The following is a 66,498-nucleotide window of genomic DNA, read 5'->3' as shown; positions in this document are numbered from 1 at the left end:
AGGTTTTAAACCGGGCCTTTGTGCTTTCTCATTAGGGCCCGGTCCTTGGAAGAAGGGTCATGTTCTGACCGCAGGGTTATGAGCAGCAAGAGTGAGCAGTCTCCAGAGCTTGTTGTTGCAGATGATAAATGATGAGCACGAGAACATGCTGTCAGTTATGCTGAGCACTTGCTCTGCGTCAGCTTCACACCGTCTGTGTCTCTAACTGCTTTGTCTCCTTTAGATTCTTCTAGCATCCTTAAGGAGCATCCTACTCTTCGCCCCACTTCACAGACGAGGAGCCAGAGGCTCGGAGTCTTCTCTTCTAATGAAGCTCTCTATTTTCCAGGGTCTCAGATCCCTGACTCCAACCTCTCAGCTTTTTTTCATGCCGTACTTCCCTTGAGCAATCTCATCTAGTCTTATGAATTTAACAGTCAATATGCAGTTTGTACCTATATGTTGATATTGCTAATTTAAATCTCTACTCTAAACTCTCCCTACTCCCTCTGCTTGGGAACATACCCAGGGCTTTGCCCGCATCAAGAAAACATTCTACCATCAAGCCACACCCTCCCCCCCAGGCTGCTTCTCTTAGTCTTACATTCACACATCCAACTGCCTTTTCCACTGGGCTTGCTAAGTGCCAGCTCAAAGTCAACATGCCCAAAGCCTTCTTCTGCTTCTCTCTGTAAAGGCTTTTCTCCTCCTGTCTTCCTTTCACAGCTCCTGGTTCACATTGAAAATGTATGGGGCTTGGTTTCTGGTCTCCATAACCTGCGCTCACAGTGATTCTGTGAGTTAGAGCTCCACCCGTTTCCCTGTTTAAGCTGCTGCCTCCTTGGCCCATGTGCTAATGGTACCAATGTTGTCTAGACCATTGCCCCTGACTGGTTGTCCTGCCTGATACTGGCCAGCCCCAACCCCCATCCAATTTTGCGCAGCAGTCTGAGTGACATTTACAAACATGAATCAATTCATGCCCTTTCCCTGCTTAAAATTCCTTAAAGATTTTCTTTTGATTCAAGTCCAAGCTCCATGTATGGTTGAACTTGACCGATGTTGCAATGTCACCTCATACTTTAACTATTTCCCATTCCTTTGTCAACTATTTGAATGTAAATAACAGCATGGACATGTGTCACTAATAAATTATCTAACCACTTGCATCTATGACATCTACATTAAATTTCCTCGCTATAATAGGCCCAGGGGAGGGAAGGGAGTGGGAAGGATATGAAGACCATGTGAGGTAGACATTTATAGCCTACTTGTTCAGAACTATGTACCTGAGAATATGGGTAACCACCTGCCTTGCAGTGCAGAGTTAGAGAGCACCGAGCCTCTGTTAGGCAGGCTGTTTTGACCCAAGCCCCCATGTGAATTCCCTAGGTCCTGGGTTCTTTGTAGGGGTATAGCTGTGATAGAAGGTTTATGTCTGAGAAAATGGGTAGACATTTGGTAAGTCAGGCTCTTTTGTCCATCGGGGCAACCACACAGATGGTTATGAATTGGAGGCAATGGGCATCTTAGCTACATTCAGTTGTACTTTGGTTGTCACATATCACCCAAGAGCATAGAATCGAACCCTAGTATCTGCAAACACAGACAAGGTGGCGGGTGCAGTTAGGTATGGCGATTAATGAGCCGCCATCTGCCAGCACATCATGCTTTGAGTGGGACTTAACGTGGTTACGGGTGTCTTTGAACATTTCCCCCCTACCATATGTGCTTAAAGGATCCAAAAAGGAAACAGCTTAATCCAGGAATGTGTAAAAGAATGGTGACATTCTGTGGTGTGTCAGTGAGATGAGAAACTTTTCAGGCACCATCTATTTCAGGGTTTTCATGGTATTTTATGGTTTCAGGCATCTAGTCTGTGACAAAACGGCACTGTCAGGATGATTTTCCACATGTGTGGGATCCTGTGGAACACCATGGTGTGGGTGCTGCTTTCAAAAATACACCCGTGGGGTTGCCCTGGACTCAGCTGACAGAAGACATGACTTCTTTTCTTCCAAGGGCCTGAGAGAGTGTTGATGCCACGTTTTTCAGAGTGGAAACTTCTGTGTCTAGACTAGGCTTTCCTCTGGGATGTTTTTTGTGCCCCTGTGACATCATTTGTCCAAGCTCTTCATTGCTTCTTACATTTCTGTTTTCTTCCTCTAGCAACCTAAAGCTTCGTAGGACGTGCATTGAGCCTGTTTCCTCCACGGTGGCAGAATCCAGTGAGCCCTAGCACCAAGACTTACATTGGAAGTGCTTAATATATCTTGAGTTAAAATAACATTGCTTCCAGAGAAAAACTTAGAGAAGATACCTCAAGTATTTTTAGAAACGACATATTGTAGATCAACAACATAATTGACTACATCCTTACATTAAGTACTGGAAAAAAATGTGTGATATTACCAGGAAAAAGAAAGCCTCACTTTTCATGAGTTAGTTCCTAGGTTTGGTTAAATAACATGGGCTTAGTCCACGTGTTCAAAATAAGGAAGGGTGGTACATGGAATCCTGGCACTATTACAGAAAGGCAAAGGTCTCTTAGAATATTTATGACCAGCAAGGTTAACGTAGCATTGATGTGTCAATAAATCATTGTCATAGCACCATAGTTTTGGGATACATGGAGGTGTGTGAATGTGTGTGGTGTGTAGACCTTTCTATAAGGAAATGTTTATGCATTGACTCTAATGATAAATATGATCAAAGTTCGGCACTCAGATATTATAGCGAATGTGTTTGAGGAAGGCAAAAGTGTTTAAATGGCCAACATATCAGTTGGGGCATTTAAATGCTATGGGAATACTTAATAGTAACAAGGAAGGACCCTAGGGAGATACAGTGAGTTATTTTCTCTATGCTAAAGAGTGGGGCATGTAAGGTGGCAGGAGGCAAGGGACATTCAGAAGGATGCAGTGGCAACAGTATTTGTGGTGACTATAGGAAGAGCTGGTCCTGAAATCCTGGGGACCAAGGAGAGCACTGCCTGCCACCCCAGCACTGGCTACTGGAAAAGGCCCAGAAGGACAGATATAAATGACACTTCAAAGGCAAAAGCCACATGATTTGCGAAATTCTGAAACACAGACTATGAGTGGCTTATATGGATTGTCAACAGGAGAGAAAAAGAGATCGGAGGCAGGGCAGACACAACGTAGGGAAAGACGAGCTTGAGGTTTGGACATGTTCAAATACAGTGAAGTTCCCAGATGGAAATTCTCCAGATTTCTCCCTGTCCCTTCACAACAGGGCTGTTTAGTGAGGGATGCACTGGAGTGTTGGGTCTAGAGATAGCAAAGACAAATTTTAGATGAGTGAAGCAAGCAACATTTGAATATATTGAGGTTCTAGCCCTGCGAATTCTGAGCCATGTAAGAAGCCATTAGATTAGTCCGACTAGATGACTTAAAGACATGGGAAAGTATTTGTATTACAGTGTCCATAAACACTGAAATTTCCAAATGTACTAGATGGACATAAAATCAAAGAGTTATAACCCGAATGAGATGCTAGTATCACTGATATTTTTCCTTGGCAAAACTGAATCTATCCTTGGAGAAGTAAGTCAGATGCCTGTCCTCAGCCCGCCTGAATCCCCGTCCCCAGGCAGTCTGTCATTTACTGTTCATCTTCCCACAACACTCGGTTTATATTTCTGCCACAGCCCTTGCCTCTAGTTCTGTGCATGTTTTCCCCGCTTGCCACCAGACTGGGGACAGCATGAAGATGGGAAGTTTTCTCATCTCGGCATTCCTCACTCCTGAGCAGCTGGGGTTGGTGGGTGACAATTCATCACTGGAAATCTCCAACAGAGGAAGGCTGAAAACGTGGACAGACGAAGCGATGTGCAGTCGCTGTAGCAAAGCCAGTATACACATCACATGTCACTTTTCTCCGACGCCGATAATGCAGAACCAGCAGAGGCAGCACTCTCATTACACACTGCTGGCCCATATTTGTAATGTGTGACATTTTTTATGAAATACTGTCAAAGGCAATCCATCATTGAATAACCTTTAGATTATATGCTGAGGTTGATTTTAAACAGAGACGTAAATGAACTCCAAGGATGATGCTGGTTTTGAAGAAGGGTGTGATCAAAGAGTTCCACAAAGGCAGAACAAATGCCATGTTCTATAGGACACCATGTTCTATAGGCAGGACACTATGTTCTTTTAAGTCACATAGCAGTGACTGAGAAGGTTTTCTGCTGCCCTTTTTTCACTTGGGGACAGGGTTATTGTGATGATAATCATGTGACTATGAAATGTGGCTGAGTATTTGTGTCTTGTAGTACATCTGGTGAGTACATGATAAAGGGACGAAGACAACTAAACATGAAGCAATCTTGAGGTTTGTAATAACTATCTTAAGAAATGCCATATGGTATATGTATATGAATATATGTGTATATGTATATCTATATATGTATATGACACAGGGCACTCTAAGTTAATTTCAGATGTCAGTTCGACTCACAGTTCAAGGGGCTCTGTATATCTGGAAAGATCTATAATCTTACACATATTATGGAATATAAATAAACGAAGCCTTCTAGGTCCCATCATTTCTGTGTAAATCCTGAAAACACTTTCTCTGCCGGGTTTAATGCTTCCTGTGAAGGGAAAGCTGACTGTGAGAAGAACACTAAAATTGTAATTCTTTGTCTTCCTTAATTAGACCCAGAGCTCACCACAGTTCTTGCTGAAGCTGTGAGGAAACATCCAAGCAATAATTCATACTGTCAGGTTAGCAGACACGGACATGGGGGTCTGATGGGACCAAGAGTTGCTTAAGGGATCTTTCTGTGAAGTGAACAGCTAAGAAGAGGTGCATGCTCTTCCACAGAAAAAAAATCCCTGAAGACGTGGAACCCAAGCAGCAATGAACATGGATCGCAGCAGCATCTCGTGTCATCGTTACAGATGCCATTCCATAGGCGGCACATAGACCACCTTTATACCAATGGACGTGGGGCACTAATTAATAAGTCCCATTAAAGCACGGAGTAATGACATTTAGCATCTAATGAATGCCTCATAATCTCTTCAGTCATTAATATTTCATAGTGTCAGAGCATAAGGATAGCCGTCCTGAACTGATACAGCATGGTTTTCTGCCTCTGACATGGCCCCAAGGGTGTAGGTGGCACCAGGGTATGGCACCTTGCCATGCAGAATATACATGTGCATCATTCACTCTGTACTTTTGTCCTAAGGATTCCTCTTTTAGAAAGATCCTGCCTGCCATTTTTAGAGTGAACATCTGTGACTCCAGAAAAGCCCTGGGAAAGCAGAAAGCCTCAGATGTTGATCGGTGTAGAGCACTGGTTTGTTGTTGACCCTCGATGACCACCAGGGAAAAAAAAACTAGTACAGGAGAAAATCATTACTTTGATTTATCACTGGTGGGCTTGCTTTATTCAAAGGCAATAATCACTTGGCAGATCAGGTGCCACTGCAAGGCCATATTGATCCAGGAGACCGTCAGTCACTCAGGCGTAGAGATAGCCCAAGAAAAAGAAGTCCATCTCAGAACAGGCAGGAATGAAGTGGGCGGCTATTATCTCTGACTGTGGTTCTGTGGCTCCAGGGACACTGGGCTTCTTGCAGAAGCAGGGCTGGAGCAGAGAGAAGGGTTCCAGGCTGCCAGGAGCCCATCAGAGGGAAGCAGGGCTATTGAGCTAGCTGCCAAGGTCTCTGAGATTGGATTCTTTCGAAGTGTAGAAAAGAGGCTGGCTGCTCTAGATCAAGAGTTTAAAGAGTCAAAACCACCCGCGTTCAAGGATGGGATTTGCTCCTGGGAGCAAAACAGAGACAGTGATCAAAATCAACTTGGACAAGAGACAAGATCCAGCCTGATGTTGGTGGATGTCTTGTAAGGTCGTGGGAGGGACAGAGGACCGGAGGTGGTGTGTGCTGGGGTAGGTGCAGAGAGGGTTGGAATCCAAGGCAAGTATATAAAGGCAGAAGGAGCCAGGGACACAAAGGCCCGCCCGAGTGGGGAAAAGAGCGTCTGGAAGAGTTGAAGAAAAGTAAAGGGAAAGTAGGGACGGGGTTAAGAGGAGAAAGGAGGATAGAGAGCAAAGGGAGGATGGAGAGCAGAGGTGAAGGCAGGGAGAGGGGGTTGGAGAGAGGGGGCTGACCACGGGAGCTGGAAGCAGGGAGAGGGACGAGGGGCGTGATCGGCCAGGGTAGGGGGTGGGTGGGTTGTGGAGTGCGGGGAGCCGGCTTAGGGGGAGGGCCGAGGGAAAGTGAGAGCGCGGCGGGAGGGCGCGGGGCCGGGCGGGAGGAGGCTCCCGCGGGGGAGAGAGGCGGGCGGGCGGGCGGCCGTGGGAGGGAGAGTGCGGGGCAGGTGGCGGGGAGGGAGGGCGCTCGGCGGAGCGCCGAGGCCAAGTGCATTGTGTCTGGCGGCGGCGGCGAGCCCACCGGCGGCGGCTGCTGGCCGGGAAGCCATGGAGCCACGGGCGCTCGTCACGGCGCTAAGCCTCGGCCTCAGCCTTTGCTCCCTGGGGCTGCTCGTCACGGCCATCTTCACCGATCACTGGTACGAGACCGACCCCCGGCGCCACAAGGAGAGCTGCGAGCGCAGCCGCGCGGGCGCCGACCCCCCGGATCAGAAGAACCGCCTGATGCCGCTGTCACACCTGCCGCTGCGGGACTCGCCTCCCCTGGGGCGCCGGCTGCTCCCGGGCGGCCCCGGGCGCTCAGACCCTGAGTCCTGGCGCTCGCTTCTGGGGCTTGGCGGATTGGACGCCGAGTGTGGCCGGCCACTGTTCGCCACCTACTCGGGCCTCTGGAGGAAGTGCTACTTTCTGGGCATCGACCGGGACATCGACACCCTCATCCTGAAAGGTGAGCGGCGGGCGCGCCCCGCGTCCCTACGTCCGCGCGCGGAGCTCAGCCCGGGCATCCCAGGGGCGCGCGGGTCCCCGCCATAGCCTCTCCAGTCGCTGCGCTCCGTTGCCCCGCGCATTTTTCACCCTTCCAGGCTGCTTCCCTGCTTTCCTTCCCCAGCTACTCTTCTCTCTCCCTTTCCTTGCTCCTTCACCCTACCCTTCTTTTGCCATTTTCCTGGACTCCGTTTTACCCCTCACGCTGTCTCTTTCTCTTCCCTAAGACTCTCTCCTCTGGTCCTTCTCTGTCTGTGCCTGGCTGACTCGGGGTGTAGATATGGATTTTCTTGACAGTGTTCCCAGGGAGGGTGACAGCCACAAAGACTGATCTTTCTCAACTGGGTTCCTTCCCTCAACTTGCATTTTCCTTTGAGACGTGCCCTTTGGAAGAGACAAGTTGTAAACCTCAGAACGGGAAAGAGGGCTTTCTCATAGATTGAGCTGGCTGGTATATCATTAAATCGAGGTGGGCATTCCAGCCTGGAGGATTCATGGGGAGCGAAGGTCTGTCCTCCAAACACTCCAAGTTCAGGTCTGTTTGAACTGGACTTCGTATTCCCTAATTCACTAGTAAAGGCAGCTAAAGGGAGCTAAGACACCTGCTTTATTCATTATTCATTATTCAACCTTCCAGATGACCCACCCTCCTCGGGGTCTAGGAAACAGCTGAGGAGAGCCAAGGGCCAAGTCCTTGAAAGTAGACTTGCGTTCAGAGATTCTACCTGCCACGCTCTTATGGTTGTGACACTTTGTAGGTTGTCTTTATTGTTTTGTTATTGGGCTTTGCGTTGGTACAGCATCACTTTGCTCTTCTGGAATCAATGCAACACCCATCTTATGTATGGAATCAGGTAATTTGAATATTTTCTTTGTAATCCTCTTTTATAGCGATTCCTTTAACTTCTAAAGCTCAAACCTTAGTAGAATTTTTGTCTCCTGAAAGAAAAACAAATAAATAAACTTCTTTTCCTTGGACTCACTGTTCCCAAAAGGAAGTCCGAGGTCAGTCCATTTGAAAATATTTAGAAGCAAATGAACAGATGTAAATTGAATTACAGCCTGCCATGGAACTACCGAGAAAGGAGGGGGTTAATACTGTGCTGGCCTTCCCCATCCTGTTCAGTTGGCATAGTCTTCATTTCTCAAACATGTCAATTTCCTCCTTCCCATGGCTAGCCCAGCTGGGGACTGCCATCCAAATCTGTCTGTATATGGAAGGACTCCAGCAATTTGGGGGAGGGGGGGATCGGATACAGTAACCTCCCTTTGGGAAGTAAACCTTTTTCTTTTCTGTTCCAACTTGCATCCAAACCTGATTTCTCCTCATGAAGACACTGCATAATTAATCCTGATAGTAGCGTAATACACGAACAAACTGTAAAAGCTGACTGTGGAGGCTCAGTTATGGAATGCTCATTTAGGCAGGGCAATTTTGAAAGTAAGCAGTGTAGTCTGTCTTTGGAAATAGCAGAATTGCATTTTTCACACACACACACACCACACACACACACACACACACACACACACACACACACACACACTTACATTCCCTTGTGCTTAGAGTATTTCACTGCATGCAATTTGGATAGAGTGTTGTGTCTGAAACAGCAGAGCAGAGTCTAGCCCACAGCAGGAGAACTCCCACAGGGATACTCCAGGATACTTATGGAAATGTGCTGGCTAGCTGAGGTGTCCAGAATCAAATGATCTTAGGAGATGAAGAATGTTATTAGAGGTCAATGAATCCAACCTTTCAATCCAGTGTTCTAACCCTGCTACAGTTTCTGACAGATGGCCACCCAATACAGAACTCATATGCTATTTAGATGAATTACATTGTTCTGCTCATGAATGCATCTTTTAGATGAAAAAAAAATTACCTCACATATATACTATTGATAGTTGCTAGCTCATCCTTTGTGGAGAACACTGGGGGTTTCTGGCCTGACAGAAGATAGGGGTTCCTGTGCTGTATCTGTTACTAAGCCTCAGCATCTTTTCTCCCACAATCGTTCAAACTTACTTGGTTTTGTTGTCTCTTGTCTATGAGGGCTGACTGTTCTTTGAAGAACTTGCTAGATCTGAGATGTATCAATGTTTTAAGAACAACAACATGATTTTAGATTCCTGGGAAGCTAGCAAGCTGATACTGTTAGAAAATGAGGAGCTTAGACCAAAGGATGACGCCTGTCATTACGGGATCCTGATTTGTTGTTGGTTGTTGGGGAGAAGGCGAGAAGTGCCTCTGGTACTTCCAACAGCAGTTCTCCACTGACCCACATTAGGCTGGATGAGTAACTCTTTGGGTCTGTTTCACCTCTGGGAAATGCATGGACATGGAAATTTCATTAAAATTCTGATTCTGTGAATAATATGGAAAAGCAAAACCGTACATATCTACCTGTCTCCAGCAGATGACTCGGGCATCTATATTAGGAAACATGGTTAGCGTTGTTTTGGCACCTGACATCAAATGGCTCTGGTCTGAATTTCCTAGCATAAAACACTAGAAACTGTCATTATGTGCACCTAAAACATCTGTTTAACTGGAGGCTCAAGGTCTACTTTCTACTTTCCTCTCTGAATTACCTTTTGAGTCTTATAATCCTTTAGAAATTTTAATTATTGACAAGTTGACTCAGATGGGAGATTAGACAGGGGTCAGAATGTGGGTTATATAAACTTTGTGGTAGGTTTAGTGAACTTTTTCTTTTTCATGTTTAGTGAACTTTTGAGCCAAAAATAAGCCAAGCTTTTCAATCTGTGGACACAGAGGACAAAGGTGGGATGCGGATAAAGGCTGCAGAGAGGGCAGCACAGGAAATGTTCTTCCACCTAAGTGTTAGGGTAGCCTATTCCTGGAGACTCAGGATTGCTCAGGATTAAGAGATAAACCACACAAGACGGAGTGGTTTGGAAATGATGGATGTAGATTCTATGATATTAATCTATCCAAGAGAAATCACATAAACAGAAAAACATCCATCTCAGTGATACAGAGATTTGGGATAAACATCAAATTGTGGGGTTATTTTGTTTGTTTTTGGTTTTAATTTTGTTTGTTTGTTTGTTTTGTTTTTTGCCCCCTTTTATGATTCAAGTTCACATTTCTCTAGTTTATTCTTTAGACAGTTTAGGTTGGAGCTCCAAGCAAAAACTTCAACAAGAATGGTAGATTTCTTTTCCTCTATTCTTCTTTCCCTGGCCCCTCCCTCCCTCCCTCCCTCCCTCCCTCCCTCCCTCCCTCCCTCCCTCCCTCCCTCCTTTCCTTCCTTTCTTTTAGATATGAGGTTGTATATATCCCAGGCTGGCTACCAACTCATTAAGTGGCAGACAATGACCTTGAACTTCTGGTTGGATCTTTCAGGCTTCACCTCCCAGAGGCTGGGATTATACGTGTGCAGCTGGTTTATGTAGGTGCTGGGGATCAAATCCAGGGCATGCTGGACAAGTGTTCTACTAGCTAAACTCCATGCCCAGCCTGAGGGAAAGTTATTGGTAAGCGTTTTAAGGACCAAGACTATAACCCTGTGCTGCTTTTGCTGGCCCACAGTGAGCTACACCCCAACACTTCGAACAGTGTTTCTTTAGCATCAAGCTCTCCCTGTCTGAACAGTCTCTGTCTCACCATCTTGCTCACATGGCACGGTACTCATTCTTTTCTTGCTGTGACAAAAAATACCCGAGAAAACCAACTTACTTTTGGAGCGTGTCTTAGGTTCATACTTTCTGTCCATAGTTGGTTGTTCTGTTGCATGTAGTAACTCAGGAAAGCAGGCCCCGCATGGTGGAAAGCTGTTCACCTCGAGGGGGCCAGGAAGCTGAGAGTAAGAGGAGGACTCCGGGAAGCACAGGAGAGTACACCCTGGTTGATCCAATCCCTCCAACCTCCTGGAAGTAATACCCTCAAGTGACTCTATCAGTGATCCCGTCAGTTCCCCAGATGTGCAGCTCTGAACACTGCATTAAGCACATGGATTTATTTTAGCGGTGGGATGGGGGGGGGCAGGATTCATGTTTAAATATTATTCCAATATAATAGGAAATCATCAAATATTTTAAAAAGAGTCTACACTATACCTCTTTAATTTACTTTCCAATCCAATTAAAAACAAAAGCTTATATGTGGAAGGTAGAATGAGAAGATTTTTGGAATGTATTGAGGGTTCTTTTATGTCTCATTCTAAGTTATTTTTGCTGTGCGTTCTTGTGGCTCTGGCTTTTTCAAAAGATCATTTTATGTGTATGGGTGTTTTGCCTGTATATATGTCTGTATACAGTGTGCATAGCTGTGAGGGGGGAGGGGGCAGAAGAGGGATTGGATCCCCTGGAACTGGAGTTACTGATGGTATGAGCCATTATATAGGTGCTTAGAATTCAAACCCTGGCTCTCTGGAAAAGCAGCCAGTGCACTTAACTACTGAGTGGTCTCTCTAGCTGGTCACTGCTTTTTTTTGGCTCCAAGAAAGCTTTCTCAGTCAAAGGACTAGCTTTGAGATTATGCAAATCAATCACTTCTGCCTCATCAAATGAGAGGTGTGGGATAGTTGAGCAAGCCAAGTAGGCACTTGAACTGAATAGACTTAATGCTCCGGCCATCAGGCTCCTCTGTGCTGCTGGGAATGCAGGAGGTTTGAAAGAAGCCTTTCTGTCATAAAATCAAAGAAAGGTTAGGCCAGTGGACTTGGCACGGTCTATGTAAGGTCTCAAAAAATAGAAAGTGACCTAAAGATAGATTCAACATTCATTTGGTCATCATCCATTTATTTACTCAAGAAATAGACGGTGAAGTGTCAGGCATGGTCTCGACGTAGAAGACACAGTGAGAATTGCACAGCCTGGACAAATCCCTTCCTTCTTAAGCGTACATTTCATAGAGCAGGGTTTGTATTTTCTAGTGGGTTACACAGAAGCTACTCTTAGTAGGTGGGGGAAGATTACCTGACTAGCGTGGAGAGCACTTGGGGAGAGCTGATAGCGCTAGTGAGGAAATGACAGCGAATACAGTGTGGTATGATGGAGTGTCAAGCCCTGTGGGCACTTGGTGACATCCTGTCCAAGTGCCTGGCAAGCTAGAAGGGCCATGGGAGGCGGGTCCTTCAGAAATGGTTTCCTTGCTTTCTTCCAGCACCTGGGAGCATTTACTTTAATACATAAATAAATACTGGTGAGACCTGTGGCTGCATTATGTAGAACTTCGGAGACATCGGGTGTGAATTGGAGATAGTCCTGGGACTCTATTGGAAGTCCTAGCTATTTTATTAGTGCTAATGTAAAATTGTTTTCATTATAAGTTCTTATTAAGAGCAATTAACATTACTTTTCAGCTATATGCACTTTGAGCACGCAAATCAAATTTAAGTCTTGTATTCTGCCTACAATAAACAAAATGAAATTTAAAGTAGTATTTTGCTTTTATGAAATTAAAAATGACAGGATTTCAGAGCTGTGAAGATTATGACTGTGTGTATATAACATTAACTTGTGAAAATGAATGGAGATTGAATTGAGACCTGAAGTAGAAATATATCCTAATGGTCTTTGAAGCAGTCTAATGAGATAAACAGAGATATCAAAGACAGTGAGTGGTACATAAATACTCTGTCATTTTGCTCTCTGTATGAAAAGGAGAGAGAGAGAGAGAGAAAGATCTGGAAGGAATTTACTAGGCCTGTTCTGCTTTGTGCTGATGATTTATCTGCTCCTCCTGTTGCTTATTCACCACAAAATTAATAGTCTGTACAGGACCCACCAAGTTCTACCTGACACGGAAGTAGATTGATGATTTTCTTCAGCTCATTTGTAGACCAAAGTATCATTTGTGTGGGAATAATTATCTACCAAGGGCAGATCTATCTAGGGAAGCTGAAAGGCCAGCATCCTTCCTCCTTGGCCCAGGAGGGTGCAGATTGTTGCAGACCTTGCCTTCGACACTGCTGCCACAGGGGCATGCCTCCGTTTTAGGGAGTCGTGATAAAGAGTGGTCAGGAGCACCTGCTGCTCTTTCCAAGGACTCAAGTTCACTTTCCAGCACCCATGTCAGGTAGCTTGCAGCCTTGTATAGCTACAGCTCCAAAGGAAGTGGGAAGTGGTGTGTGTGTGTGTGTGTGTGTGTGTGTGTGTGTGTGTGTGTGTGTGCAACTCCAGTTTCAGGGGATCCATCACCCTCTGGCCTCTGAAGGCACCTGTACTCATGTATGTGGTGCACATAAACTCTCTCTCTCTCTCTCTCTCTCTCTCTCTCTCTCTCTCTCTCTCTCTCTCTCTCTCCTTATGTCTCCAGACAAGTGGTGTCTGGGATGTTTTTGAGAATGCACTACTCTGATACTCATATTGACATTTAATTTTTCTTCTTCATTGGAAATTGTGTGCAAGGGCTGTGTTAGTACGTGCATGATAAAGCAAAGACAAAAGCAATTTTTTGAGGGGTGGTGGTATTAAAATGGGATAAGTAGACATTTTGCTCGAGCACCCTATGCCTCCCCACAAACACACTTTCAACCCTGCTTCTCCTTATGTTTATTAGCTAGGCTACTCCTCTCTCCTGGGCAGAGGAAGGAGAGGTTTGCTTACTGTGGCTGAAATGTACGCGTGCTCTCCCCAGTGTTCTGCTATCGCACACACATTTATCTTGTGCAGAGGAGAGGAGATGCATTTTATTTCCACATCAATTCTGACATTAGGCACAGTATTAAATGAGCCCTTTTGATTAAACAACTGCTACTTCATCCTGCCCAACTCTTAATGACTAGATTTGTAGTTTCATCTTGTCCCATGGCGTGTGGAGGCTGAGCATGCCCCAGTGTGATCTTCTGTTTGAACACATTCTGTCACCAGCACGCAGGAAGGTTATCTGGAACAGGAATTAAGTTCTTGTTACTCTGTCATCGAAAGAAGTGACGTGTTCCATTCTTGCCTGTTTGTACCCCAGCAATATCTTTGAAAAGTCATTTAGAAACATAAGCGTCAACGGTGCTTCAAGTGGCTTGTGATCAAACTTTCCAGAACCACTGACATTTTCATTTACTATGTCCCGCGGATAACATTTAGCAATGGCCTTGAGGGGGGAAATGAAAACTTTTTTATTTATTTTTATTTTTTTTTTGCCATGTCATAGAAAGTTCACATGCAATTACACCCGAGTTGCTATGGTGGTTTTTTTTTCCTCCCCCTTAGCTACTGATTTTTCTTCTTCAGAGTTAGAAAAAAGCCCTCCAAGTCCATCAGGCAGACTGCTCCTAATTGCCAGTGTTCTTGATTGCTGTGCGACATCAGCTTTTGTGAGAGGAGCATCTGGGATGACAAAGACTCCCTGTGTCACTGCTAATCATGAGGTCCCAAGGAGTGGCAACATTGATGGGATGGAGGCAGGTCTCAGGGTTTTCCAAACAGGACCAAGAACAGACTCCATTCCATCATTGTGAACACCCCCAGTGCCCCAGACTCCAGCTTATCAGCCTGTAATGACCGACTGTCAGATTCTCATCGCAGATTGCGCATACTGGGACCTCTGCCAAGCTGTCACCTCGGATCATCTGTGCCCTCGATCCCCCAGCCCACCTTTCTTTTGTCTGTCTTGTCTTCCAGAGAAAGTCCACTGTCTTTCTGTGAGTCTAACATGTGTGAATACCTGTGGTCTGTTTTCTTCTATGGCTTGTTGGTTTCCAAGAATGACAGCATCCAGACTTTGTTGGACTGTCTTCTCCATATCTTACCCACTTCCAACAACAGCAACTGGTGGGATGAGAGGGGAAATTGAAAACAAACCAACTGAAAGATTGGCAGATAATACAAATAGCAAATATGTCTCCTTCAAAGCAAATATTAGCTCATTATTTTGATGACAAAGATAAGATAATTTTTAACCATGTTAAAGCCTTAGGCTTCAAGATATTTGCTTTTATTCCTGTGTGTGTATGTGTGCGCGCGTGTGCGCGCGAGCACGCATATAAGTGTTTATGTACATCATGTGCGCCAGTACAGGTGCCATTAGAGGCCAGAGGGTGTTGGAGCCCCTGAAACTGGAATTACAGGAGGTTGTGGCAACTGAGCCTAGGTCTTCTACAAGAGAGCATTTACATGCTTTTAACCACCGAGCCATCCCTACAGCCCGGGTTATTATCTTAAAAAAAACAAACAAACACCAAGTATTGATGTTATCTATAGCTGTGCATAGCTTTTGGTAAAGAGTTTTCAAAAATCAAAATAAAGGCACAGTGACTAGAGAGCAGACTTTATCTTCCAAAGCTGCTAAAATTGATAACGTTTGTTTGCTGGCTTGCTCACGGGGTTTCCCTGTGGTTAAAAGTGATTGCGGTAATTAATCTGCTTTATTGCAAATTTTAACTAAGAGGATGTAAGTGAGCTTCTTGGAGTGTGAGCCTTGGCAGTAGTGTGGCAGAAGTGTTTGCTCGCAGTTCAGTGCAAGGATGTTCAGGCTGCATTTGTCTTTCCTGCAACTCAGGCCTGATCAGCTGACTGTAGCCCAAGCAATCATGTCTCCAGAGGACGCCATCAGGGAGTGCGCAGCAGCAGCGGAAAGAAGAATAGGCCCCATGATATACTTTCTCCTTTCTTGAATTACAGAGGATGAAGTGAATTACTTACTGGGTGTTCCCCCCCCCCCCCCCAGCTTGAATTTATTTTTTTTTAAAATATTTTGTTCCTGGGTTAAAAAAAGAAATTAATCAACTCTCTTTGCCCCCCTTCAGAATCTGCAGGAGTTCTGTTTCTTTTGGTCCCTCCAAGGTTCCTGACATATTTCAGCTAGAAACAGATTCCTGAAATTCTTGAAGTGGCAAATTATGTCTGTTCAGATGATTCTAGAAGGCTTGGTTGTCTTTCTTACGCTACACTCACCTGAAAATCAGCAACGATGCTTGCGTCTGCCGGGTGTATTTAGGATGTTGCTTTAGCAATCATAGAATGAGTTGAGTGGGAAATCAGGATGGGGTGGGGCATGATTCATTGCACTACATTTTAAGAAACTTTAGATTTGGTGTGGGAAATGTAAGTATTTGCCTCATTCAACAGTCAATAGATATTGCCCTTAGAAAAACCGATTTTTAAAAAAGTGGTTTCTTAGTCAAAAATGAATGCCAAATGTGGTATGGTAGTTTCTGTGTTAATAGAGCCGCCATCTTTATCATAGCCACAGAAACGGACAAGGGTTTCTGAGTAAGGATTAATTCCTTGTAGAAAGCTACTTACTGTGGTCCTTTGATCACAGTGCTTTTCAGTCTGAGCACCGTGGAAATGCTAATCATGAGGTTATTGAGGGAAAAAGAGCCACAAAGTTTATCGCTTATCATATGATGGAGAAGTTATGGAGCAGGTTATCTGAGCAACAATTTGACCCTTGATAAATTTCCAGAGGCAGAGGCAGGGGCAGGGGCAGGGGCAGGGGCAGGGGCAGGGGCAGGGGCAGGGGCAGGGGCAGGGGCAGGGGCAGGGGCAGGGGCAGGGGCAGGGGCAGGGGCAGGGGCAGGGGCAGGGGCAGGGGCAGGGGCAGGGGCAGAGGCAGAGAGGCAGAGAGGCAGAGGCAGAGAGGCAGAGGCAGAGAGGCAGAGGCAGAGAGGCAGAGGCAGAGAGGCAGAGGCAGAGAGGCAGAGGCAGAGAGGCAGAGAGGCAGAGAGGCAGAGGCAGAGGCAGAGGCAGAGGCAGAGGCAGAGGCAGAGGCAGAGGCAGAGGCAGAGGCAGAGGCAGAGGCAGAGGCAGAGGCAGAGGCAGAGGCAGAGGCAGAGGCAGAGGCAGAGGCAGAGGCAGAGGCAGAGGCAAGGGGAGAAGTCATGATGGTCTACTGGAGCAGCCTGAGCCACTTAGAGCTCAGGATTTGTGCCGGGCCGCTGCTGACTAGGAATAGCCCATTGTGGCTCGTTTAGTACGGAGCATCTGGCATAATGGGGAAGTTCTGCCTGGTGGTTAGACAATGAAAGTATTGATAGAAGAGAGCTTAGACTCCCAAGTGCTGGAAATGAAGATGGGCGGAGGAAAGAACCGATGGGAGACACTGACATGAAGAGCTCTGGAAGGGACTGTTATTTTTCTTCAGATGTCTGCTCAAGGAACATGGAAGCTGTGTTGTGTTGCTTTCTCAAGGGCTATGCATCTCTTTGACTTGGATCTCTCTTCCTCTGTCTATTTCTGCCTCAGTCTCTCTTTCTCTCTGTATCTCTCTCCTGCCTACCCTGTCCACCTTCTCCAACCTTTCTGCCTCCCCTTTCTTCCTCCCTCTTTCTCCCCTCCTCTCTCTCCCCTCTCTTCTGAAAGAAACTCAAATTACTAGGAGGTAGGTAGGAAAATTCAGTCAGAATCAAAGGTTCCTGGCCACCTGATTTTGTGCTGCAAAATCCCATCTGTCATTTGCAGCTCCTCTGACTCTCCCCTTCCCCCGCCCCTTCCTCTCTCAAAGCTTGTTAGCTGTCTGTGCACTGAGTGAATGTTGTCATCAGCATAAACTCGAATTGGTTTTAAGTTATAAGTAGAAGGCATCATTTGGAAGGAGAAGGCCCTTTGATTTTATGCAGAAGATGTGGTAGAGGAGCTTAATCCACTCTATCTTCTGGGCTGGAGGTTGTAGGGGGGCAGTTGACGGGTACAGTGGCATTGGGCGGTTCAGTCCTTTAAAGTCATCCTTAGGTGCCACCACTGATTTAGAAAAGTGGCAGCTGTATAAATAACTCATTACCTGTTGGTCCCCTGAACAGGTCCCTGAGCACCTGATTTGGAGAACTTCAAAAGGAAATGACAGGAGAGGCCATAGAAGGGGATAACTGTGCGTGTCCTCCAAATGAGTCAGTTACTGAAATGGCTGTCTGACGGGTACTGGGCGGAGTACTCCCCCTGCCCTCTTACGCGTGCACACAGATGCATATGCAGTGGCGTTTTGATTATGCTGTGGTGAAAATGGACTGCTCTATACCAAAGGCACCAGGGTTTCATTTTGGAAGTTTGTGGCAGGTGTACATTAACAAGGATGTGCTTCTTCCTTAAACTATCACAAGATTCTTCTCTTAGCACCTGTCTTGTCTCATTTGCAAGTTAAAATGGCAGGCCTACCCCCATCTCTCAGAATTCTTCCATATATTTAGTTTTTTTCCCCCCGAAGTTGTTTTTATTTCCCAAAGGGTCAGGCACAGCAGCATTTCTGATAGGGTATGACACATTATAATTTGGGTTGTGGGTGTAATTTTTTAAAAGGAAGTTAATAAAGTACTTGATAAACATTTATGCGCTCCTCTGGGTAGGTTTATTGGTTACGAATCTTTTAGTGTCAAATAGCAGAATATCCAGATAAAAATGGCTTAACCCAAGAGGAAAACGCATTACTGTGCACAGTAAGCAGTCTGGAGGAAGGCTGTATCCTGGCTAGGTCATCACAGAGCTTAGGTGCTGGAAGGCCCTCCAGTGCCAGCAATGGCAGCTGTACCTTAAGCCTACTTTCTTCCTGGATGTGGCTGTTCTCAGTCACTGCCTCACACTGTGGCTGTTTAAAAGCTGGGCACTACAAGACCCCGAACCCTCTTCTTGGCTCACTTTTTACAAAACGTTCAGCAGGCTTTCCACAAGTCTCACTGGTCAGAATTATGCCCTGTGATCCTGTTGGATATTTAATTTTCACGGTGTAATCAAGCTCTCCATCCTGGGTTGAGGGGCGGCTAATTGGGGTTCTCTGAGTCTAGCTTAGGTTAGCTGAGGACAGTTACTCATAAATGTGGAGTCTGCCACAGCGGGGGCATTGAAATGGTAGCCCCAGCTCACCCGTGGCCATTGCACGGTAGGGTTAGACTGAGACTAGAACTTGGATCTTTGTTGCTAGCTCTTCTGATTTGTCACTTCTTTCACATCCTGCCCCTGGGAAGGCTCTGCATTTTCCTATCTGGAAACCCCATAGTTTTTCCTTAATCCAGAATGACCCACAGGTTGTACTGTTGTTTCTAACAGGCTTGCTCATAGTTGCACTGTAAAAATGCAATACAAATGTCCAAAATTATGCATTTTTGGAGACATAAATTACTCTAAGATGAGTCAGAGCAGTTGTTAAAATCTGATACACACTAGATTGGTATGCCTAACACTCCCCAGATATGTAGCTGTTGTCTCTTTACCGTTCCCAGGAAATGGACATTCAGCCGCCGCCAGGAGAATCTAGTGAAGAACATTGCTTAGGACAAGCACACTTCCCCACAGGCCAGGTCCTCTGATAGACCTGCTCACACCGCACCATGGCTTCATTTAATTTCTCTGTTCTGAGGGAAACAGCACTGTAATGACAATGTATTTCATTCCCGTCTGTGGACTGGTTCTGACTGACCATCATGTCAGTGTTCAAACCGGACTGTAGTAGTCTTGAGGAGGAAACCAGCAAAGCCTACTGTGCTATTGCATGTATCCTTGCGTGTCCATAGAGGCACATATTCAAAATCTGAAGAGCTAACCTATTCCAACTCAAAGAAATGCTAGCTGCCTTTGAAACAACACATCTAGAAGGGCAGTCGAGGAAGCCACTGCTTAGCAGTGCTGTGTTTGGAGGAGGGGGATGGAGGAAAGGCATATGACGATGGGCCCTTGTCATTTCAGCAGGAATGGGCAGGACACATCACTGCAGTGTACCTTTGTGTCTCCTGATGGAATGGCCATGCTCCTCTGCGCCGCTCCTTAGGCCCCGAGAGGTCTGTTTATTTAAGTCTGATATCTGCTCAGAGCAGGAATTACGAAGCAAAAGTGAACTCTTGCAGACAGCTGAGCTAGCAGGATTTTTTAGCACAGAAAGCCGGAGAAGATGCTGGAGAGCCACAAGGTGTGTGGGTGGGCACATATTTGGACCACCGGAATGCATGCCAACTTGTAAGTCTGAGAGAGGTGGGGGTATGGATAGTGGATATGCATACAGGGGGAAAGAGATTAAAGGCTGCAGGAAGATCAGGAGAGCAGCCAGGAGGAACAAGTGTTTACTGAATCCCTGGGAAGCCATCTCTATAGGATCTTTCTTCCTGAACAATCCATCAAAGAACTGTCACTATTTTCAAATGCCATCTCATTGTGTCTGTCTTTTCACTAAAAGATTCAGAGGAGTTCTCCCTGAGTTTAAACATATTATTTCCAAAGAAACCCACCAGCCCATCATAGATACACACTCAAACAATAACTTGTATCTATCCAGAGCAGCATTCTTCATTACAGCCAAGGGTGGACAACCCAAACGCTCATTACCAGCTAAGTAAATGCCATAAGCCCATATATCAGACCATTATTCTGAGGTTAAAAAGGGCTGGGGGGGGGGTAGGAACTGAAATACTGGCACATGCTTCAACCTGATGGACTTGGTAAACTTTATGCTCAGTGAATGAAGCCAAGCATACAGGGCCATGCACTGCAGGGTTCCTTGAGAAATAACCAAGAGTAGGAAGACCCACAGAGACAGAAAACAGGGCGGGGAAGTGATTGCTTACTGGGTGTGGGATTTTTCTTTTGGGTTTATGAAAATGTTCTTGATATAGTGGGAGACTACATAATGTACTGTCAGTAAAATGCACGATTTTTTTACAATGGTGAGCAGCAACATCAAGAGCCCCCAGCACTGGTGACTTCCTATTACCCAGAGCTTCAGGTCTGAACCTCTTAGCAGGGCATACACAAGCTCTGAACCATGAGGCTCCAGCCACCTTTCTGATTTCATTCCCTGCTCTTCTCCATGAAAACCAGGGTCAGGCTAGGCTACACTGTGCTGTTCTCACACACACACCCTTTTGCTCCTTGTGGTCTTTTTGGTTTTCTCTGCCTGAAATCCCACTCTGTCTCTTGCATCTGGACCATGGCTGCCTTTTTCTTGAAATTCAAGTGCCATTATATTTTCTCTGTTTTTTTTTTCCAACTCTATCCTTAGCTCTTTTCATTCCCATCAGAATGAGTTTGAGCTTTTAGTAATAATTTTTGTTCATTGACAGTTTCATACATGCATATGACACGTTAGTTACTGCCCTCTAAACTTCTCTGATGTCTCCCCCATCCCTCCCAGCCCCCTCCTTCCTTACACATTTGTTTTCCTTGTTCACTACTTTCTGTTTTGCCTAGTGTCCCATCCATCTGTGTGACCAGGGGTTTGTAACTATTTATTACAGTCTGGTGGGCTCACACGGAATACTATGTTCCCCCTTCTCCCAGAATCTGTTAGCTGCCAGGAGATCAGCAATAAGTGGCAGGGATCCACAAGCCCTTTCCCAGTCGGTAGCTGACTATTAGGATTTGTGTGAGCCCAGTGACACTGGAGCAGCTGCTCTGAGTTTATGAGTACCATAGCTGTGTTGGGAATTCTCCAAGACTTCTCCCAGTTGGTCCTCACGAGCCTTATGAGGGTGGGTAAATGTCCTCTGGCATCATTGACTCTCAGAATCTTCTGTAGCCAGGGGTCTGTACATTCACTCTGTTCAATGCAGTGAGAGGCCTCTCTGAGTAAGGCTTAGAGTAGCCGTCATCTGTAGAGAGTAGTTTGATGCTGTATAAATTCAGCAGTATTAGGTTCCCCCTTCTCAGGGGCCTTCTCAGTCATGGGTTTTCATACAGGTTTACAATATTAGGTAAAGATATCCTTCTGTGAAGCAGGCACCAAAGTCGAATCAAGGAATTCTTGGTTAGCTCCATAACAGTGGTGTCACTATTGTACTGATGGGCACATTTGACTAGCAGGTTGAAACTGTAGTTTATAGAATTCACAGCCGGATAAGATGGTTGGTACCTTAAACTCCCAGTAGCCTGCATAACACCATTGGACACGAGCCACGAGGGAGGAAGCTTCCAACTCAGTTTCAGCTTTGTTTTTTTCTTTTCTTTTTTTTTTTTTTTTTGTTTTTTTCGAGACAGGGTTTCTCTGTATAGCCCTGGCTGTCCTGGAACTCACTCTGTAGACCAGGCTGGCCTTGAACTCAGAAATCTGCCTGCCTCTGCCTCCCGAGTGCTGGGATTAAGGCATGCGCCACCACGCCCGGCTAGCTTTGTTTTTTTCTATACCTTGAATCTAACCTGTGGTGTATCTTCAACAATAGTTCTAGTGGGTAACCAAGAAGAATAGTATGAGCCTGGATTGTTTTGGGGGCTTCTGAGTTCTTCTTGACCAACAATTCCTACAGAGCTATTCTGTATCCAGCACTGGGGCTTTTGTTTAGCAACCCATTACTTCTAGGACTCGTAGTGTCTAGACTTATGGATATCAACAGGTTACCATATAGTAGGTTTCTGAGTGATTTATTATATACTCAGTTTGTTTTGGTCACTACCACCACACCAGCCTCGTTTCTTGACATTCCTCTCCCTGTTTGAGCTTTTACACCAGAATGATTTTTTTTTTTTTACATTATTCTACACTTACGCACAATTTTGTTATCCAAGGTCAATTGTGGTCCAAAATAATTAAATGGAAAGTCCTGGAAACAAATAGTTCGTAAATTTAGATTATACAGTATTCTGAGTGATATGATAAAATCTTGTACTCTTCTGCTCTATAATGCCCAGGAATTGAGAATCTTCTATTGATTGGTGTAACTATCTGGTTTATGCTGCTGGCCCGCTAGTGACCTGGTAACTAACCACTGTGTTATCAAACCTGTCATAATCTCTCAGTGTTTGTGTTCAGGTGATCTTTATTTCATGTAATAATGCCCCAAAGTGCAAAAGTGATGACACTGGTACTTTTATTATAGCATATAATGGTTATATACTTTATCATAGTTAGTTATATATAGAAAAAGCTTTGTGTATATAGGAATTCTGGTTCTAACTACAATTTCTGGTATCTACTGGAGGCTTGGGGGCATACTGTTCTTGGATAAAAAGGAATAATTATTAACCAGGACCCTCCTCTGTTAGCTGTGCCTCATTATACCGATGTCTACCATGTACCATCTCTTTCCTTGTCCATCTCTGTATCTTGAAATGAAGAACAGATGTCAGCCAGCCTATTATTTGGACCATGCAGGTCTTCCCATTGATTGACTGCTCAAAACAACCATGTTGGGTGGATTCAAATCACAGCCAAACCTGATCTATTCTCTCATCAGCTCCCTAAGGTTTTATTTCAAGCACAGAAAGGGGATAATTGTTCTATTTTCAGAGGCTGAGGATTAATTAGACTAAGACACTAATAAATAAGCAATACTTGGCATTTTAAAAGTATTCCTCATAGTAGAAAACAGAGAAACCACAAAAGCTAGCATTCATGGTACTCTTTTCTTTTCCATGCCATTCAAAATATAGGTATAACATTAACAGAGAGCTTATGGGTTTTCACCCCAAATGCCCTCAATCCTTAAGTGAAGGACTATGAGACTATTTGGTTTGGAAGTTCCTACCTCCAGGAATTGGTCCTTTGTCCTTTTACGAGGATAAATCACAGGAATACAATATAGTGCTATTGTTTTGCCAAGATCATTCCATGCATATCCTCATACATTGGGTTTATTAAATGTTTCTTTTTCAATAAAATTATTGCAAGTCCAATTATATGCTTCCCATGGCCAGAAAGCAGGATGGCAGGAGAGAGTCTCTGGGGGCCTCCTGGTTGGTGTCCTTCACTGCTCTTTCACCCAACTGTCTGCGGCTGTTGGGCTTGTTCCTAGGAAAGCTTCTAGGGAGAATCATGTGAGATGGAAGGCTTCGATCCTGCCTCTTCAAGAGACGAGGGGGGCTTTGCTGAGATTCTCAGGTGACCTTTCAGCAAGTTTACTTTACAGCGTATTGAAGTGACAGGCGTCGGGAGAATTGGGGTCTTATTGCACAGTGTTCTTAACTGGCTGTGTGACCTTGGGCAAGTCATTGCACCTCCAGATTTCAGCGCATTTGTAGACAGAGAGAGGTTACTTGTGAGCAGAGCTTTTTCGGGTCTCATTCAGGGTTTACCACTTCGATGCTAGGATGCCTATGTGATGGCAGCTTAATTACCTTAGCAAAGTGCTGGGCCATGAAAAGGTCGGCTCTCTCCAGGAGTAGGCATCAGGACCAGCCAGTTGAAAGGCCTTTCCCTCTTTTCAGATTGTTCACCCACACCATTTTGTATTGCTTTTTGGAGTGTGACATGCTTTCTTTTTTGCTAATTTTCTTTTTTTTTTTTTTCACTTCACAATGGAACTGAAAGGGAAATAAGAATTTCCCCGAACTATTCCAGCATTTGTATTTTGTGAACACAGTGCTTGCCACTGGGTTGGAAGAATTCAGTTGTCACGTTTCCTCTCTATAGATGAGTTCCCAGGGGATGGGATAGGTAGGATGGACCTCGCCCTTTAGGAGATAGAATTTGAGTGCATATTTGATGGAGAATATACTTTAGGAATTTTCATAGTGTGTCCAATTTAAATTTTGCCTTACGAGTTCATTTTAAAGATCTCTAAAAAACTTTTGAAAAAAAATTTGATGAGGAAATCTACGGTCACTTATTACTATAGAGAAGGTTTTAGGTTGCTTCCTTCTGTGCTTCACGAGGGCATTTTATTTGCATAATCCACGACCATGTCTCATTTCGCTCAAAAGGTTTATTGGCTCACTTTCTGAATCCAATAGTTAATGTGTTAAATACGTGGATGTTATATTTGATAGACTTTAATTCACATTATGAATCTTGACTGTTCATTTCAATTTCTTTATTTCTCCTTTGAATGATGTTTCTAGGTAGTTTGCTGAATGTTGCAATTGGCATAATAGTTAATTTCACTGAAAGTCCTACCTAGAAAACTTGGACATGGCATCCCTTTTCTCAAACTCCAGCTTCTTCCTTTGTGTCGAGGGAAGGTACACTGAGCAACAGCAGCCTGCTTTAGTTAGCACAGGCAGCCCTTAAAACTGCTGATCTGCAGTTAATTCCCTGACACTTGTCAGGACTGTTCTGTGTGCTTGTTCTTAAATCTTTCCATACAAAGCAGATGGACAAATCAATATTCTAGAGTAGCTGCATCAAGGTCTGGCTGTTTGTCGTTGAGAGGCACTGTGTGTGAGACTTCCAGTAGACACACTGTGTAAGGTCCACTCCCAATAGTCATACTGTGTGTGGTAAGCATTCTGCCTTACCTTTGTCCTGTTGCAAGCATTGTTTGTGGTCATTTTCAAATGACCACATTATTTAAGTCAAGACAGATTAATCTGTCCAAAACAAGTTAACCAAACTACACCCAAAGGTGGTGGAAAGACAGGTGGAGAGATCCATATGGAAGGATGAAGGCTTGAGCCATGTAGCTTGGTCTTCAATTTGCTTCTAAATTTCTCAATGGGTTCCTGAGGATTTTTTTTTCTCTGCTGGGATGTTTGTTTCCTTGAAGGCAAGAAACTTATAAAATCCATGAAAGATAACGAAGGAGGTAACTTAGTCTGCAGTGATCAGGCGATGAGAAACACATTGCTGGTGGAATAGAAATGGTGCCCTGATCCACACAGCACCTTCTTGTCACACAATTCAAAGGAGAGTTTATGAAGAGAGGGGAAAACAAAACAAAACACTTTCTCTGACTAAGCACGTTCTCTTGGGAGAATAATGGGGAGCTGCTGGCAGATACTGTTGCTGTACCATGGAGAACATATTTCTAGTAAGTGGGGGAACGCTAAGAAGTAGACACTGCACCCTGGTTCTGGGACATTGACTAGTCATTTAAAGTGTCTCTCCTCCTCAATCGTCATACTTTCCAAGCATTTTCAAACTCTTACATTCTATGATTTATTCACAGCACCAGAAAGTCAAGGGTGAGCTCCCATGAGCTCCCAAAGTCCCTCAAACGTACCTCTGTGCGTCAGAGTTTGTTTAGTCTAAGCGGAAGGATGAATCTACTCAGCATGGTGTACATGCTCGTTCCTGCCTTCTGAAACAGAGAGCACTAAATCTAAATTTTGCATGACTCAAGGTTATCATATGATGTGACACAATATCTATGTGTCCCCAAAGAAATGTGGGGCTGTGTAAGAGTGATGTGATGTGCCATAGACTTGGTGCCATAGTCCACTTTAAAAAAATGATTATGCTTGTTCCAATTTTGTTTTTATGTTTTGTGTTTGCTGCTTTAATGGATATAATGTGATTTCTATTGTCTGTTTCTGGCTATCCAACTATATACTCCACTTTACTGTTTCTAATGGTCAAGAAACAGTAGCCATAGAAGTAGTAGCTTACATTATGTCTGATGGTAGGGCCCAGGGGACAGTGAGCCCAGGAGACATTCAGAAGCTACTTCTTTGAGTGAAGATGTACAGAGCTCACTGCCATTGCCTGAAGCTTTGGGGGTTATTTTTCTATGTCACAATAAGTATTAAGTACAGTGTCAAGGTATATGTTACTCTGTGCTTAAGAATGATGTGAGCTTTGTGGCTTTCCTTTAAAGAATGTGAAGATGAGAGCAAGCCAAGTCCAAGGGATTATGGGAGGGCTGAGGGATACAAAGGGCAGACCCAGAGAGTCTGTTAGAGTGTCCAGACAATTGACAGGCATGAGGAGATGTCATATGTGGGCCATCCCACACAGTCACCCTGGTTACAGCCCTGCTTGCTCATCCTCACATTGGTAAGGTAACAGAAGAGGGGGCCAGGGAGCTACAGAGGTTAGATGAGGAACCTGGAAGGGAAAGGGGTAGCTCTTCCAGATCCTTGTTTTGTTGATCCCTGAGGCTCCATGCAATCGTTCAATAAAAATTAAAATTGGTTATTCACTTTTTGTGTATTTACAAATAAAAGCCACTTTATTTGCTTGCAAACTACCGTCTGTCCATTTTAGAATAAAGTTGGTTGCTGACTAATCTACAGTTGCTTAAACTGCCGAGTTGGAAATTTTTGGAATCCTCCCACCTCCTCCATCTTCTCTCTCTCTCTCTCTCTCTCTCTCTCTCTGTCTGTCTCACTTCACCCATCCAACAACAAAGCCAACAGTGTTATTTTGGGGATATGGAAGCCACATTAAACATATCGTTGGGTTTCTTTAAGCTTTTCTGAAAGATTAAAAGAAAAAAAATACAAATAAATTCACTGTCCTTCAGTTTTCCTTCTATTTGATGGGTGTCCATACCTGAGGAAAAACACCTTTCAGTTAGACATTGTGTGTTCTGAGACCACACAGTCACACAGTTTCCCAGGAGAAGAGAGCTCATTGATAGTTGAGCATTGGAGCCTGGGTCATTTAGGCCAGTGGTTCTTAAGCTGTGGGTTGTGACTCTTTAGGGTCAAAAGATCCTTTCACAGGGGGACATCTAAGACCATTGGAAGACACAGATGTTTACATAATGATTCAGAGCAAAATTACAGTTATGAAGTAGCAACGAAAATAATATTATTGTTGGGGGTTACCACAACATGAAGAACTGCAGTAAAGGGTCGCAGCATTTGGAGGTTAGGAACCATTGCTCTAGTCGTATCTGTGGATGTAGCTTCACCCACCATGTGTTTTTTTAGCTCATGAAGGAGATGGAGAAGTATTTGGGAGAGCTGTGAAGAGACTAGCCATCTGAGAGCTAGAGCCCTCCATGCTGCTGGTGCTGGTATTGTAGCTAAGCATGCCAGAGTCCGGCATCCTCTCATTCAACGCAAACAATGTGGATGATTGTGAATATAGGGTAAAGACAACTTCTACAGCTGGCCTCCTTGCAATGGAAAGACAATACCTTTGGGTTGGAGAAATGGTTCCGTAGGTAAAGAGCTTGCCTAGAACAATGCGCATCTCTATTTCTAGTGGCAGAGAGGCAGAGGCAGGAGGGTGGAGCCAAGAGCTTGGTGATTTCCAGACTCAGTTAGAAACTGTCTCAAAAAGAGTGGCTGAGGTCAATATTCCCGATCAACCTCTGGCCTCCATATGCATGCCCATGTGTGTGTGTACGTAGGTCATTACAGACACACACACACACACACAGAAAATGAAGCATAAATACCTCCTTAATTAAACAGGAAACTCTGGAGTTGTGATCCATGTAGCAGTGTAGCCTGCCTTGTTTATTCTAAGGCTTGAGATTGACTCCTTCTGTATTGGTTTTGCCTGATAATCATGCAGTCTATTGGGCTGTTTCTAATTATTTTGGCTATCTTAATTATTGGATTGTGCATGATCTGTTTTGTTCAAATAATTTCTCAGCCAAAAAGAGAAAAAAAAAAAAAAAAAGAAAGAAGAAGAAGCAGCTGAGGAGTGCGGGCATCTACCTAAAGCCTGTCTGCCTTTGCCTCCAGCCTTTTGTGTCATGTTAAATGAATCTTTTTGCTCCCAGCTTTTCATTTTTCTCTCTATGAGCAAGAAAGAGGATAGTATTTATCTTGTAGCTTACCATTTAGGGTAATTAAGTATCAGGTGCTAGCAAAACAAACGATTGCTATCAGTTTGATAGGATCATCTGGACTGATTTCATGTACTTTGGGTTTTTCTTCTTCTTTAAATTCATAAGTATATATCCAGCATAGAAATTGTAAAAAAAAAAACTATATAAAGAAGGAAACAAAAATCATCTGTAATCCCTAACTTAGCTATACAAACCTGTTAAAGGATTTGTTTTAATCCAGTCTTCTTGAGCATGTATACACACATATTAGAAATAATATGAAGTACACTGTCTCACAATTGCGGCGAGTCACAAGGGTTGTGCAGTTTTAATCATTTTTTTTTATCTGCGTAGTATTTTTGTGTGTGGATGCCGAGCTACTCAGCTTGCTCATCGTTCTGACTCCCTATCTCCTCCTGGTATCTTTCCCACCGACTTGTCAGCTCTCTTAAATAAATGTGATGTATCTATCACTTTGAATCTTGACTCCTCTGTGGCTCCTGCTAAGCTTGGATGAGGTCAGGCTGTGCTGGGGAAAAAAATCTTCAGTCTGGTCTCCACTGACTCTCTCCTGTGTTATCATTTCCCATCACTGCCCCCTCACACTCCAGCGTTCTGAGCCCCACGTCCTCCCTCTGACCTTTGTGGGTTTTCCTCTGTCTGGAATGTTCCTTTCTTCTGCCACCTGCCTGACTCCTGACGCCATCCAGTACCCCCCAACCCCTACCCCATCCCCCACACACTGGGAAAACCTCTGCTGTCAGGTCTCTGGTGGCCTGTTTGTATCTCTATCACTTAAGTCACTGCTGACCTTCCCCAATCCATTCTTCATGCCAGGATAGAGTGAAATGGCTTTGGCTTGTTTGCTAAAAAATTTATCAATTCTGGTCATGTCTTCCAGTTCACTGTCTGAGTCTGGATATCAGACTCTCCTCAGCTCAGTCTTCTACCCACCTCAGTGTCCCTCTTCTTCTTCACCCCAGGCCTTCAGGCCTTCCTGTCCCAGGCCTGAAAGCCCTTGAGCTCCTGCTGTTCAAGGTTAACTCTACCATCCTGGGAGCCTCCATCTTCTCTTGCCTCTCCAGTTCCCTCCCGACTCAGGTACCCTGTTCTCTGACCCCAGAGCGCTGAACACTTCTCCTTTATGCCAGAGCCATGGTTCTCAACCTTTCTAATGCTGTGACCTTTTACCACGGTTCCTCGTGCTGTGGTGACCCCCAATGATCTTCATTGCTACTTCATAACTGTAATGTTGCTACTTCTATGGATTGCAATGTAAGTGTCTGATATGTGATCCCTGCGAGAAGGTGGAGAGCCACTGTGCTGGAGGCATTGTTTTACATCTCTTCATCCTATCATTTCAAAAATGCCAGTGCCCTTCATTGGACCCCTAACTCTTCAAGGGAGAGCTTGTGTTTGCTCACATTCAGTTTGTATGTAGAGTGGGACTTGGGGTTCCGGGAGAGTGAAATCACCGGGTCCATAGCTCAGGTTAGACAAGTGATTCACTATGGTTACAGAAGACTAGTTAAATTAGATTAGACAAAATGGATAAAGATAAGAAACATCCATTAAAGACGATCATGACTATGAAGTGCCTACATTCTTAGAGACCTTCAGATTATCAGACCCTGATAATCCGACTAAGATTCAGAATTATTTTTCTGCATGTCCTAAAGCGAGCATTTAATAGGACTACCTTCCATGTTTTACCCAGAATAGGGCAGTGTGGGACGGAGCACACAAGTCCAGGTTCTGCTTTGAGAAATGACAGTCTTCCTGCTATGCACTTTGTAGAACCAGAGTTGGTTTGTGTGCCTGCAAGCAAACATTGGCAGCTGACCAGTTCACTGTGGGCTTTGCTTTATTCCCCATTTGTTTTGAGTTGAGATCCCTTGAGGCTCAGGCTGGCCTCGAACTTGCTATGTAGACAACAATGAGCTTGAATTTCTGATCCTCCTACCTCCACCTCCAAATGCTAGGATTACAGATGAGAACTGCCACATTCTGTTTATGCAGCGCTGGGGATTGACTCCAGGGCCTTGTGCATGCTAGACAAGCAATCTACCAACTTAAGCTATAACGCCAGCCCCACTGTGGGTCTTAAATGAGCTAGGTACCAAGAGCTGCAGCCTGGAGCTTGAAGCACCCACAGAAACTGATTTCACCCCTGCACACTTGCATCTTGACAATGGGTTGTGCTCCCAGAAACCTATAGAATCAGCTAAAGCTTTGTCCACATCAGGGTGGATACTACACAGATGTACAGCCACTGGCCAGAGTTGCCTTTGAGTACTGTGTTGAATCTCAGCAGGACGTTATCTGATGCTCAGACTGGAAAACTCAGCTACTTCTGAGCCCCGAGGGAGAAACAAGAGGCAAGGGCTTCACTCCTTGCACTGGGCTCTTGTGCTCAGGTAGGAGGCATGAGACCTGTGGGATGCCCTAGAACACTGGCCGTTCAGCTCCCGGGCTTTGAAAAACAAACAGATTCAAATCAGAAATCATTTGGTAACAGAATAATCCATAAAGGATGTTGCCAGAGAGATTTGAAGAGAAAAAAGTCCTTAGAATTTTCTTAAATTAGGTTTTTCTTTTAATTACCTACTTATCCTTCAGAAACTTGGAGCGCTCCCATTCCTTATCAACATATTCCTTGTCAATTATGCACAGGCTCAGGCTTATGGTGCCGAGGGTGATGCTTAAGTTCGGAGGCAGCTGGAAATGTTTCCCCCTGGGTGGAGGGGCTGAGAGGAATGCTGATGTGCTGAGCAGACTGGCTGCCTAGGAGAGCCAAGGAGCAAGGCGCCTGGGGGCAGGGAGCCAAGCTGATGGGGCTGGTGCCCAGGCTGGGGAGTGTATGAGAGTGTGTGTGGGGGAAGGGGGCAGAGCCGTTCATGACAGGGAGGATGGGGAGGGGGTGGGGTAGGGTGGGGTGGGATGGGGGTGGGGTCTGGGTGCTAACCTTTTGAGTTTTGTGATCCAGATGAACTGTATTTCCTGGCTGGTTCTTAATATCTTTTCCTTCAAATAGCTGATGTAAGGATGCTAAGCAAAACTGCGTATTGGTACATTTTACCCCCCTTGCTTGATTGGCTACATCATGCTGCTTGACGGAAGATTAATGCTGGAAACATTGTGTGGGCACGCTCTGATGAGATGTTGGGGGACGGTAGTGGTGTGTGTGTGGTGCGCGCGTGCGACTATGAGATGCAATGTGTAGGGTGAGGTACAGGTCCACATTATTTCCCAGAAATCTTATCCTGTGTCCTCTCTTTGTCCTTGATTAGGCAGTGTGTATGCCTTTGTTGGGACTAGATGTGATAGGGACAGGTGGTAAACACAAAGGAAACTGCAGTTCCCCTTCATGCCGGCATTGGACCTGAGCCACAAGTCCGTTTAGGCTCAAGCGCTTGGCTGTTTGGATTGCTTGAACTGTGAATAGGTGAGGAGAGTATGGAATGAGAATCCAGTTTGCGAGTGTACAGGCTGTGGGCTAGGTTTTCTACCTCCCTGCAAACAGATTCCCCATATGGAAATTTCAGCTTCACTTGGTCAAACTGTGAGGTTTCCCCTTGCTGTTGCCACACTGAGGTTAGAATATGTTCAGCTCCAGCACCCCACGCCCTCACTTTGATGAGTTTGTGCGCATCTGGCTCTCTGGAGTTACCTCCCTAGAAGTCCTTCTCCTCATCCACTTCCCACATCTCTTCCCTTCCTGGTTGTTTCTGCATCTCTCGGTTTCATTTGTCTCAGGCCCAGTCAGGTGCTCTACCTTCAGGGAAAGATGTCGGTGGTTTCAATGAACTCATTTTACTTGGAGGAGGATAGCCCCAGTCCGTCAGCATGTAGCAAAATGGGACGGGAGTGTAGACAGATATATAAAAGCCAAGCTGACCTCGGTGCAGGCCTGCCCGCTCTGCCCTTGTCCACTTAGAAGAATTAGCTGGGCAAGATGAGGTGCCATCACGGTCAGATAGCCAAGAGGAGGCTGATGAAAGGGATTGCTCGCTATCCCGAGTCTTCACTTGATCTTCACTGAAAGGCTAATTTTAGGGAGTCAGTAGGCAGGATGTTTAACTTCTCCAAGCCTCAGTGTCTTCCTTAAAACAGAGGTAATAAGAAAGCCAGCCACAAAGGGATTGGAGTAAAGCTGTATGCATGGAGCTTGCCGTAAAGGAAGCCCCCAGAAAATTCTAACCATTGCTGTTTGGGTCGCCATAAACAGCCCTCCTTAGTGCCCCAGGCTTTATCTTTTTACTGTGAGAGGGGGAGACTCTCTGCCACAGGGAAGTAAAGGGGCTGGTGAGAAGGCACTCCGAGCAGAGCAGAGCGTGTCTCGCTCTGGAATGAGTAAAAGCATGGTTGCCGTTTCCCTATGCTCTTGCAACCAGCGTCCTAGTGGGCTCAGAAGTGGGCTTATCTGTCGGCAGGCTGGTGTAGTGACTTCTAGACATGTGCGGAGGAGCTGTTTGGAAGAAACACAACACATAGGAAGTATTGACGCGGGCAGTCAAAGCCAGAGGGTCCTGTCTGTGATGGCTACTTCTTGCTGCTGCCACTGATGGCTTCAGAGTTTGGCTTCTTCCAGCAGGCTCTTGCCCTTGAAGGTAAGGAATTTAGCCCTCCCTCATGATGAAGGACCCCTGGTAAGATAGTATTATTCCTTTGCTTCTGTTCTGCTATCTGTAAGGCGATCTTTCTACGAGAGAGTTGGCTGAAGAGGTAAAAAGTTCAGCTATTAGTTTTATACTTAACTTTGCTTAGGAAAAGTTGGAAATATTGTTTGAAATCAATGTATATGTGATTTTTAAAAATTGATTTCAACAATCCATGAAAACCCAAGAGTACACTTCTGTCGATGATAAAACCAGCTATACAATAAACCCTCTTTTTAAAAATAGTTTAATGGACTCCTAATACATATTTATAGGGCACAGTGTGACATTTCAGCACAGATATACAATGTGTGCTAATCGATACTAACAGTCGCTTCCTCGTGTTAGGGACATTCACTGTCCTCTCCATCAGCTACTTTAATTTATAAATAATGAATTGTTGTTAACCATGTTTATCCTACTGCGTGCTAGAATATTTGAAGGTATTTCTTCTCTCCACACTATAGATTATGCTTGCTCCACCTTGTTTTTCTGTACATCCTTTGATAAGTGTGTGTGTGTGTGTGCACGCACATACATGCCCATGTGGATTGACCAGAGGCATGTTCTCCACATTATTCTTTGAGATAGGGTGTCTCACTGAACCTGGAGTGTACTGACTGGCTAGACTGGCTAGCTCTTCAGACACTGGGAGCATCATGTCTCTGCCTCCCAGTCATGGGATGACCGGTGCACACGGCCAAGCCTGTTTTTGTTATTGTTTGTTTGTTCATTTGTTTGTTGTGAGTTCTGGGGACTTAACCCAGGTCCTCGTGTTTTCTTGGGCAGTACTTTATCTCCTGAGCTCTTTCTTATCCCTGTTTGATGGACTTTCTTTAAAGGCCAGCTTTAAGTGGACTCCTATTTTCCATGTATCTTGGTGTGTCTGTGATGCAAGCATCATAAATCTCGTAGTCCATCTGGTGGTGAAAGGGACAAGAGAACCTTGTCCACTGTAGCCAATACTGATAAATTATCTTTATAATGTGAATAGAGTGATTGCCCTTGACTGCATTTTCATAAATCAGCCATACCGAGGGTCTTTTCCTAATCTCCATAAACAGTAGCAATTAGTCAATTCGGCTCCATCCAGGGTTTATTCTATAAAGCAAGCGAACTTCAAAAAATATAGGTCGATTAGAAGGAAGCTGTCTAGACACACAGAGAGAAGCATCAGCATGCAGCTTCAGAATGCCTTTCTGTAGAATATTGCCACCTGCTCTAGCACAGGTAGCCTTTTCTAAGTGGTTCTTCTTCATGTATGTGGGAGGTTACTAAAGCCATGAGGTTTATCACTCACCCTGGGGTGGGAATTCTTTTTCTCCTACTGGCTCCTTCTCTTCCTCCCCGGTTCCTGGTTCTCTCTTAGTTTCACTCCATTAACTTTTAGTCTTTGTGGTACCATATTCTAGAGTCAGGAAGTAAAGGGCACCGGCAAAATAAATGTTTGTGGAATTAATGAGTACGTGACAGAGTGAAGAAAGCGCAGTGCAATGATTAACTTCTGAATACCAGTGGTTATGATTGACGTAGGAGCAGGAAGGAGGATGGTGATTTTTCACGGGGATTTGAGAGGGGTGGGTAGGAAAGTTTTGTTTAATAAGGAGAACTGCAGTTTGTAAGCCGAGGAGTGTATGGTGGGAATGACCACAGGGCAATGTGAATGTTCTCAGCACCAGTGAATGGTGTATATGCAAAAGTCACCAAGACAGAGTAGCATCAGCGAGATGGCCGAATCAGAGATTCCCGCCGCTCACGGTAAGTCACGGCCACAAATACCTTTGTTGTAAGCCAGAAGACCAGCATCCTGATAGAGGAAGAGGCATTTCTCTAGGGAAATAAGTTGGAGTTTGTTAGCAAAGGCCTGAGTTTGTGCACTTTAAAAACGGTCAACAATCCTAGGAGAACAACCTTAAGAGGAAAATCAGTAGAAGGATCAGAGGATTCCACAGGAAGGTCAGAAGGATTTTGGAGTCTTGTTGGTGGTGACGACGGCCATTCTCTGAAGCCAATTGGTAAAGGTAAAGAGGGGGCAGGCGCTAGATATACATGAAAAAATGTAAACACAATGCTGTAAAAGGAGCCAAATAAATATCCAGGGGCTACTCCTAGTTGGATGGAGATTGCTAAGTTACCTGACAAAAAATTCACATAAGCATCACAATGAAGCGCCAACAAAACAAAAGTTGCCCAGAACGATGAGCTTAACGAGGTCACAACGCACAGACAGAGCCAACGTCTGGAGCTGAACAACACGATGACAGAGCACAGGCACTGCAGACAAGACAACCACACGCATAAAACAGTAATAGTAACACAATGTTTAAAAGCAACAGGGAAGTTCTGCGGGCAGCTCCCACTGTAGTGGGGTCATTCACAAGAATGTGATCAATTCATAAGCATGCGTGCCATTTGAATTACAGTCAGGGGAACATAAATAAAAAGGGAAGGCTGGAAAGTAGAGGGCATAATTATGGTGCAAGGAGTTCCATCAAACAGAACAGCATTTGTACCGTAAAACCCCAGGAAAGCAAACAAACAGAAGGAAGAAAAACCTTATTTCAAGAAACGTTATCTCAAGACAGAGTCTACAGGGTGGGGTCAGTACTTACGAGCACTGGCTGTTCTTCCTGAGGACCCAGGTTCAATTCCCAGCACCCACATGGTGGCACACAGTTATCTGCAACTCTAGTGCTAGGGAAGCCGATGTCCTCTTCTGTCCCCTTTGCAGGCACCAGGCCCACAAGTGGTGCACAGGCATATACGCAGGCAAGACAACCATACACATAAAGTAACAATAATAAAATGTGTAAAGGAGCTAATGATGGGAGACTCCCCGAAGCTGGGGCTAGGAAGATTGATCAATGGTTAGGAATACATACTATGCTCACAGAGGCCCAAGTTGTGTACCCAGCATCTAAGTCAGGGGCCATCTCTCTTTCACATTCAAATGTGCATGCCTTACTTCTCTCAGATAAAATAATCTTTAATGAAAAAAAAAATCACAAGAAATAGGAAGGGTATTGACTGATGATAGAAGAGTTAGTTTAGCAAGAAGACCTAACAATTAAAAATAATCTCTCTCCCCACCCACCCTATCACTCACACACAGGCACACAGGCATACATGCACACATACACACGTGCCTAATATTGAAGTGTCTGACTATATAAAGCAAATGTCAATAGCACTGAAGGAAGAAATAGGTCACTACTCAGTGATAGTAGGCGACTTGCATACAGCACTTTCAACAGGGAGCGGATCACTTAGACAGAAAATCAATGAGGCAGCAGCAGATTTGAACAACACTATAGACCAAATGGACCTAACAGACAGATATGGACCTTGCAATCCTAGGATAGCAGACTTGGCATTCTTCCCTTCTCCCGGGAGACGTGCTTCAGATCAGATGACATGATCAACTACAAAACACATGTTAGGGAAAGGTTGTGATGATAGCGTTGTCTGTAACTACAGTACTATGAAATGAGACATCTATAGTGGAGGTAAAACGGAAAAATTTGCCCCCAATATGTTTTAGAGTAGAAATTCAATATATAAAAAACAATTTATTTATGTTACAACTCAACCATTTATAACAGAAAAAAGAGAAATAATCCCATTTACAATTGCATTAAAAGAATAAAATAATAAATGTAACCAAAGAATTAAAACATCTGTACACTAAAAATTGTAAAACATCAACAAAATAGAAAAACACAAATAAAATGGAAGCATGTCCCACACTCATGGATTAGGAGATTAAGTTTTCCAGTGTATTTTAGACCTGGTTAGATCCTGCCAATGCTCCAGCAGTTTCTACAGGACTAGAAAGACGTTCTTACATTGACTTGGGACCACAAAAGACTCTAAAATACAAAGATGGGCTGCATCACACTTCTTGATTTCAAATTATATTATAAAGCTGTATTAAACAGACCATGTGGTCTTAGCATAAAGACAGGCTGACAGATCAGTGGGGCAGAATACAGAACCCACAGGTAAATAGATACAATATGTACAACAGATCTTGTGCACAAGGCTGCCAAGAATGTGAATGGGGAAAAGATGTCCATTTTTGGATAAATATTGTAGAAAACCTGGATGTCTATATGTGGAAGAATAAAATATTAAAAATACCTTTATTGTATTAAAAAAAACAATGCAAATTGGCATAAAGAGTTAGGACCTCAAAACTGTGGGGCTGGACAGTTGGCTCGGTGGTTAAGAGCCCTTGCTGCTCTTGCAGAGGACCTGGGATTGGTTCCCAGCACACACATGCTAACTAACAACCTTCTGTAACTCCAGTTTAAAGGGATCTGTCTCCATCTTCAGGCCTCTGTGGGCTCTGCATGAATGGGACACCCACACATACATTCAGACAGACAGGTCATACAACGAAACAAAACAGAATAAGAAAAGATCTCGAACCGCACAGTGCTGGAAGGAAATAAGAGTCTGTGTAGTGGTTTTCCAGATGTGAAGCCAAAATCACAGGTGATGTGGGCAAAGGTAAAAGAGCGAGGGTGAGCAAAGGAAACACCTTCTATCAGCACAGGGAAACAGTCAGCAAAGGCAAACACCTAGAAACGGAGAGAGCGCTTCCAGATAAGATGCCTGAAGAGGTTAATATGCGAAATGTATAAGGGATTGTAAAGTTCAATGGCAGACAAACAATGCTGTATAAATGGTAAGTGTGTGTATGCAAATGTGATTAACTGGGCTCATTAAGCACTGGGAGATCACGTGGTGAAGTCGAAACCAAGAGATTGCACCGTGCCATGCTGCTTAGGGTGGCATTTAAAACTAAGAGACATCTTAGGGAAGGGTACACAGAAGAGGGATCACTGGGGCACCACACTCAATGGAAAAGGAAGTGGACACCCCACAAAAGGAAACCACAGAGAGTCCTCCAGATTTAACGCCACCCGGCTTTATTTTATCGATAAGACCTTGAGATCTTGAAGTGATGATTGCTTCCTCGTATTCTTCGCAGCGTTACTCAGGATAGTCGTGGTAGATAGGCAGTGTGAATATCCAACAAACAACGGAAGGAGGAATGTGATCGTGACTTAGCCCCCAAAGAGAAGGAAATCCTGCCGTTTTCCAAAACACCAAGATCCTGTCTCACATGCTAAGCCAGGACAGTGCAACCCGGGGTGGCACAAGATCCCCCTTTGAAGTGGAACCCAAAGTAACCAAACTCGAGAAGCAGAAAGTAGATGGTGGCTCTGGGAGCTGGGAGCGGGCGGAATGAGCAAGGTGACTGAAGGGCTTAATGTTACAGCATAAATAGGATAGACAACACGTTCCCCATAAAACTGAGTCTTAACAGAATTAAGACTTAGCTTGCAAGACCAAAACCATAGGTCACATGGGCAGAAATGAAAACTAGTGGGGCCAAGCAAAGTAAACACCTTCTATTGACAAAGGAAAACAGGCAACACAGGGTAACCTATAGACAGGAGAGAGTGTGGAAATGAAATTCTGTTGTCTTTTCGTAACTACAATGACACGAAGCTAGAAATCAATAGCAGGAGGAAAATGGAAAACTTGCCAGAGAATGTTTTAGATAGAAAATCACATATAAAAATCAATTGGAGTTCTCTATACTAACTACAAACCGTCTAGAACAGGAAACAATCCCACTTACAGCTGCATCAAAAAGAATAAGTTTCTTACTACGTGCAGTGAATAGGTTTCTGGGATGTGTCCAGCCCAGGCACTGGGAAACAGTACTGTATTGTATACTTGTGAGGAGGTAGATCCTAAATGTTTCAACACACACACAAGCACACCAAGACACACACACACACACACTTACTCCAGGTAACGGTGAGTTTTTATGAATATGTTAAATGGCTTGGTTATGGTAATTTCAGAATTGTATATGCATGTCAAAACATCAAGTTATATATCTTAAATATGTTCAGTGAAGCAATGAAGATAGTGAATTTTATGCTATTTTACCACAATACGCAAGCTGTCGGGGGAAACCCAGCGATTGCTACTTGGCCACTTGTTTTCTCTTAAACACTGAGGTGAGAATGAAATCTTTACAATTACCGTAGTCCCTGGCTCACACCCTGCCGGTCTTTCTAAAGAGAGCCCTTTACCAGACATGGGCCATTGGCTCATTCTGTCCTAAGGATAATTCTGGGACTGTTTCACAAATGGGGAAATACTTGCTTGAGTGTTTGGATTGGTTGTGCAAAACTAATGTTTGGCTTACATACATGCTGCTGCTTACACACACATTTTGAATGCACTCACAGGCTCTTTCCAGTATTTTTGAGCATAAAGTTGCAACCTTGCAGTTTTTTTTTTTAAATCACTGATATTGAAAGAACCATGCTGGAGAAGGAAGAACGCACAGATTTTCTCAAACCATGATGCCTTTCTCAGTTCAGGACAGTGGTTCTCAACCTTCCTAATGCTGTGACCCTCGTGCTGTGCTAATCCTGACCATAAACTCATTTCATGGCTGCTTCATAACTGTAATTTTGCTACTGTTATGAATTGTAATATAAATATCTGTTATACAATTCCTAAAGGGGGTGGCAACCCACAGATTGAGAACCATTCGTTCAGGAAGTTGTACATTCAGGTAGGCATCAGTAACACTGCTGAACCCAAGCACGGCTCAGATAGTTCTGTTCTGACATCATTGACCTACCTGAGGTCTATGTGTTGTGACCATAACAAGAGTGGCCAGTTGTGACCACTGGCCTGTCCTTACCATGGATGGTGTGTTTCCTGGGGAAGGAAGATGCCCCAGTGTGTTTGGGCTGCACATCTCCTGAGCTACTGGCTGATTTTAGTTCTACCTGAGTCTTGGGGAAGGAGCTGGAGGGTGTGGGGTGGTTCTGGTCAGCTCTGCCTTCTCAGGAAAGATGTCCTCTTTCATGAGCTGGGCGAGAAGGGAAGGACTGATGTGGTCTGTGTTCTCTTGCCTCCTGCTAGCAGAGGAGGAGAAGGAGAAGCCAGGGTTGGGGAGAACACTAGGTAGGGCTGAAGTCTTTCCTAATCAGACTCTTAAGCCTCCAATCCTATATGCCAGCCAAGTCCCTCAAAATGCTATGATGGTTCTTAGAAACTGGGGATTTCTGGCATTTTGTTGCCTTTTTCTGGTGTATTTTTATTGTTGTTTGTTTGTTTGTTTGTTTGTTTTTGATAGGATGGCACTGTGCAGCCCTGGCTGGTCTAGAAACCCCTTATGTCGACCAGACTGGCCTTGAACTTAGATTCTAGAATTAAAGGCCTAGGCCACCCCACCCAGCTCTCTTCTGTTACTTTTACTGGAGACACAATGCAACAGCAATGCTAAAGAAGCATTAGACCCGAATAATGCCCTATGCCAGTGGTCAACTGCCGCCCCAACCTGAAGGACCCCCTCCACTTTTGCACAGGGCTATCCTTGTTTGGGCACTTAATTCTAAACTGTCCAGCCCTGTGCACCTCTCTCCTCTCGATGCACTGATGACTGTCAGCCACACAGGATGCTGAGCACCTGAACCAAAACTACTCCTCTAAAAGGGGATGTGCCGAGAGAACAGAACAGAGAGAGAGAGAGAGAGAGAGAGAGAGAGAGAGAGAGAGAGAGAGAGAGACTTCCTGACCGGAGAATATATCAAAATGGCATTAAGAAGTTTCAAAGTGTCGATTATATGTTTAAAATATTAAATGGGAATATACTTCAGTTGGTAGATATGTACCTAACATTCACAAAGCTCTAGGCCTGATCCCCGACCACACAGAACTAGGCACGGTCTTGTGTGCCTGTCGTCCCACCCAGCACTTGGGAGGTGAAAACAGGAGAGTCAGAAGTTCAAGGTCATCATCTGACATAAGGAGTTCTGTCCATCCTTGGGCTATATGAGACCCTGTATTAAAAAATTTAAAAAGCAAACTTGTGGCTGAAGAGATGGATGAGTGGTTAAGAACATTGACATCTCAGTTCCCAGCACCCACATGGCAGCTCAGAACTGTCTGCAACTCCAGTTCCAAGGGATCTGATGCCCTCACACGGACACACATGCAGGCCAAACACCAATGCACCTCAAATAAAAATAAACAAATTATACACAAAAGATCAAAATGGTATGTTTATATGTCTATACATAATAATTAAGTTAATTCCCCTGTTTACTTTTTAATATGACTCCTAGGAAGTTTGGAATTGTGCAGCACGTGGCTTCTCTTTCCTCTGGACAACCCTATTCATATATACCCCTTCTGCTTGCGTACCCTCCTTTCAGTACATAGACTGGACAGGTTTGCCCTCCGAAGGTGCTTCCAGCTGACCAAGGCTCTCTAGTCAGTAGAAGCTGCCTAGCTTACTGCACTTGGCTTATTCAATTCAAGTCAGCTCTTGATAAAGGGAGCGACAAGGGGACATTTCTTTCATCTGCTTAACACCTGCTTCCCTCTGAGATGAAGTCTCTCTGACAAGAACATAGCTGCTGCCCTGGCCTGTAACCCTAGGGCCGATCTCCCCTTTAAACTGGGGTGTGTGCTGGCAGAGCTTTAAAGAAACAAAGAGTTCTTTACTTTCTGCCCATGGGCCACTTACGGAATTCCAAGTGGCCCTTAAGTGTTTTAGGAAGAGTGCATACTGTCGTGACCTGTCATCGAGAGACTCTCAAGTATCGGAGGCCTCGCTGTTATTATACCCTTTTCAGACTTACCTGAGAGATGCCGCACTCTGACAAAGAAGCCATAGCTTCTGCTTATAAGGGAGTTGAGTCATGAGCGGAGAAGGTGACTCTCTGACCCACCAGAAAAGACCAAAGACAGTACTCGGGAACCAAGGCATGAGCTCAAGAAGACAGAACTGTGTTTGGGCGGAATTTAAGGCAAGCATTGTAGGAATAGGAGGGTCATGGAAACAGGCACAGCACTGCCATGAAATACTTTTAAGAAGGACAGAAGTGGCCTCTGGGAATTATTCCCAGTGTAAGTAAGGTAGGGCTACAGAGATTCCAGTCAATGGGAAGCCATTCACACGTTCTCACGGTGTGATATGATACACAGAAACCCTAATATCATGCACTGAAGGAGTATGAGTTCTCCTCCCTCTCCCTCTCCCTCTCCCTCTCCCTCCCCCTCCCCCCTCCCCCTCCCCCTCCCCCTCTCCCCCTCTCTCCCTCTCCCTCTCCCTCTTCCCCTCACCCCCTCTCTCCCTCCCCCTCTCCCTCTCCCCCTCTCCCCCTCTCCCTCCCCCTCCCCCTACCCCCTCCCTGTCCCCCTCCCTCTCCCTCTCTCCCTCTCCCTCTCTCTCTTAGTTGTCAAAATTTGAAAGCTGGCATATTGGCCGAACACTAAAGCTATGTAATAAATATAAGTACATAATGCTTATATGTGCCAAGCACTTTATTTTTAAATAAATGCATCTATTATGGCAAGTAAAACACTCACAGCCACTAATTTAAATCCCACATAAGCTGGGAATAGTGGCACATAACTGTAATCCTAGCACTTGGAAGGCAGAGGCCAGCCTGGTCTAATAGCAAGCTCCAGGCCAACCAGGCCTATGTAAAGAGATCCTCTCTCAAAATGAGAGTTGTAAAAAATATAGTGGGGGCAGGAGAGATGGCCCCAGACTGCTCTTCCAGAGCATCCAGAACCCAGAACCCAGGCCATGGCGCACCACACCAGTAACTCAAGTTCCAGGATATCTGGTTCCCCCTTCTGGCCTTCCTGGGCAATAGACACATAGTGCGCATACATTTGTGTAGGCAACACAATCATATGCATAAATAAAAGCACACAAATCTTTAAAAAAAAGCAATATAATGTGATACTGCAAAGTACAGGAAGATGACTTCAAATTACATTTAACTTATTTTTTAAAGGAAGGATTTTATGTGTATGTGTCTTGCCTATATGTTTCTCTGTCTTCCATGTGTGTGCCTGGTGCTCTCAGAGACCAAAAGAGGCTACTAGATCTTTTGGAAGTGGTTTTATAGATGACTATGTGTCACCACATGGGTGCTTGGAATCAAACCCAGGTTTTCTGTAAAAGCAGCCCATGTTTTTAGCCACCGAACCTATCTCTGAGCCCATCTCTCCAGACCTCTCAGGGATTACTGAGGCCCCAGACACCGTATGTGATCACAAAGCAGATTAGACCAGCGGTGGCACATATGTGGCCTGCTGTCTGAGAGAAGAGTGATATCACTGTTAGTTGGCGATCTCTGCAGGAGCCCAGTGCTGGGAGTCTTGCACAGAAGACAGGAGTGGACAGGCAAGTGGGACCAGTGGTTGGATCACTGCCCCGGCAACTGTTGCATGGTTCTGTTTATCCCTTTGTACACATGAGCTAATCTGCGATGGCCATTTAGGGTCCAGCCTCCTGGTATGGGGCAGTGGTTCTATCTAATGAATGTGAGCATTTGCCAAGAGATGACTCATGGTCCAGCATTGAGGTCTATGAAGGGCTAAGCCCTTCACAATAACCCTACAGAGTCTATGCCATCAGGCCTCTGCTTTTATAAAAGAGGGAACTCAGGCGCAGGTTAAAGGATTTGCACAGCTGTAATTCAAACTCACGTCCTGTCTCTCTGCCCAGGTTCGAAGCCCGAATGACGTCTCAGTGTTGAATTATTGTGAGTTTTGTAGTATCTCCTACTTGCTGTGTCTCTCCCTTATTTAACCTCGGCATGTGTCCCTGAGACTCACTAGCTATGGGGCTAGTTCACTATTGTCAGCAGTAGAAACAGCAATGATTCACCAGACCAAAGGCTCCATTCCTCATCCAGTAGAATGTATTTATTTATATATCTTATTTTATGTTTTTTTTTTTTTACAGGGCTTTACTTGGCCCTGTAAGAAGCTAATTATTCACCAAATATAGACCATGGCTTGTTCTTTTCAGCCCCCTGCATGCTTCTTCCCCTCATTGTGCGATGCCATCTGGTGCTATGAGCTCATGCTTTCTGTGTTCCTTTGCAGAGCGCCAGATTCGTCCTTTCTAAGCCCAGAAAGCAAGGTTGATTTCAGAGTTTGCTTGTGTGGCTTTGAGAGCACTGGGGTCTAACGCCTCCTAGTGGATTTTGCCGGTATCACTCCTTACCATCACCACAGGGAATTCATGCTCACCCATGTAGACTGTCCATCCATGTCTTTCTCTCTGAGTCAATAGCTTTGGCGAGCCACCCAGCACCAGCAGGTCTTTTTCTGTGTCGTTTTTATTGGCTTAATGCATGGGCTGTAGGAAGCCAAACCCTGATAATTACACTTTCCTCTTCAAATCTGTCTCACTTTGTGCTGTGGCGGTAGAACACTTATTAAAGAGAAGGACATCGGAAGTCTTGTGGCTGGCCTCGGATCCGTCCTTCACACACTCTTTCTCCAAAGTCCGGAGTCTCTCTGATCATTGTTTCCCCAGGAGTGGAGCACTGGGAACATAGGACATTTTCTTGTACACCGAGCTTAGGATATCAGGGTTTCCCCACCAGACCTCTGATCTTTGAGACCTTTGAGCGCTGCTCGTTAGATCTGCTCCCTCCTCTTTCCACCTCCGGATGCTCGGTCAGCATCCTTGGCAATTAGACTAAGATCCAAGGGATATGAAGTGTGTCTGGTGATGTCTAGCCTCGAATCTCACTCCAGCAGAGCACCGGCCAGGCGATTGCCCTCTTCCTGTAGCCCTGCCTCCTGGGGGACTGCGTGGTACTGTCAAGGCACAGAGGAAAGAATCAGCCCCAGGGATGTTTGCAGTGGTTTAAGGGAGCACACAGTGCCTTAAGTGCAGAAGTCGTTCTAGGCAAACCCTTCTGAGTCTGAGAAAACTGGTTTTTGTTTTGTTTTCCCAATTCCGTACCTCTTCACCAGCATGAGGCAGCTTCTAAGAGATGCAGGTGGGGAAGCCATGGAGTCAGCCATGTAGCTGGTCTAATCCCCAAATAATATGTATCGACAGGTGTGGAAAATGGAGGCAGACACAGCCCTCTGCCAGGAAGCAGCGTTGTTTCCAAAAGCGCTCATGTTGGTATTGAATTGGAAAAAAATTGATTTTTCATATCGAATTGACCATTTTACTTTAGAATAGCAATAAATGTAGAAATCTATAGAATTAGCACCCGTTTCTAAAAGTTAAAGAATTCAGTTTGTCTAACCGCACACACATTAAGACTTGCTTACGTCATTGTACTGTGGCCTAGGCTAATTACTCAACCTCTGAACTTCAGACGTTTTCTGTTTAGTGGAATAATTATTCCTGGGGTCGTTGGTGAATGTCAATTGGATTACTTTTGTATGTGTATGAGTGTGGTGTATTGGTATATCTGTATCTCCCCTTGTGGAGGTACAAGTATATGTGGATGCGGGTAGAAACCAGGGCTTGATGTTGGCCATCCACATAAATTACTCTGCATCTGAGATACTGAGGCAGAGCACCATACTTGAACATGCCTGTTCCAACAGATCAGCTAGTCAGCTTGCTCTGGGGACCTTCTCTCTCTCTGGGCTTCTTCTGGGATTAGGATTTATGTAGGTGTTGAGGATCTGAACTCCAGCCATCATGCTGATGGGGCAAGCCCTTGGCCTGCTGAGCCATTTCCCCATCCCTCACGGAGGTTTTGTTAGATAATTTTTATGTGTAATTGGGATGATCAGGTCATCCCTGTCTTCTGGTCCATACATGGTATGCTGCATAAACTGAACTTTGTATAGTGAACCCATTTGTATTCCCGACATGTGTCTCATCTGGTCATGGTGCATGGCTTTTTACATGTTGCTGAGTTCAGATTGCTAGTATTGGGAAGGGTTTTTGCATAGAAAATATCAAAGAAAGTGGCATATTTTCCTGGAGTTGTGTAAGAGGACACAATTTTGATCTGCAGAACCCATGATATTTTTTGTTTGTCTGTTTGGTTTTTTTTAAGGACCGGGGGTGGGGGGGGATTGAGATCCAGGCTGGATGGATGGTGAAGGTTATGCTCCCAGCACTTGGAAACTGGGAACAGGTTCATCCCTGAAGACTTACTGGCTGGTCAGACTAGCTAGTCTATTAGTGAGTTCCAGGTCATTGAGAGGTCCTGTCTCAAAGAAAGAAAGAAAGAAAGAAAGAAAGAAAGAAAGAAAGAAAGAAAGAAAGAAAGAAAGAAAGAAAGAAAGAAAGAAGAAAGAGGGTGGGTGGGCGGGTAAAAATGGCAGAGAACACCTGAGGACTGACACCCAAGGCACAAACACAAGATATTATATAGTTTTCTTTCTTGTGATGTCTTGATTTCAGATCCAGTTGGGAATCATTTCCTCCACTTCTGTTTGGTTTTTGAAGAGTCAGAGGGTGCGCTGATTCTTGTTTAAACATTTGGTAAAACTCATCAGCCAAGTCTTGGGCTTTACCTCATAGGGCTGGTCTCACTAAGCTAATTACTAACCCTATCCCTTTTCTTGTTATAAATACAGCCAGAATAGCTCACCTATGGCCTTGAGTTAGCCTTTGAGTTTGTGTCTTCCTAGGATATTTTTTTCTGTCCTATTTAATATTAGTTAGTGTTTGGCAGGTTTGCCAAGTATTTATTTCTATAAGATTAATCTCCTTTTACTTTATGATTTTTTTTTTAAAATCCACTTTGTCTTTTTACTTCTTGGGAGTCTGTCTATCCACTAGAAATTAATTGGCATCTGTGAGGATTCTCTAGTTAACAGCTGCTGCAGTTAAAGGGCTATAACACACACACACACACACACACACACACACACACACACACACACACACTGTTTCTAAGGTCAGTTTAATGAGATGCATTTATCCAGACAACTGGCCGAGATGACTGACCCAGAGAAGTATGTTTGGTTTGTTGCTGAGTTATAAGAGACGATAGATGCTGTTCATAGAATTTGGAAGGCTAGAAGGGAAGAATAGACACAAAAGCCAGTCAATGGAAGCACTGGGTACAGAGGATGAGGGGTGCACACGACCCCATGGCTACACATGGCGGTATCATATATGGGACCAGCTATGCCACCAGCTGAGGGGAAGAAAAAGTTCCTTTTCCATCACGACTAATGACTTTCTCAAGATTCATAGTTCAAGTCAATGACATTAAGGGATGACACAGCCTCTTGGAAGACTAAGTAAACGTATGTTCATCAATTATAATTACTTCCTAAACCACCGTGTCAACGTTGTCTAAGGAAAAAATGTCTTCTAGCTTCCAAATAACACACATACTAATGAATTTTTGGGAAAAACTTAATTGAGAGTTTGAAACTAGATTAAATTCAAACAGGGTGTTCAGGCATTCATTTAGAATTCTAAGCTGGTTTTCTTCAACCGTTTGTACATTTGAGCATATCTACCCCCCCCTCAATAGTTATGTGCTTAAGGTCATATGAACTCAGTGTTGAAAAGCATTTAGTGATTTTATATATATATAAATGCATATAAAATGGAATGTGATTTTAAAACTCTATTTCAAGCTTTTGGTTTTCGCTGCCATGAGTTGCCTCTGTTAATGACAGTAATCAAGAGATTCCCTGCTCCTTCCCCATTCAACCTGGCTTAGGATAAATTATTCTGCCTTGGGCTCCAGAATTCTATTACAAATGAAGAGGCTAGTAAATCTCATTTCTTCTTTTTTTCCAAGGTATTGCACAGCGATGCACAGCAATCAAGTACCACTTTTCTCAGCCAATCCGCTTAAGAAACATTCCTTTCAATTTAACCAAGACAATCCAGCAAGATGAATGGCACCTGCTTCGTAAGTATTCCTGGGAAAGAATTAGACAAAGATTCCCCACCACTCGAGTGCGTTTGGATAGAAAAGTGTGTATCTTATGCACCCTCTGGGCTCAAGTGAACTGGGCCAGACACCCCAGGCATCCGTTTGCTAGTCTGTAAACACCGTGTGTTTATAATTCAAGTGTGAGAAAAACCAGGCGTTAAAGTACATGACCGGACCAAGTGGCTGTCTACCCAAGTAGCAATGTTAACTAACGTCAGGTAACCGAACTTTGGGTTGTTTTTGTTTTTGTTTTTGTAAGTTTAATTTTTAATTATGTGTATTGTGAGGGGAATTTATGCAGGAGAGTTCAGGTGCCCTTAGAGGCCAGAAGTACCACTAGATGTCCCTGAAGCTGGAGTGACAAGTGGTTGTGAGCCACCCAACCTGGGTCCTGGGAACCAAGTTCAGATAAACAGAAGCAGTGTTTTTGCTTTAAACCATCTTCCTCTTCCTAACCCATCCCAGTCTCTTTTTAAAAACAAAGTTAGCAGCTATACGGACTTGACCTCAACACTATTCCTCAGTTGCTCTCATTTTTGCTTTTCCTACATAACATTTATTTTAGCTGCCGTGTTTAGCTCAGATCATTGCACTTTTGGCTGAAATATCTTTGTGAGTATATGACATAGCTTTCTCAGAGGTAAGAGAGTGCTCCTTACCTCTGCATCTTCGTGGAAAGAACTGCTCCTTTTCACTGTCAAGGAAATGCGAACGTCTGGATAAAATCGGACAGTTCAAAACTAAAAAGGGTGGCTATTTACCTGGAGGTGCTTCATTCAAGCGGCCTCGTGGCAAGTGGCATGTGACAGCAAAACAAGACACCATGTTCTTTCCAGTGTGGCCCAGAGTCAGAAGTCAGCATTGCCGTCTTTTCCAGAGTGCAAGCAGCAAAGAGTTCTGTGGTCGTGGTTTGAGATGGAGAAAGCCACTGTGGATACTGTCTTGTTCTTTGAGTAAATCGCCACATGGAATAAAGGGCTGTCTTGATTCCCACTACAAACGTGGAGGCTCATACATCATCAAGGTGGCATCTCATATGAATATTGATGACTACTTTAGGGTTTAGAAAGTCACTGAATAAGTACTGGGTAGTGATGGTGCACACTTTTAAATCCAGCGGAGGCAGAAGGATCTCTGTTCAAGTTTGAGGGCAGCCTGGTCTGTAGAGAGAGCTCCTGGACATCCAAGACTACAGAGAAACCCTGTTTCAAAAAAGAAAGAAAGAAAGAAAGAAAGAAAGAAAGAAAGAAAGAAAGAAAGAAAGAAAGAAAGAAAGAAAGAAAGAAAAGTCACTGAATGGATAAAATGTGCTTTATTTTCAGAAACCATGATAAACTTCTTCCAAGTTCTTTCTTGCTGGCAAATTTGAACAAGTACTTCTCAGTAGTACCCAGCTGAGTCTTATCTGAGTGGCATTCCTTCTTCTATAGGCATGTTTGGAGTTCTTTGTCTTGAGCGTCTATGAAGACCAGTCTCATTATTATCGACTTTGGTCAGATAGAAAAATCACAAGATCCTGCAAAGAACCTCATCTCTTTAACGCTACAAGTTTGAGCCTCTTTACCCAGCTAGGCAATGATTTGAGCATTAACCCTGGGGTGGGGGAGGGGCAGTTTCTAGTAGAAACATGGTTTTCACACTTGCGTGCCTGTTTCTAAGAGAGCCAGACTTGATGATCTATACCACATTTGCCAGTAAGATAACATGTCTGGAGCTGATGCCAGGCTCCTGTGGTTCATGTCTGACCTTTGAGTTTTGTGGTACCTACAGAAGATAGAACTTCCGAATCACAGTGCACTGGGATGTCACAGCAAATGATTTAGTCACTCTCCTCATATGTGGCCATGTCAAACTATTTATACCCTGTTACCAATACTAATTCAACATATTTAAAATTGTTACTATCCATAATTCCTTATTTTGCGATGTATATTTTCTCTTCTGAGAGGGAGAAAAAGCCCCATTTTAATTCAGATTAAAAGAATTTAAAAGCTCTGAGCTAGAAATGAGAATTTCCTTCTAAAGAGTATGGAAACGAAGTTAGGTGATAGCATGTGCCTTTGATCTCAGCACTCAGGAGGCAGAGGCAGGCAGAACTCTGTGAGTTTGAGGTCAGCCTGTTTGCACAGAGAGAGTTTCTGGACAGCCAAAGTTACACAGAGAAACCCTGTCTCGACAAACAAACAAACAAACAAACAAACAATCACACCCACACCCACACACCAAAAATCCAGGAAATAGGAAAAGCTGTCTGTGGCTAAGATGCTATGGCCAATATTGGAAGCCACTGTAGCCCATCTTCCCTCCAGGGCCCCTAAGTACAGCAGTAACCCATCCTCCAAAGTCCACAGTCTGCTGAGCACTACTGCATGTGTAGTTTGCTCAGACTTGTTGCCTGGCCTTAGGGGGCCCAGGTGGATTGTGTGTGTGTGTGTGTCTTGTTTTAAGAAGAATGTGTTGTTCCAAACAAAGACACAAGCAAAAGCAGGAAGGACAGAAAGAAACAGTGAAAAGTCAAATAACCAGAAGACAGGCAACCTGAGTATCACCAATGTGCTGTAAGGGGGAGACACCTTTTGGTATAAATCAGTGGTTCTCAGCTGTCTTCATGCTGCGACCCTTTCACACCGTTCCTCACGGGGTGACTCCCAACCATAAAATTATTCCCATTGATGCTTCACAATTGTAATTTTGCTACTGTTATGAATTGTAATGTAACTTAGGATATGCAGAATATCTGATTTGTGACCCCTGTGAAAGGGTTGTTTGACCCCCAAAAGGGTTGTGTCTCACAGCTTGGGAACAGCCGAGACAGACACTCTCAGTTAGGTGTATGGAGGGGACTTTCGCCTGGGTAAATAGGCACTCCGCTGGGAGACTTGTACTTGAGGCAGCGTGAGAGGGTGTTTATGCGCAGCTAGCTGCGCTGCTTCAGGCCCCTCAGGCTGCTTCCTTTCCTGTGGTGGCTGCACTTTCTCATGCTTTTCTTAAATGCTTCTTGAAAACAGACATGAGTAGCTGGGAATAAAGAAGACGAAGCTAATTGGCATCTGAGATGCTCAGACAAAACCCCGATTGGCCTTCCAGGCTCTTTCCTCCAAAGAGGAGAAGCCAGGTTAATAACAGCCACTGTGGAAGCCGACCTCCATCTGGGCTGCGCTTTGAAGGCTGCGGATGCGGTTCTTGAATCATCCCCACCTAATTTACTGTGCGCGGTGTTTGTTACTTGTGTTTCCGCTGGGGTTGTTTCCTTGTCTATTCTTTTTTTTTTTTTTTTAAAGATTTTATTTATTATATCTAAGTACACTTGTAGCTGTCTTCAGATACACCAGAAGAGGGCATCAGATCTCATTACGGATGGTTGTGAGCCACCATGTGGTTGCTGGGATTTGAACTCAGGGCCTTTGGAAGAGCAGCCAGTGCTCTTAACCTCTGAGCCATCTCTCCAGCCCCTTCCTCGTCTATTCTGTAGGTGTCATCAACTCCTCCAAAGACCCAGAAGGGTCCACTGGCAAAGGTTCCTCATCCCAGATACCCATAGCCAATGTCCCCACAGATCCACAGAAGCAGAGGTCCCTAAATCCTTCACCCTGAAGGCCCCATGCCTGCCGGGGTAGCCTCTTCACGTAATGCATATGGTATTCTTTGTCCTGTAATTTTTCAATAGCTTTCTTGACCCGACCTCTGATTTTTACAATCTGTTTCTGTTTTGAGATTAGATCTAAGAAGAATAACAGCTGGCTTCCTGGGCATGGCGGTGGCTGTCCTGCTGTGTGGCTGCATCGTGGCCACCGTCAGCTTCTTCTGGGAGGAAAGCCTGACTCAGCACGTGGCCGGACTCCTATTCCTCATGACAGGTAAACTGTATACCGACAGCCTCCTCCCTGTGGCACAGTACTCGGGCTCGGTCATATCACTATTAATTTTGGTTTCGGTGGTGAGGAGCGAGCAAGCAGAAGCTCATTCATCTTTGGTAGAAAACAAAGAATTTAAAGGGAGCAGAGTACAAAGGGCACTGGTCAATTTTCCCACAGTAGCATTAGTAGGTCAGAGGGAAGGGTCCTGCATTCATTCTCAATTGGAGTCGATGCTGGCATTTTCTGCCTTATTGCTTAATTCTATGTCTTGGGGAGAAAGGTCAGTAGCTAAAAGTCCCCTCATAGTCTATGTACCGGGGACGTGTCCTTGGCATTACTGTTGGAGAATTTCTTGTGTCAAGGGCTGCTCTTGGTCTTAGAGACATAGAGAGCAGGCAGCATCCCTGCCCATTTTTTTTTTTTTATTGTGGAGAGACATAAGAAATGATTTGTGATAGCAATAAAAACTGTGAAGAAGAGCGGGGTACAATTGGGTTGGGAGATGCTGAGACAGCAGTTTCTGAGTAAAATCACGAGAAGCGGCCAGAAGTCAGAAGACAACTTGTGGGCTGAAGATGCCACCAGCCCTGACTTCTGAGCAGGAGTCAGATGAGCACGTTCTGAGAAGGAAGAGAGGTAGGAGACAGAAAGGAACCACACAAAGTGAGAGCCATGGTCAGGACCAAATCTTTAGAGATCTCTTAATAAAGAGAAGAGAGAGGAGCATGAATTTAAAGTGAAAGTTCTGGAGACTGTTTAATGGAAGGATGACTTTACTTAAAACATGAGGGGTGTGCAAACGTGGCTAGATTTGGTTGGTTGTTGCATTGGTTTGGTTGGTTGGTTAACAAGTAAAGGGTCTTTTTGTCTATAAAAGAGTTGGGAGTTGGGTCAATGGCTAGCTGAAGGAGGCTGTGTTTTCAACCTTCACAGGAAGTTCAAGTGTGAATAATGAGAGAAAGCCAAATTAAGTTTCCCAACGTAGTTGTAGTCCCAGCAGAAGAGCCAACACTACCTCAGATTCTGGCCCAAAGACTCCTGGGGCTTCACAGTCAGTAAAAATTTCTTCCCCTTTTCTCCCCTTTGTTAGTTATACCGCAAGTTTTGAGTTCTAGCCCAATGTGCATCAAAGATGTGTAGGCTTTTCCCCCAACAGCTTTAGTTTTGCTGTTGTTTGGTTTTTTTAGATAAGATCTTGCTATGTAGCTCTGAAAAGCCTGGAACTTCCATGTAATACAGGCTGGCTTCAAACTTACAGCTTTCCTGCCCCTGCATCCTGTGTGCTGGAGTTCCCATGTGTACACTATCATGCCTGGTTACTCCCTCCAAACTCTGGAGAGGCCCCCATACCACAGAAGAGTTTTTTGAAGACCACCTTTTACTCTAGATGATTCGTGAATACTTAAAGGATGTTCAGAGTATGAAGCCATTGTTATTGTTGAAATAAATCACAAGGCCCCACAAAGTCAGCTCTACCAGTTCTCCTGCACAGGCCAAGGAGGTGAGTTTTGCAGAAAGGAAGGCTCACTCAAGTCCAGTGTCTGTCAGTCACACAGAAGGGCTGATAGTTTTCAGGGTACTCTGCTCATCTGTCACTTGAAGTGGGGCCCAGGGAAGTTCCTTTTGGTTTGTTACTGCAAACAACATCTTTACACTCCTTCCAGAACCCTGAGAGAGTTGACAACCCTGTAGATTCTGCAGGGTTAGGAGGAGGTGGTTAGCTGGAGCTAACTTAGCTGGAGCACCTCCTCAGCCATGCCAGGCAGCGAGAGCTCTGAAGGGTTAAAAGCATTGATTCTAATTAAGCAGGCTGTCTTCGCCAACTCTAGACAGCAGCCCTCCCACAGATTTTTGATGCTAAACTTAGCCCTTCTAATATGCTGGCGTCTTCATTCTCTGCCTGAACTGATTAGCCAGCCCTTCAGTGGAGAACCCCAGTGATGTGACAGTTGAGATGTTAGAGCAGAGAGTGTAGAACACAGTCTTCCTCCTCCTGCCATGTGGCACACAAGGCAGCCGTGATGACCTGCAGGCGAAACACCCACTTCTGGACTATCTGTCCGTGTGTATCTGAGAGCTGGGCTGCAGCACCGTGTGCCAAGACCCCACTCTGCAGCCTTGCGAGGGGGTTCCTTGGAGAAGGGGCTGGGGTGGGGACCCTCCAAGAGGCTTGCATTAGACCCATGACATCACATGCTCTGAGATTACACAGGTAAGCACAGGGTCAGACGTGAAAGACTGAGTCAGCGAGACCTCTTCTTTCCAGCCTTCAGCTCCTGCCCATTGCTAGAGCGTGCCATTTCCATTGCACTATGAATATGCTCTCCACGTTAAGTGAAACATCTGGACCAGGGAGACCACTGACTCAGTAAAGTGACTGCCTCTACGCATAAGGGCCTCAGTTTAATCCTCTGAACTCAAATAAAAATAGGATTCTGGGTCTGGAGAGATGGCTCAGTGGTTAAGAGCACCGACTGCTCTTCCAGAGGTCCTGAGTTCAAATCCCAGTCACCACATGGTGGCTCACAACCATCCGTAATGAGATCTGACGCTCTCTTCTGGGGTGTCTAAAGATAGCTACAGTGTACTTATATATAATAAATAAATAAATCTTTTAAAAAAGTAGAGTTCTGGATGCAGTGCTGTGTGTTTAGAATCTCAGTGATGGGGAAGTAGAGGCTTTCTAGGGATTGCTGGCCCGTCAGCCATACCTATTTGGTAAGCACCAGGCCAATAAGAGCTCTGGTCTCAAAAAAAAAAAAATGGTGAGCAGAGTTTCTGAGGATGACACCAGGGTTGTCCTGACACCTCCATGTACCCGTGCACATTCATACATTCGTGCACATACACATAGACACATAAATAACTGAAGCACTCTATTAGATGACCATAGTAACATAGCTGCAGTTGTTACCATTAAAGAGTTAATCCATGCAATATTATCAGCTTTAATATAATTTTATTTGTTATAGAGTTTTAATCTATCTTTTTATTACAGTGTGTGTGTGTGTGTGTGTGTGTGTGTGGGTGTGTGTGGGTGTGTATGTTGTCAGAAGACAAGTTGTTTCCTTCAGTTTTTTCCTTCCACCCTGTGGTTTCCCAGGATTAAACTCAAGCTTCGTAAGTGCCTTTATCTGCTGAAATGACTCCTTGGCACTTAACTAATTTTTTTTTAATATACCAGAAATCTCAAAAAATAGAATAAAGTTTGTATTCAATTCTCCTCCCTTGGTGCAGATCTCACTACCAACCGTATCCATTGTTTTTCATGGACTGAAGCCTTCTGGGAGAGCACACATAGGGTGTGATACTCTCCTGACAGCAGAGGAAGAGAGTGTCCAGGCAGCCCCCTCAAAGCATCAGGAGCAGTTAGCATCCATCCTGGCCCCAGCAGAGGAAGAGAGCGTCCAGGCAGCCCCCTCAAAGCATCAGGAGCAGTTAGCATCCATCCTGGCCCAGCCCTTCTTTTGCTTCAATGCATCTAAATAAAAGGAGCCTGCTGAAGTAGGTCTTATCCTGGAATGATCTAGGCTATCCATCAACTACAGTCCTAAACCATGGGCCCTTAATACATTATCTAAAACCCTGGGGACTAAGTGTGTTTTGGAATTCAAGACCTAAATATTTTATTTTAGAAAGAGAATATGGCATATATATTCTGTTTTATCTAGGATGTCAGCAAGGTTTGGGGCATTGTTGCAAAATCACATACATTAACATTTCTGCAACAAAATGCATAAATATCCACACTGAGCTGGATCAGTGGGGACTGTAATAACCTTACCTCAGGGAGGGGAATACTTTGCCTCTCAAGGAAATGAATGCAATATTGAAGAAAAAGATTAGATTTTTTTTTGTTAAGGAATTGCAGATTGTGTATCATTTCATTGTGTTTGTTTGCTTATTTTTATACATTTTCTCTGCCTCTAGTAGGCCTGCCACACCATTAAGTTCAGACAACAGAGATGAGGCCTTTTGAGTAATCTATGTGAAAAGGAGCAAGTCTGTTTTGCTGAAAGGGCAAGAAGACCAGAATGATGGGCAAGCTATCTGTTAAAGGCATAGGGAAAAGAAAATCGATGTTTATGCCTTTGGGTGTTGTAGTTGGTTATTTATCAAGCAAGCTAAGTGGAATGAAGCAACTTCTGCTCTTCAGCCTTTTAAGCACATCAAAGGAGGGAGGTCATAAAAGAATGAGCCTCGGTTACCCTAATTACATTTTCCTAGCTGGCCATGGGCACCTCGAGGTTTTAGGGCAGGAAATCAGGCTGATGATCTGGGATGGTGGCATGAATTTATTTGCTGTCCCGATCTAAAAATATCCCCTCCAGTCCTGCTCTTCTGTGATGTCATGGTGTGCTCTAATTAAGAATATCGGCAAAAAACCCTTTAATATTTTATAAGGGAAGTAGCCACATGCAGGGGTTATCAGGAAGCCAGTAATTATTCATCCTTTGAAGATATTCCCAACGATGTCCAGGAGCAAGCCCAAGACAGAGGAACCTCTCTCTCCTGGGGCCACCAGATAGGCTAGAAGGATTTGCTTGTTGGGGGAGAAGATGGAGGGAAGGGAAGAAAGGAGGAAAGACTGGAAAGCTAACCTCTCTCTCTACTGGATCCTCAAGATAGCCTGTAGCTTTTGGACTTCCTGAATGCAAGAATAACTGCATGCCCACTTTGTACCTTGCGTGAAGTAGGTTGCTACTGATAAACATCCAGTATCGTCTGAAGTAACCTGTTGAGTAGCTTAAGTCCTTCATGGGACAATTTGGTATGAACTACTTTTTAATAGAAAAAAGTTTTTAAGGAAGATGTATTTTTATTTTGTGTGTATAAGTGGTTTTGCCTGTGTGTATATTTGCGCAGTATACACATGCAGTGTCCATAGAGACCAGAAGAGGGCATTGGATCCCTTGGAACTAGAGGTACAGAGCCACTATATGGGTGCTGGGAATCAAACCCTGATTCTCCAGGAGCAACAAAAGCTCCTAACTACTGAGCCATCACTCCAGCCTCCACAAATTACTTCTTAAGAGGGTATTAATCAATTTATTGTAGTCTTCAGTTTTGTTTATCGGGCTTTCTTGACTCTATGAGCTTATGTCTGTTAGCCAATATGTCGAAATTACAGAGAATCCATAAAGTATCCACTATGTCTGCTTGCAATGCATGGTGGGACGTGGACAGAACAGTTTGGGTTCGGGTTCCTGAACAAGAAGATCACATGAAACTAACTCTCATCTAACCAGAACTAGGTCCAGGACATAAAGGATAGTAAGGAAGTGGTAATGTACTATATTAAGATAGTACAGGCTTGTAAGACCTATAAAATAATAGAAGTATACTCCATTCAGTTAGCAGACTCAAACACAGAAAATAATAAGGGATACGCTTTGTTTCCCATAACTTGTATGTTAAATTACAAGTTCCCAGAAACTCAGAGTGTGACTTAACTGGGAAACAGGGTTTTTAAAGAGAAACTCACGGGGGCTGGTGAGATGGCTTAGTGGTTAAGAGCGCCGACTGCTCTTCCAAAGGCCCTAAGTTCAAATCCCAGCAACCACATGGTGGCTCACAACCATCCATAACAAAAATCTGATGCCCTCTTCTGGAGTGTCTGAAGACAGCTACAGTGTGCTTACATATAATAAATAAATAAATATTTTTTTTAAAAAAGAGAAACTCACAGTAAATTAGGGCAGTATATTGTGTCTTAAGCCAGTATGGATAGTGTGGGTCATAGAGTAGGGGATTTGAAGAGTTACTTGTGAAGACATGAGGAGAAGGCAGCCATGTCCAAAGTGAGGTGGGTTCAGAGGCAAACCATCATGTTGTTGCCTTGAACTTAATTCACAGCCTCTGGAATTCTAAGAAAACAGCTTTTTTTTTTTTTTTTTTTAAAGTCTCCTTGTCTGTAGTACATTGTTATGGTACCTTTACCTAGCCCATGCACTTGAACATGGTAAGATGTGTGGGGGGCCTAAGAGATATCATCATATAAAAACTGACCTAAACCATGGATCTGGCTGCAGTTGGCATGTCTTTATTATTGAAATATTTTTTTTTCCTAGAGTAAGCAAATTTAGGATTTGTTTGTTTGTTTCAAGACAAGGTCTCACTATGTAGCTCTGTGTGTCCTGGAACTCATGTATATATACGAAGCTGGCCTCAGACTCACAGAGGTGTGGGGCATTCCATTGCCTCCCACGTGCTGGGATTAAAAGTGTGTGCCACTATGTCCAGGGGGATTTTTCTTTTAGTAGTAGCTTGAGCAGGACAAGTTCTTTTTTTTTTTTTTTTTACATAATCTTGTAGTAAAAGCTTGTGTTCTCTCAGTACATTTCCATTGCACCAAGAACAGCTATAGCCACCAGGCATTTGCAGGTGTCCTCAAGGATGTGAGGGTCTGGATGGATGGAACAGCTCTTCTTGTTCATCTCTCTTCTTCTCCCCTGTCAACCAGAACAACTCAGAGGAGCTTTTAGAAGTAGGGAAGGCACAGCCAGAGGGTCTCAACATCATGGTGGTTTGCCTCTGAATCCACCTCACCTTGGATGAGCTTGGAGGGCTTGTGAGAAGAAGGAAGAGCAGACAGGGGGCACATGGATGGGCGGGCCACTTGGCCTGCTCTCCCTTACATCATTTCACGAGAGACATCAGTTTGAGGAATACCTCTTCCGAAAAGGACCTGAGTAGCTGGGACATATGTATTTTCATGATAGGCTAAATAAAAGCAAGAAAGAGAAAATAAGAGAAAGGGACAATTCAATTTGCAAAGTGTCTTAGCATTCTGTCAGTATGACAAAATACTTGAAAAAGAAGAAAAGTTTTGGTTTTGTCTTAGTGAGGGTTTGACTGCTGTGAACAGACACCGTGACCAAGACAACTTTTATAAGGACAACATTTAATTGAGGCTGGTTTCCAGTTCCGAGTTTCAGTCCATCATCATCAATGTGGGAGCATGGCAGCATTGACGTAGACATGATGTAGAAGGAGCTGAGAGTTCTCCATCTCCATCTGAAGGCAGCTAGGAGAAGACTGGCTTCCAGGTAGCTAGGATGAGGGTCATAAAGCTCATGCCCACAGCGACACACCTACTCCAACACGAACACACCTCCTAATAGGGCCATTCCCTGGACCAAGCCTATCCAAACCATGACAGTTTTGTTTTGTTTTGTCCTTGGGTTCATGGTTTCAGAGTTTTAATTCATGGTCTCTTGGCCCCGTTGTTTGGGGCATATAGACAGAATGAGCACATGGCATTCCAACAGCCCCTTAAGAGTATACCTCAGGTGACCTGACTTTCTTCTACCAGTTGCCAAAGGTGCCTCTGCCTCCCAGTCACTCTCACTGTTACATGTAGTAACAAAGTGGTCATCCCCAGAAAGGAGGCTGACACATAACCACCTGCTGTTCTCCTGCCGGCTACTCCATTTTATTATTATAGTTAACATTTGGTGCTGTGATTCAAGATCTGGAAAAAGAAGCTAACGTTAATTCCCCTCCCCCTCCCCCACCCCCACCACTGTCTTCCCTTTTCTCCTGACTTGGCTCATGGGATAATTATGTGTCAGCTTCCTTTCTCAGGCCCACCACTGACACACAGTTATTATTCTTATATTGAGCACTCACAAGCAGATAAACAAAGCTTTGACACATGGCCTTTGACAGACATTTAAGCTACCAACCATAACAACACAAGTTGGATCTGAGAGTGAGGGTGGAAACTGAAAGCATGCAAACATAATCTGTATTTTGCCCACTGGACTGGGGGAAGGGAGAACAGATTTTAGCTTTAAGGAGCTTCCGACCCTGCCATCTTGGAGAAAGAACGAACTCCAGTTAGAGACACTCCATACAGTGTCCCTGAGGTCTGCACTCACCTAGGGCCCAGGAAATACTCATTCAAGGCACAAGGCAAATAGAAACCTTCTCTCTGGTCATGTCTTCACCTTTTCTTATCCAGCACGAACATGGGGTGTGATAATAGAATGCATCACTCCAAAAACAGTTTCATAGAGTTGGTAGAAGGTAGGGGCGTTCATAAAAAAAAAATCAACATTTATTCAGAAAGCAACAGATGCAAGCTGTTGCTTTTTTTTCTTTTTGAGCTTAGTTTCCTAACAGTGCTGTAGTCACGAAGATGTCTTAGAAAATAAACTTATTCCGGGTCTTATTTTGGATTAGCAGAATTATGAGCGTTTGACACCATAAGAGACTTGTGTTGTTGCTAAGCCCTGTGCTACACTAAGACTCAAAGGAACACTCGGCGATATCAGGGTCACATAGAGCTGAGACTCGAGTGAGTGGTTCTTGCAGCCCAGCCCTGTGTGTTTTGCCATCAAAGCATGCTTGGGAAGTCTAAGTTGAACTGAAGCTTTCAGAGGTCATGAAGACTGCACTGCTGGTAAAAAGGCTGCTTTTAGGCAGTCAGCTGTATGCAGACATCGGAGAGTGAGCTGAAGTGGGTTTTCCCTGGGCCATTGTTCCACCATGATGGTCTACCTGTTGATTCTCCAGAGATCAATTCCCCCCAACCCCCAACAGCCGTATTGTTTTAGCATTCCTTTAGGGCCTTGCTGTGCACAAACATGGCTTTTCTTGTCAGCGCAATCATGTGCACAGATGTAAGGACGGCTCTTTACAGGGCTTAGTAAAAGCAGGGATGTATTCTTTTAAATGGTCTATTCCCTGATAAAAAAGAATGATTTCCATCCTAGTTTCCCTTGTGGACAACTCCATTGGTACATCTGCTGTTTAAGAAGAAGAAGGATAAGGATAAGGATAAGGATAAGGATAAGGAGAAGGAGAAGGAGAAGGAGAAGGAGAAGGAGAAGGAGAAGGAGAAGGAGAAGGAGGAGAAGAAGGAGAAGAAGAAGAAGAAGACGAAGAAGAAGAAGAAGAAGAAGAAGAAGAAGAAGAAGAAGAAGAAGAAGAAGAAGAAGAAGAAGAAGAAGAAGAAGAAGAAGAAGAAGAAATGGCAGAAAGAAGTCAATAGATATTACTTTATCCAGTTCAGAAAAACAAAATCATTTATTTTAGAGATTAGAATGAAAGCCAGGCAAAGAGTAGGAAATAGCAAATTATCTCAGATAGAGCACTTTTGTTTTTTTTTTTTATTAAAAAACAAAACAAAACAAAGAAATAAAAAACCCAGACTATTTATTTTCCAAGTGCACATCTGGAGGAAGATTTAAGTAATATTCCCTAGCATGATGCGGACGAAGCCGGAGCCCAGAGCTTGTGAAGTGGCGCCAGGGTGATCGTCATCGTCCCGGTTGCTGCCTGCTCCCGGCTTGTTTCTTCACTAGTGGCTTTGATCTCGGGAGCTGCAGATTAAAACAGAGGTTGGGCTCTGGCTTCTTTTTGCCTCTATCTTTTCAGTTCTAAGATCTGTGCCCCGTGTATCCCCAAGGGTATGGAAAGCCATTTTCTAGCAAACAGATGCCACTTCCTTTGTCCACAGGGATAATCCAGGGTGTGATGAGGGACTCCATGGGGTTAAGACATTCTGACACTTGATTTGATGCCAGTTTCTGTCTTCATTTGTCTTATTTCATGAATTCAACAAACACACTGTTCTCATCCTTTGCCCACCCTGATAAATTGTCCCTAAGGGATCATCTCTTGAGCACTAAAAAGCTCTTTTATTGAGGTTCTGGTCTATGGTGTATGCGTGTGTGTGTGCGTGTGTGTGTGTGTGAGTGAGTGTGTGTGTGTGTGAGTGTGTGTGTGAGTGTGTGTGTGTGGTGTGTGTATGTGTGTGTGTTGTGTATGGTGTGGTATGTATATATATGTGTGTATGTGTGTGTGTGTGTGAGTGTGTGTGTGTGTGGTGTGGTATGTGTATATATGTGTGTATGTGTGTGAGTGGTGTGTGTGTGTGTGTGTGTGTGTGTGAGTGTGTGTGTGTGGTGTGGTATGTGTATATATGTGTGTATGTGTGGTGTGTGTGTGTGTGTGTGTGTGCACATGAGTGTGCTTGCACACGTGCATCCTTACATGTTGGAAGTCAGATGGTAACCTCAGGTGACCAGTTTTGTGTTTTGTACTTTGACAGTGTCCCTTACTGGCTTGGTGAGCTAGGCTAGCTGCCTAGCAAGCCAGAAGAATAGCTCTCTGCCTATCTTTATCTATTTAGAGCTGTGATTTTTAAGTAGGTGGCACAGGATTGACTTTTTATGTTGGTATCAAACCAAGACCTTCATGCTTGCAAAACAAGAACTTTATCAAATGACCTTTGTTTTGTCTGTCCAATCCTGATTTTAGTGTTTTTGAATGACAATTATTTATATACATATTGACATAATAAGGTAAATTTTGGCATATATATCACGTATGTACTATATATATTATATATATGCATATATATGTATATGTGGTATATATATTTTTTCTTACCGCTCAAATTAATTAAAATTTGCATGATTGAAGTGAACAGTATCATTACTAAGATATTTACATCAATCCCAAATTCCTAGACTTAATTTATAGTATTTGGAAGTATTCATTATTTTATTTTTTTTTAATTGCTGAAGGTCTATCCTCCAAAAAGTGGTCACTTCTAATAATTCATGTAGCTTTACAGGCAATATGGTGAATATAATGATCATCGTTAAAATAGGATAATATATTTGTATAATGATTGCAGCTATATGAAAACATAGGTCTGGTATAGAGCAAAGAATGTGTTTGTTTTATGTTAGATTTGAGAGATGTTAGATTTTTATTCCACTAAAAACAGAATTGTTGAGAGATGGAATGTCACTCCGAAAGTAGGGTGCTTGCCTAATATGTCAGAAGCCCTGGGTACAGTCTCCAGCATTACCTAAAACCAGGCTTGGTGGTACAAGCCCTTGATCCCAGCACTCCAGCAGTGGTGACAGGATAGATGGTCAGACACGCAAGGTCATCCTCCTGACTTGTGAGTTCCATGGCAGCCTGGGCTAAAAGAAACAGTGTCACAGAAAAACAAACAACAAACAACAACAAACGATGGCCTGGCAGACAACAACATTGTTAGCATGCTGGTTTTCTTGAGAACTGGAGTTTAATCCCCAACGCTGGGGAGACAGAGAAATGGATGTCTGGGGCTCACTATCCAACCAGCTTGCTCTACCTGGTTGAGCTCCCGACTTGCAAGAGACCCTGTCTCAAAAAGAAACGGTGAGAGCATCTCAAGATGACATGAAATCATCTTCTGCCCTTCATGCATACTTGCTCATGTACGTGTGCCAGCACATAGACACTCATACATGAGTACACACGTACACACACATACAAACACAGGGAAAACCAAAGACCAAAGATTTTTTTATTAAACTATTATTTTCAATTATTTATTTTATGTAAATAAACACACTGTAGCTGCCTTCAGACGCACCAGAAGAGGGCATCAGATCCCATTACAGATGGTTGTGAGCCACCATGTGGTGGCTGGGAATTGAACTCAGGACCTCTAGAATAGCAGTCAGTGCTGTTAACTGCTGATCCATCTCTCCAGCCCCCCATTATTAAATTATTTTTAAAAACTAAAAACAAAACCAAATTGAAACATGCATAGTTACTTAAACTAGGCAAAACAAATTTGAATGATTCAAGTCATCAGAATTTTCACTGGTCTTAAGTCACAGCTTCTTGAATGAATCTATTCAAGTCAAAGAATCCCAGGTGTCCCTGGATTTGGAGTGATCTGAGCTGTATAGGCATTTGCCTGGTTATCAGCAAAGCCCAACTGACCATTCTGTTCTCTTGTGTCCAGGGATATTTTGCACCATCTCGCTCTGCACATACGCTGCCAGTGTCTCCTATGACTTGAACCGGGTCCCGAAGCTAATTTACAGCCTGCCTCATGATGTGGAACATGGCTACAGCTGGTCTATCTTTTGTGCCTGGTGCAGTTTAGGTTTTATCGTGGCAGCTGGAGGTCTCTGCATCGCTTATCCGTTTATTAGCCGGACGAAGATTGCACATCTAAAGTCTGGCAGGGACTCCACGGTATGACGGTCTGCACCGAAGAAGGCCCAGCTACAGAGCAGAGCAGCAGAGTGGGTCTGAGTTCCATTAGGAGCAGAACTGAGTTCACAACAGGGTTCCAAGCACAAAGAGGTCTTTTACATTCCAACCTGTTGCCTGCAGCCCTTTCCGGATGACTGACAGGAAACCGTGCAGAACTTCCCGACCTTCTGAAGGACAAGACAACTGTGTGTTCAAGTACTTTACTGACTATGCTCTGATTGGGCCAAGGGAAGAATTGCACTGCAGGACATTTGTAGGCATCAGAAAAGAGGAACAGCGATGGAAAAAAAATTTGTATGATTTCCATTTATTTCAGAAAGTTTGTATATATCGATTACCAGAGAGTCGTTTCTATTTGCAAGAGGATTCATAACAAAACGAGTATAATTTTCTTGTCACTGTGCCAGGCTTGTTGGATTTTAATGCAGCATCTTCAGAACTCGTCCTGATGGTGTCTTGTTGTGTCAGCACCTGAGATCTGTGCATTATTTGTGAATGTTCCTTGTCACAAGAGGATTCTCCTTCTGTTGCCTTATTATTACTTTTAACGAATTGAAGTCCACGCTCTGTCTTTGTCCTGGAGTTCAAACGCGTAAGAAGAACAGACCAACCATGTAAGAGCTGATCCATAACGCGATGCGGCAGCATCATTTGAAGTCTTCTCTGTTGTTTGGCTTGTGTCTCTTTGTTAACTGGATTTCTGCATTAAATGACTGCCCCCCTTGTTAATTTAGCTGTGCCTTTTTTTTTTTCTGTCTTTTAGCTGGGTCAGCAAGTCTTTCCTAGATATAGGTCAGCTGAGAACTCTGTTTTGTGAACTATGTTTTACTTTCATTTATTATTTTTGTTTGTTTCGTTGTTTGGTTTGGTTTGGTTTTTCAAGGCCAGGTCTTTCTATGTAGTATGACCTCCAACTCACTGTCTAACCCAGGCTGGCCTTGAACTTGGAAGAATCCTCCTGCTGGGCTTTCTGAGTGCTAGGATTACAGGCATGCGCCACCATGCCCAAATTACACTAAGCCTAATTGCTTTATGTGATTAAGCTGGTCATTACTATTTATCTTTTTGTAGCAATTATACATTTGCTATTGATAGAAGACATTGTTTTCAAAAATGTCAAATATTAGGTTTTAAATTTCATTATCATATTTAAGTCCCCACCCATTTACTGCCTGTCTGGTGTTTGTTCAGTGATACACATGAGCCTTGCTTGGCCTTATGGGGTTTTAAACTTCACGTAGCTGCACAACAGAAACACCTGGAAAGTTCTCCAGCAGGACAGGAAATTTAAGGTTCAAAGGTAAGCATTAGCTTGAATTAACGAAACCAAACCAAATCAAGCCAACACCCAGAAGTCCTGACTGGCATCTAAGACTGAGAAAAACCACCATTTGGATGAGAATGTGTCTTCTTTCCTAAGCTACCAAGCTAGCTACTAACAGCTAAGCGCTGACTCTGAGCCCCCGAGCTGGGCTGTGCTTGGAGTCTTTCCAGATGTGACTTTATCCATTACTCTCAAAAGCTCTGCCAGACCGGGACTGTTTCAGGGAAGCTCAGGACCAAGAATGAGAACATTTGCCTCATTGATTTCCCACTTAAAATCTTCCCACTGTGTTTTCTCATTTTTCCAGTGGAGGGCTGGACAGCAAGCTTTTTCTTCTTGTTCAAGACCAGCTCCTATTTCATGTGACACTGTGTGATAAGGTTCTATAATTAGGGGGAAATGCTGCATCCTCAATAAAGATGGTTTCAGATTTTAATTTCATTAAAGAAACTTCATTCTTTAAAAGCCCGTCTTAGTGGCTGATGATGTACCTCAGCTGGTAGAACCTTTGTCTAGCACGTCAAAGCTCTAGGTTCAATCCTTTTTACTTCATTGATTGGGCATGGTGACCCATGCCTGTAATCCCAGAACTTGAGGAGAGGCCAGAGGATTGGAAGTTCAGGGTCGTATTTGACTCCTACACAGTGAATTTGAGGCCAGCCTGGGCTACCTTGAGACCATCTCAAACAACAGCACCTGTCAAGTTCAGTATTTAGAAGAAGAAAAATAATAATTTCTCCAAGAGAGAATGAAGTTTATTTCCAAATTCCAGTGTTCACACATTATCCTGGGGGCTGCTGGGTAGAGGTAGTGATAACAAGAGCCCCTCACCAAGTGCTCCCCCCCTAGAGTCAACACATTGCTCAGGCCCCAGGCAACATTCACATTCACGGTCTCTCCAGCCTGTTTAACTAACCAGTTTCTCTCGATGAGATCAATGCATCTAGAAAGGGGCAATTATTTTCATTTATTACTGATGTGGGAATTTCTCAAAGCAGGCGAGTGCTTTCTTTGAAGTCCTTTTGAAAGATCCCCAAAGAAGATGTCAGGGCTTTTGAACATTTATATTCTAGCCACCAACAGCAGTGTCTGAGAGAGCTACTTTTGAAGTCTCCGAGACTCTTCCTAGTGGTATGAGGTGAGAATGGAAGAAAGCTTCGCTGTGGCAGAAGGTGGAAAGGGTCACACACCAGACAGGTCCCTAAGAAGCTTGGGGAGTTCACAGAATCCAAACAGGAGCTGGCAAGAGCCTTCCGACTCTAAGAGCTGGGAATATGGGGAATGAGCCTGGCCAAGATTCCGCCATTTCTGTTTATTGTCCGGGTAGTGAGTGACTGGAGTCAATATTGGGCATTTAGCCTCCATCTTGGGGCCTTCCTAGGGGTGTTTCTTTAGCTGGGGTTTGAGTGAGACTGGTTGAGATGGCTGAGCAGGACTCTGTGTGGGATGAAAACTTCTTGATATTCTCTGCTCGTTTGCTGCCCTGGTTTTTATTGTATGCGTGTGAAAAGAGTGTTTCTTTACCTCAGAGGATTTTGATGGGCAGTAAGTCGAGGTAGCTGAGCTCTAAGCAGTATAAGACTTGTACGCAGAAAACTACCAAGCACTGTAGTCCTCTGACTTCCATCTTGGGCACACATTAACAACTGCTGGATGGCTGGGCACACCCTTTAATCCCAGCACTTGGGAGGCAGAGGCAGGTGGATTTCTGAGTTCAAGGCCAGCCTGGTCTACAGAGTGAGTTCCAGGACAGCTGGGGTTACACA

At 44.2% G+C, this 66,498-nt stretch overlaps 1 protein-coding gene across 1 annotated transcript; it reads left to right on the top strand.

Moving 5' to 3' along the window:
* Positions 1-6,349: 6,349 nt before the first annotated feature.
* Tmem178a (transmembrane protein 178A) lies at positions 6,350-64,141 on the top strand. Its single transcript, XM_021149989.2, has 4 exons — positions 6,350-6,839; positions 47,396-47,509; positions 51,253-51,390; positions 63,152-64,141. Exons 1-4 carry the CDS (start codon positions 6,440-6,442, stop codon positions 63,391-63,393), a joined length of 894 nt encoding a protein of 297 aa, XP_021005648.1. The 5' UTR covers positions 6,350-6,439; the 3' UTR covers positions 63,394-64,141.
* Positions 64,142-66,498: the final 2,357 nt, after the last annotated feature.

This window comes from Mus caroli, unplaced genomic scaffold (assembly GCF_978045245.1).
Source record: "Mus caroli unplaced genomic scaffold, Mus_caroli_1 scaffold_18, whole genome shotgun sequence".
Lineage (NCBI taxonomy): Eukaryota > Metazoa > Chordata > Mammalia > Rodentia > Muridae > Mus > Mus caroli.
The sequence above is the reverse complement of the archived record's forward strand: the minus strand, read 5'-3'. Positions and strand labels throughout refer to the sequence as shown.

Excerpts from the sequence above, each read along its gene's own strand:
- Tmem178a (XM_021149989.2), top strand. The coding sequence starts at position 6,440 with ATGGAGCCACGGGCGCTCGTCACGGCGCTAAGCCTCGGCCTCAGCCTT. Across the intron at positions 47,510-51,252 it reads AGATGAATGGCACCTGCTTC|ATCTAAGAAGAATAACAGCT; the intron begins GTAAGTATTCCT and ends TTTTGAGATTAG. Across the intron at positions 51,391-63,151 it reads ACTCCTATTCCTCATGACAG|GGATATTTTGCACCATCTCG; the intron begins GTAAACTGTATA and ends TCTTGTGTCCAG.